The following is a 72089-nucleotide window of genomic DNA, read 5'->3' on the forward strand; positions in this document are numbered from 1 at the left end:
CTAGGAAAACTTGGAGAACTTTTGCCCCGAAAATGGGCAACGGACTCCATGTTGTTTACATCACCATGGTAACCATGGGGTGCCTGGCCGGAAAAGTAGCTTCCTGGTCCCACCTCCCACACCTTTTTGGGCTTCTGATTGGTTCTTCCACAGTCACTCAGACAGGACTTCTAGTCCCGCTTTCCAGCCACTAACCTGTACTGCTGTGTTTCAGGTTTCTACCGGAGCTGCTCAGAGCCTGTATTTTTTTTACAACAAAATGCCTACCTGTAAATGCTAATGAAAGATATCTTTTTCAGACAAAATTTAATTCCACAGGTTTCTATGTTACAGTCCTAAATTTAAGCTAGTTCTAAGTTAAATAACCTGACTTTTTCTCTATAGTTGTGTTACTAAATAATGTTCTATTGATGAGAGATATCAAATATGCTTCTTTATATTTTACTTTTAATTTTGAAGGTTATGAGGATGCATTTGCTCGCCACAGGAACAAGCCGGCAAAGTTCCTGTGATGACCAAAAAATCCTTATTTTCATTTCTAACTATAAAAATAAAAATGTATACTCAAGGATCTTATTTCAGTTACATCAAGTGACGTCACATAGAAGAGTGCACTCCTAGTTAAAAATAAATTTAAATGGATCCAAATATTTTAAGACCACGTGGTTACATAAAGTTAATACAATTATAAGTTATGTTCTTTATATATATATTATATATATATATATATATTTTAGATATATATATATATTTTAGATATTTAGATAACCTATATTTGTTAATCTATAAATTAATTAGCACATGCCTAATTGATTAGTTAATATATATTTGCCTAATTGTTTTTCTTCAACAGAAAACCTATAATTTAAGTTTTATATTTACATTTATCAGATACTCTGTTTTTTCAGTTACAGATATTTGAGATAAATGTGTTTAGTATAAATTTGCTTTTAAGTAAAAATACAATCAAGTAATTTCTAAATCTCAAAGTAAAATTAATCAACACATTTTATCTGGGATTTTGGCTGCTAATCAAAGGATAGATCTACTTCAAGCTCAAGTTGAGGAATTGTCTGACCTAGTACATTTGGGTTGTATTGATCAACGAGCACATTTATGTATAACCTCTGTCAGATTTTATGATTCCAGAAATGCCTCATGCATCATCGGAGAGTATCTATCCGGAACATGGTCCATGAAACCAAAAAACTTGATCCAGTCTCAACTAACTCAGATAGCTGTTTTGAACAACACCCTTGTCGTACCAGTGACTTTGGGACAATTCACCCGTTGGATTTCTTCTGCTTTTTCCTTTTTTAAGGAGTGGGTGGGAATAGGCGTTTTTGGTGCAATGTGTTGCTTCGGTATGTTCCTCTGTTTGTGGTTTCTCTGTCGCCTCAAGGCCCGCAATGCTCACGATAGGGCTATGATCATACAAGCTCTTGCAGCTTTAGAAAATGGCAATTCACCTCAAGTCTGGCTTGCGCATCTTAAACAGTAAATCTTTGACATGGTCATTGCACCCCAAGTTATTATAACATTGCACTGGGATCGACATGTCTTTCCTCGCTATTCTCTTAGTGTTGGAAAGCCCTTGCACTCTGCCGGTCTTGCTGCCATTGCACGCAGATGGGTTTCCACACTAGTGCTTCTCTATCGCTTTAAAGTCCGTGCCTTTCTTTCAGGGTGCTGTCAACTTGTTTGTCATTGTACACAGCCACAGTTCAGCCTCAGCTATCCCCCTCCGTCCACCATCGTCACGGTACAGGATGCGAGGCAAGGCACTGCACTTGAGTGATCCTTGGAGTGGACCTCAAGGAGAGCATGTCCTATTGCATGCGGGTTTGACGTCCTTCCTTACCCCACCTTATCCACGCCCCGCCCCACGAAAAAAGGCGTCGGCTGATATGGCCTCGGATCTGGGGAAGGGCCCTCCTTAGGGCTGAGCCATACTATGCAGCCACTTCTGCACAGTGGGATAGGACCTCTACTCTCACCTGTATTGTCGTAATAAAACAAAAAAGGGGGAACTGTGGTGAGCCGTTTCTGTGAACTGTGGCCGCCATTACAAGATGGCGCTGGTTTCCCCTGTAGTCTGTGACAAACAACTCCTTATCAGAATGAGTTGGCACGCTGTGACTTGGCACCCTGTGAGAAAAGTCCACGTGGCAGCTTCGCATTGGGGCTTGAGGTGCTTTATTAAGGCTGGGAGGGGCATCCAGGAGAGAGAAGAAAAGTATCAAGGACCTGAATAAACTGCTGAAAGAAGATTCCTGAGTTGCGTCTTCCTTGCGGGCAAGGGGTCGCGACAATTCTGAGGTGTTTGATGTTTTAATTTATCATTGTCCTTGTAGAGGTAAAAGAAAATGTGTTTTAAGTGATATAAATGTTTTAATATCAAGGACTGAATACATTTTTATTTAAAAATCATGTATATGTATATATTGCATGCTTGCAAGCAAGTAGTTTATATTCTGTCTTTGAATATTAGTGAATAGACAAAGCAGCCCAAAAACCTATATTTCTACAGCCAAGAAGTGAATTTTTTAACATTGTCTTCAGACTTCTTTCTGAAAAATTACTGCACATTTAAATTTCTATTTCAGAAATGCCACTGCACTCTACATGGCATTCTCTGGTCATCTCTTTTATTTCCCAGTGTATTGTAAATATCTTTTCTAGTCAATAATTACTTTCAGTAATGTCACCAATCTGTTGTTAGTTCTGAATCCTTACATGTTATTCATTTGTTGCATATGATTTCTATCAAATTTTAAAAGGCCCATAACTTTTTAAACTATTATTTATTTATCTATTCATAAGCCTGCAGTGGTCTCTGCTATGCACAAGAAAATGAACATTAGCTTGTGGAAGGCGGAATAGATTAGTCTTGATTTTGGAGACCACCAAGCTGATCTCCTGAACTGCAAAGACAGCATTTTCTCAAATGCCAATATTAAGGAATTCTGGGATGTTTTTGAAGAAATATCAAGTATGGTTTTTTTGTATACTGTTTTTTAAATCGTATCCCCACAAAATGATAAATTGTAAATATAACTTAACAAATATTTAGTTTTAAAAACTTTTATTATTCCATTGTTTTCAAACAAAAATAAGTATGTGGAAACAAAACACTGGGTCTTAATCCTTATTCTAATAGTAAGTCTCTTCAAACTTAAAGAAGTCCTAATAATAAATGGGGACATTTTGGAAACCCATAAAAATGTGGAAATTGAATTACATAATTAATTACATAATGTAAAACACTTTAAAATTACAGGTATGAATGAAAGACTGTAATGTTGACAATTATAAAGAGATATTTTGTTTTAGTACTGGGGATTGAACCCAGGTGCACTCAACTACTGAGCCAAATTCCCCTGGCCTTTTTTTTTTTTTGAGATAGGAAGTTGCTAAGTTGCTTAGGGCCTTAACCTCCCAAACTGCTGGGATTGTAGGCATGTGCCACTCTACCTATCATAAAGAGATTTTTTTGAAAATAATTTTTTTAGACATTCCCAATGAATAATATTGTATGCTCTATCTAGGAACAAAAATGTTAATATTACAGTACATTTGTAAAAAAAAAAAGCATTCATTAAGAAATACTGTACAGTAATATTGAAATGAATCATTTTACATTTATCTCCAAATATTAATGAAAATCAAAAAGCAGAAATTAACTTCCTAGTAACTAACTGCATTCTTTATAGAACAGCAGAAATCTGAAAGTGAAGAAACAGTTGTTTTAAGATTGAAAGATTGTCCTTCAGATGAAGACTTCAAGACTATGATGCCAGCAAGGTAGATCTTGAAATTTTCATTTTGATTGTTGGCTTTTGGAAATTGAGCTGAGATTGTCTCCTGAGGTGAAATAAGTAACTACAAATGTAACCTTTAGGGTTTTTTTCCTTCCTCATAAAAAAAAATTAACTATTAGAGAAACTGAATCCCTATGGCTCCAATAAGAGGAAGTTTTTGTGTTACTGCAGTAAGGAAAAAAAAGTTCACATTAACAAACCATAAGGACTCATTTGTTTTTTTTTTTTTGGAACTTTTAATTTGTAGTATTTGGAAGTAGAATTTAAATTTTAGTCAGTATCATTACTGTTTTATGCTTGTCCATGTTAATGCATTCATTTAAACTTTGGAGGAGATCAAGCGAAGTGTTACCTATCTTAAGGAAAGGTTTTCTGATGTTTTTAACAACTTAAAAATTATATATTTGAATGCATAAAAATAACAAATCCTAAAGAAAGTAGAATTGTTATTTTTCGGATATGAAAATCTTTTTAAAAAGTCTGCCATTGCCAAAATATTGTAATCCAATAGGAAAATTCAATTTGGCATCTCATTTGCCAGGACTTTTTTTTTACGCCCTGATCTAGGAACCAGGTTATGTAGTGCCTATGGTAAGTATATATTCATATTTCTTCCAAGGTGGAATTCTGTGTGGGATTTTAACTAACTTATGTCCAAAGATTAATTAGATTTTCTAACAGTTTTTAGTTTCTACTCTTATCTGTTCTTTTAATATTAAATCTCCTGAAATCCTTTTACATATTAATAGTAGGTTATAAATTAAGAGTGAATATCTATTGAAGTATCTGCTAATTTCTTTAAAATATTTATATTTTTATTAATTTGCATTATAATAGGGCATTTTTACATATTGTGACTTAAAAGTAGTTTTGTACAGGGAGACTAATGTAAAATTTAATTCTAATAGTGCTGATTGGGGGGTCACTCTGATACATTATTAAAAAACATAAAATATTTTGTCAAATTTTTATTTTACACAGGTGTAGCTGCTGCTAAAGATCATGATATAGGAACAAAAAATCTCCATATTGCAGTTTCTGATGTTGTGAATATCCTAGTCTATGTTGGAATAGCAAAAAAAAAAAATGGCATTCTCTCAAAAGCAGGTAAAGAAACTACGAGTAGTGGTATTGTAGTTGAATACACCATACACACTAGTCTCATGCAGAATGTCAGCCTCCCAGTTAACAGAGGCTCCAGAAAGAATTACAATGTATATAAGGATATTTTGATTTTTATTACTTGAAGATTAATTTTCCTATTATATAAAAGAAATTTTAATTTTAAAAGGTTCTTTTGTTTTTCTCCTTTCCTCTTATTAAATAATGTGTTTATGAAAATATATTGTTCGGGGCTGGGGATGTGGCTCAAGCGGTAGCGCACTCACCTGGCATGCGTGCGGCCCAGGTTCGATCCTCAGCACCACATACTAACAAAGATGTTGTGTCCGCTGAGAACTAAAAAATAAAATATTAAAAATTCTCTCTCTCTCTCTCTCTCCCTCTCTCACTCTCTCTTTAAAAAAAAAAAAAAAAGGGCTGGGGATGTGGCTCAAGTGGTAGCGCGCTCGCCTGGCATGCGTGCGGCCCGGGTTCGATCCTCAGCACCACATACAGACAAAGATGCTGTGTCCGCCAAATACTGAAAAATAAATATTAAAGTTCTCTCTCTCTCTCTCCCTCTTTCTCACTCTCACTCTTTCTTAAAAAAAAAGAAAAGAAAAAAAGAAAATATATTGTTCAATACATGTTTACGTTTGAGTTTAAGAATAGAAACTAGGTTCTGGGACTTTTAATGTTTTAATGTTCTTAGGTTTTTGATTGGTTTTTGTTTGATTGAACCCATGGCCTCAAGCATGATAGGCAAGCATTCTACCACTGGGCTACACCCCCAGCATCTGTCTTCTTCCTTTTTACCTTCCCAGTATTAAAGGAAGAAAGGGGCTTTTCCTCCTTAAGTAAAAGTGACATTTCTGTATAGTATATTGGTTTTAGTTTCCATGTCCAAGATTTTTCTATAAAACATTGGTCCATCATCACTTATTTCCTCCTTTATACACATATAGTCATAGGTCTTTAACCTTTTCCTCTCTACTGGTTTCTTGAATAGGAGCATAATCTAGGGGCTGGGGGTATCACCCAGTGGTAGAGTGCTTGCTTAGCATGAGTGAGGTCTTGGGTTCAATCCCCAACCATGCAAAAAACAAACACAAAAAAGTATGCCCCCTTTGAATCTACTACTCCAGCACTCTTAAACAGTTTTATTTTTCCTGTCGAAGTCACATTTCAACCTATAATTCCTGGGTGAAATTATTGTTGTAGTTGCTTTGATTGACATACATTTGGGTAGTAATTCAGGGATTTCACTCTGGTTTGTTTATTACTCTCTGCCCTCTGTAATAAGTTACACTGTTAATTGCTATCTTTTCAAATACTTTTTGCTTTTGCTTCTGATACCACTTAATTTTTACACCTTATGGACAGACTCTTATTTATTTATTTGTTTATTTATTTATGTGTGTGCATGTGTGTGTGTATTTAGTTGTAGATGGACACAACAATATCTTTATTTATTTATTTTTATATGGTACTATGATCTCAACCCAGTGCCTCAGGCATGCAAGGCAACTGATCAACCACTGAGCTACAACCCCAATCTCATGGACAGACTTGTCTAGAGTTACAAATGTTCTCTTTTTTGCTTTTCCTGCACTTTCTATGATATAATTATATATGACTTGTAGCCAGCCTTTAGACCACAACATTCTGTATCCAGAACTTAAGATGAATTTATGACTTAGTGGCTAGGTGCTGGGGACATAGGGATTCGTTATAATATTCACTGTATTTTTGTGTACATTTGACAATTTCTTTAATACACAACCTAAATTTCCTCAGAACTATAGAATTAATTGGTTACTCTGCTTTCTACCTCTACTCTAAGGATTTGAGAGTCATTGGCACACATGAGTTTTCCCAGCTCTACCACTACTCTAAGGATTTGAGAGTCATTGGCACACATGAGTTTTCCCAGCTCTACCAGAGACATTATTACCAATAATGTAAACATTATTTGTCCTTTCTGAGCCTATGATGCTGTAGATAGATAATTACTATTTTTTGTATCATTATATTATACTAAAATCATCCCCTGTATGTCTTCTAAAAGTTAGAAATTATACCTGCTTTTCCCACTATTATTCATTCATGTACTTAATTACTGGAACTTTCTTATTCATCTTCACTTCTTTTTCAGTACTGAGGATTGAACCCAGGGCCTTGTGCATGCTGTGCAAGTGCTTTACCACTGAGCTATAGCCTCAGCCTTCTTATTCATATTTGTTCCTGTGTATTGCCTACCTCTGGTACCTAGTAATAATAATCGGTCTTTTGACAAAACTTTAAAATTCTAAATAATTCTCTTTGCTGTATTTATCTAAAAATTTTGTCATTATGATGTAGGTGTCACATAGAAAGCAGTATTTTAAAGTTATAGTAATACTTAACAGCCAGGTGTGGTGGTGCACACCTGTAATCCCAGCAACTTTTGGGAGGCTGAATCAGGAAGATCACAAGCTTGAGGGCCAGCCTCAGCAACTTATCAAGACCCTGTCTCAAAAATAAAGAAAGAATGGGAATGTAGCTTAGTGGTAAAACATCCTTGGGTTCATTCCCCAGTACAGAAAAAGAATACTTAAATATCAAGAAATACTAGCCTATTTGAAGCACATGCTTTTTCCCTCTACCTACAAAGCCTTTCTGACCTCCTCCTTGTTGTCCTAGCAAACTACTGTATTCATACTTCAGAATATAATGTAGATTATAAATTCACCCAAGAGTTCTAAACTTAAAAAGTAAATTTAGTCTGTCATTCTATTTTATATGATAAATCTCTCTCCTTTCTTGAGTTTATTGAGCAGTAAAGTTTAAAGGAAGAAACAGTGGAAGATAATCCAAGATTTGCAACTTATAATTTGTTAAGAAAACACATTTTTAAACTATCAGCTATTTTTTTTAATTAAAGAGTAATCTTTATGATGAAATCTCCCACACTCCAGTACTGGGGATTTAAACCAAGGAGTGCTTAACCTCTAATCTTCATTTTTTCAGCTCATTTTATTTCATTTTTTATTTTAGACAATGTCTCACTAAGTTGCTGAGGCTGGCCTTAAATTAGGATCCTCCTGATTTAGCTTCTTGAATTCCTGAGATTATAGGTGTGTGCTGCCACACCTGGCTTATGATAAACTTTTAACATTGTTCTTTATTTTCTTGTTTTATCATTAAATGGGAAAAACTTTGTCACAAATAACACTTGAGGACTGAACTAGTCTGTGAGCATACTTTTACCAAGTATGGTATTCATGTGAATTTATTAAGACCCTTCTTAACTCCAAGAAGTCTTGCTAGATCTTTTTTTAATTCTCATCTTAACTGCATTTGACACATAGTAAACAGTTAAAAAGTTAATACATATTTGAATTAAGAAATCCTACTGAAAATTGTACAACCATTTTGGAAAGCAATGTTGAGATTCCTTAGCAAACTAGGAATGGAATGATCATATGACCCAGCTGTCCCAAAAGAACAAAAATCAGCATATTATAGTGATATAGTCACTTCAGTATTTATAGCAGCACAATCAAATTATGGAATTAACCCAAATACCCAGAAGAGTGAAACCATGGCATTTGCTGATAAATGGTTAGAAATCATGCTAAGGGAAATAAACCAAACTCAGAAAACCAAGAGTCGAATCTTCTGCCTCATATGAGGAAGCTAAAGCAAAATGAGGGGGAAAGGGAGTGGGGGAGGGGATAAGATATGATAAAGATATAGGCAAGATCATATAGTAGAAGTGGGAGAATGATAGGGAGAGAAAATGTAAGGGGAAGGGAAAGACATATGGGATTAAACTTAACAGAATCATATACATAGATAAATATACTGAGGGAATTTCTGTATAGGTAGAAATTATTAACCAAAGGAGTAAAACTAAGATAAGTAGAGCAGGGGTAAAAGGGGAAGGAAAGTGGGGGAAATGAAAATTGAAATAAGATTTATAGTATGTATGATTTTTTACCATAAGAACCCCAAATACAGGGCTGGGGTTGTGACTCAGTGGTAGCGAATTTGCCTAGCATGTGTGAGGCACTAGGTTCAGTTCTCAGCACCACATATAAATAAATAAAATAAAGTTCCATTGACAATTAATATATATATATATATATATATATATATATATATATATATATATATAATCTCAAATAATATGTATAATTTTCATGCTCTAATAAAAATAAATAAAAAATAAATGAACACATAAAAAAATCTTTGTAGGGCTGGGGATGTGGCTCAAGCAGTATCGCGCTTGCCTGGCATGCGTGCGGCCCAGGTTCGATCCTCAGCACCACATACAAACAAAGATGTTGTGTCCGCCGAGAACTAAAAAATAAATATTAAAAAAATTCTCTCTCTCTCATTCTCTCTCTCTCTCAAAAAAAAAAAATCTTTGTAGTCAGGTTTGAATATTTTAAATGTTTCACTATCATAGATGTTAGTAGACATTTGTTATATTCTTTGTAATAAAGTCTTGCTTTCTTTTCCTCTTAGAAGATGATTAGGTGCTCACCTGTAATCACAGCAACTTGGGAGGCTGAGGCTGGAGGATTACAAGTTTAAGGTCAGCCTTAGCAACTTAGTGAATCCCCAAGCCACTTAACAAGATCTTGTCTCAAATAATTTTCTTAAAAAATAGGCTAGGGATGTAGTTCAGCAGTAAAGTGTCCCTGGGTTCAATCCCCAGTACAAAAATAAGGGAATAATATTTATTTAAAATTCTCATTGTAGTAAGTCAGGCACACTGAAACATGCCTTTAATGCCAGCTGCTCTGTTTCAGAAGCTGAGGCAGGATAATCACAAATTTAAGGCCATTCTGGGCAACATCATGAGACCATGCCTCAAAAAAAAAATATTACAGGCCTAGCATTATCAGTGATATAACACCCCTTGATTCAATTCTCAGTAATACTGAAAAAAAGGAAAAAATATTTACCATATTGAAATCAAAAGTTTGCATGCTTCCAAAATTTTTTGTGCTTACACATAAATATAAGGTTTCTTCAAAACTACAGCTTTGTTGATAAAGAATTTTTTGATTACATATTGACCATAATAGAATATGAGATACCATAGGAATTAATCAGAATGTTTTTCATTAGTCACAAAAATAAGCAAATCCCTTCATCTCACTGAACCTTTTTACTCAAGTGTAAAATAGAGGTTATGATTCATGACAACCATACTCTATAGTTATAGGAACCAACTGAATGATAATGGCCATAAAAGTTCTTTATAAATTATGAAATGCTATGAGTCCAAACCATTGTTAGGATCACTTCTTTGAGGACAGGGAGAATGCTGGTTGAGTAAAAACTCTTGAATTTTCTATTTCCTTTCCCTTGTTTTACAGAAAACACACTAGGAAAATCACTGTTAAACTTTCCTGTAGCACACAGGAAACATTTCCAGTTTTCTGCTCTTAATAGTTTTGAATAAAAAACTGGGTTTGACACCTTCAAGAATACTGATCTAGTCAGGCATTCTGCTATTCCCATAAATCAATTTTAAAAGATTTGGCTTTCTGATAGTCTTCACTGACCAATTTGAAAATGCTCTTCTATATTTTAGGAATACTCAAGAAGTTTGAGGAAGAAGATTTGGATGACATTTTAAGGAAAAGATTGAAGGACTTAAGTGAAATTCCTGGTGCCCTGTGGCATATTTATGCTTAAAAAGATGTGGATAAGATAAGAGAATTTCTTCAAATGCTGTAATTTATGTTGCAGACAATATATTTCTTCACTTTGAGCAAGGGCTCAGTGATTTTTAGTTTGAAGGGATGGAATTTTTGTTGAAAATGAAAAGCTCCTTTGTCTTGCTTCTTTTAAAGGCTTGTCTATTTTGAGGTTTGTATAGTGGTTTCTCATTTCATAGTGCTCTCCTACCTTCCTTAGCACCTTATAGTAAAGGACCAATGTGTTGATTAGCTAGGTATTAGTTGGGTGGTATACAAACATCTATTAAAGGGTCGGTTCTTTAAATTTCCTTAGAATCTGATTGATATGTTTGGCTCTTGACCTAGGTAGTGATTCTACTTTATGACAACTGATTTCTCAGTTATACTTTTAGGTTAGACTGAAATTTTGAGTAATCATACCTTTAATTGTTAGACATTCTTAAAGAAATTAACCCATCAACCTGAAATAATTGGTTCACACACTTTGCTAAAATATTTTTATATTTTTGTTGTTTGGGGGATTTTTTTAAGGGAACATAAGTTGCTTATTTTACTATACTCCATCTTCTTTTTAAAGATTTCAAGTACTTTCTGTGAAACAATGTAAAGAAAGTGAAAGGACTTTAGCATTGTAACTATCTTATCCCAGTAATAACTACCAATGTTTTAATCTATAATGTGTGTCTTGTAAATCAAAAAATTATTTTAATGAGTAATTTCTGAAAAGATCCCAAGTAGATATTCAAGGGTTAGAATATTAACCCTAAAATGGTTTTTATCTTTGTATATGCATTAAGGGAGTGTAGAGGTGGAGGGCCCTATCAAGAAATGTTTATAAAATTCATACATGTGAAGGCTTAGTTGGGGGGATAAACCATACTAAACTTTGCCTCATCCAGGTGTTGGATCCTTTAAACAATTGGTAAGGAAGGAAACCAGACAGATGAAAAGATCATAGAAAAAAAATGATAGTGAGAAAGGAGTATGATTCACTCTATTAATAGCATTTCTGTGTTCTCTATTTAATATCCTTTGCTTTTTAAATTATTGCAGATTGTTATTTTCTTTAACATAAGCACAATGTTGGTTCTGTAAGATTCTGAGACCAAATAATGTGCTATTGTAAACTAAATAGATATTTAGCTAAAGAGGATTTTTCTTCCTTTGCCTTATATAAATGAGGTATATGTTTTTATTTTAATCCATATTTCAGATTTCAAAAGAACAAGGCCTTGAAGTTCTACCTGAAAAAAATCCAATATGTGACCAAAGCTGGTATGGAAACAAAAAAACTCTGCCAAAGACTGCTAGAAGAATATGGAGTCAGACCTGTACTGTTATTCAGTTCCTTGGTGATGCCATTTTTTTTTTTTTTGCCAGCAGGAATACTTCATCGGGTACATACAAAATTTTTGACACATCTGTTATTCAAAGAACAAACTTTGAAAAATTGTTCTGGGTGTAGATGTAAAAGAAAAACAGAAGTAAGAGAATAATATGATGAAACAGTCTGTTTTAATTAATTATATTGCTAAAATGGCATTCTATTGTTTAAAGAAAAAATTGGAATAATTGAATACTTTGAGAGCTTAAATTGTTTTAACATGAGCCAGGTTTGCATTTATATGTTGTCTCTGATTTTAGAGACTTGAAATTTAATTTTTAAGACCTCTCAGGAGAAGTATAGAGATATTATATACTCATATCTCATTAGTTAGGCCAGAAAGGGGTGAAGGGAGTATATCAAAGCTTTCTTTTATCAGGCTGTAAGTTTTTCTCCTGTCACTCTTGAGCATGCTAAAAATAGTCTTGAGCTAGGCTAACAATAGCCTATTGAAGAAAATATGGTATGTAAATTTTATAGTTATCAATCCACAGAACTATATAGCTTGATGTATATAGTGAAAATGACATAGAATAGCTGTTGGAGGGTATGGAAGATGAAATCTAAAGCACACAATGGATTCCTATATGAATAGTGGGGCAAATAAATAGCCCAGTTTTACTCTGTTAGTAATAAAATATATAAGGGAAACATGAGGAACACTTGCCTAGTCTAATTTGTCTCATAGGTTGTTTGCTACCTTTTCCATCCACCACCCAGGAAGTAATTGACATATGTTTAATATGTATTCATTTACCAAATATAGTTTCTCACATTTTATAAGTACCTCCCATTTCCTTCCTCTTCCTGCCCACATCCCCTTATTCTATTCTACTGGTCTCCATTCTATTGTTTTTGTTTTTGATTTTTTAAAATTCTAATCAGTTATACATGATAGTGGAATGCACTTTGACACATTGTAAACAAATGGAGCACAACTTCTCATTCTTCAGGCTGTACATGGTGCAGAGTCATACCAGTAGTGTACTCATACATGTATATAGGGTAATATTGGATATCTTATTCTACCATCCTTCCCATCCCTACAACCCCACCCCTCCCTTCTTTCCTTCCCCTCATTCCTTTGCACAATCCAAAGTTCTTTCATTCTTCCTTACCAACCCCCCACCCCACCTCCCACCCCCACTGTGGATTAGCACCCTCTTATCAGAGAAAACATTAAGCCTTTGGTTTGGGGAGGATTGGCTTATTTCACTTGGCATGGTGTTCTTAGTTCCATCTTACCTGCAAATACCATGATTTCATTTTTCTTTAAGACTGAGTAATATTTGATAGTGTATGTCTACCACATTTTTATCTGTTGAAGGGCATCTAGGTTGGTTCCATTGTTCAATAATTGTGAATAGAGCTGCTATAAACATTGCTGTGGTTATGTCCCTGTAGTAAGCTGATTTTTAAATCCTTTGCATATAAACCAAGGAGTGGGTAACTGGGTCAAATAGTGGTTCCATTTCAAGTTTTCTAAGGAATCTCCATGCTGCTTTCCAGAGTGGTTGGCACCAATTTGCAATCCCACCAGCAATACATGAGTGTATCTTTTCCCCCACATCCTCACAAACACTTGTTCTTGCTTGCATTCTTGATATTTGTCATTTTGATTGGAGTAAAATACCTCCTTTTTTACCCAAAGTTCCTTCAACCTGTTGTCTAGTTTTTATCCCTTACAATTGTACCTTTTTGAAAACCATTATTTATTGGAACATATAACTTGTATTCTTTCATTCTGGCTTTTCTTACTTAACAAATGCATTTGAGATTCAGCCATGTTATGTATGTAATATCTGGTTCCTTTTCATGGCTGGGTATTTGTTTCTTTTATTTATTTTTCCATATTTTAAAGGCTGTTTTTTAGAGTCATGAGGTGGGAGGGAAAGGGAGAGAAAAGGGAAATTGCATGGAAATGGAAGGAGACCCTCATTGTTATACAAAATAACATATAAGAGGTTGTGAGAGGAATGGGAAAAAATAAGGAGAGAAATGAATTACAGTAGATGGGGTAGAGAGAGAAGATGGGAGGGGAGGGGAGGGGGGATAGTAGAGGATAGGAAAGCTAGCAGAATACAACAGTCACTAATAGGGCATTATGTAAAAATGTGGATGTGTAACCGATGTGATTCTGCAATCTTTGTAATGTTTTCAATAACCAATAAAAAAATAAAAGCTGTTTTTTAATCTCTTTACTAACTGAAGTATATTTGTATTATTTTCAGTTTGAGGCTATAGAAAATAAAGCCACATTTGTGTACAGCTTGTGGGTGAACATAGCTTTTCATTTCTGTTAGTGCTTAGTGGGATTCCTAGAAATGTGAATTATAAACTGCCAGGTTGTTCTTTAAAGTAGTTATACCATTTCCTTTCTCCAAAGTAGTGCTATATGCATTTTAGTTCCTCTATGTCTTCTCTCAATGCTTGTTACTGTCAGTTTTGTTTCAAAACTGATCTTATAACTTTGTAGTGCCATCTCATTGTGGTTTAAATTTGTATTTCCCCCCTTGGTATGGGGATTGAACCCATGGGTACTTGACCACTAAATTAAATACTCAGCCTTTTTGTTTTTTATTTTGAGACAGGGTCTTACTAAGTAACTGAGGCTAGCCTTAAACTTGAACTTCTCCTGCCTCAGACTCCCTAGTCAACTAGGATTATAGGTGAGTGCCACCACACCCAGCAATTTCTACTTTCTTAATATCTAAGTATAATTTAAGTTTCATAAAGTCAGAGAATTTTGGTTTCGGTTTGGTTTTGACCTTTTATTTTTTTGCAATACAAGGGATAGGGATCAAATCCAGGACTTCACACATGCTAGGCAAACTTTCTACACTGAGCAACAACCCCAGCCATAACATTTGTGTTTTTTAATGTCCCTTTGCCATACTTAGAATAATACATTTAAAATAAATATTAATAACTCTATTTGTAAAGATCTGAAAAATATATTCTCATATACAACATATTTTTCAACAAAATTGTACTTTTTAATAAAATTTGTATAAACATGCACATTCGTGTGTGTGTGTGTTTGTGTGTGTGTGTGTGTGTGTGTGTGTGTGTGTGTGTATGTGTAGTGTTCTTTGTATAGACACACAGAGTTTTACTTCTTCCTATATTTTCTCTGGGTACTGTGGAAAGTTCACCTGAGTTGGAACTTAATTTTAATTTTCACTAGGTAAAAATAAACATCAAAAGACATAGTTTCTTTGGAAATGTATAGAAAAGCCAGATAATCTGTAGAAAGCAAATTTCATATTATTCTGATGTCTGCCACTAAAGTGATGAATTATCAAACTTTTAATTCTGTGCTCCATATTTTGGCAAGAAATTGGCTATAAAAGCAGGAAATTCTACTTTCCCTTTCCTAGGTAGTATGATAATGACAGCACAGTCACAAGTTGAGAGGTTGTTGTCCTTTATTTAATATAGGGGTAACATGTTTTGCTTTGTTTTTATTTTGTTTTGTTTTGTTGCTGCAGTTTGTTTGTTTTGGCAGAAGTAAGGATTGAACCCAGTGGCACTTTTTTTGGTAAATATGATTATTTACCAAAATAATTATTTTGGTAATTATTATTTTTTTATTTACAGATAGGGCATCACTAACTTTAAGTCTTTTAGGTTGGCCTTGAACTTGCAATCCTCCTGCCTCAGCCTCAGAGTCACTGGGATTATAGGCATTAGCCACTGCATCTGGCTCCAGCCCTTTTTTATTTTGAGTCAGGGTCTCACTAAATTTCCCAGGCTGGTCTCAAACACGAATCCTCCTGCCTTAGCCTCCTAAATTGCTGATAATGCAGGAATATGCCACCAGGCCGGGCAATAGTAATGTTATTTTTAGAGAGAATTCAAGGAAAGTGATAAGAACTCTGTTTACAATATTAATTTTGATTTGATATACATTATTTCCAGCCTATTAGGGTCTTAGCAGTACTGCAAATGTTCATTGATGGTTCAAAACTTATATACTACAGGTGGTCCTCAAAATAGTACAGACTCTAAATAAATATTTCTTATTCTTTAGCATACATTAGAATTTCCTGGGCAGCTTTATCATACACAGATTGCTATACACCACCCTGAGTTTCTAATTAATTAGATCTAGGGAAGAAATAATTTTTTCCCAAGGAATGCTTAATGTTACTGTCAGGCACTACACTTTGAAAAACCATACAAATTAGAAGCCCTTGTAAGCCCAAAGTACCCATCAAAAAACTTTCAACCAAGTGATATTCACGACAAGATCCAGTAATGCTAGGGAAGAAACACCATTCTTTTGCCTGTCAACGGTAAGTGCTTCCAGAAGCTAAACTAAGAGAGGAGTTCTGGTGTGTGTCTTGTAGCCACAGCACTGTTATTGTATGAACCACTGTAAAATGGCAAACTTAAAAATATTTTGTAGGGCTACACATGATGGCACATGCTTGTAATCAAGGGGACTCAGGAAGCTGAGGCAATCTTAAGTCTCAATCTCCTAACTTTGCACATTGCAACCAAAGAAGCTGCATAATGTTGCTAAATCTGTAGCCTAACAATAATGTACTACTGATGCCAGTGACCTACTACTATAAGTAAAGCTGGCAGCTTGGACAAGGAGACTTTCTGTCGTTCTGTCATTCTGCCTCTGCACCTTGCTTCTGTCTCTTCTTTCTTTACACAGGATTTAAAGTACACTGCAGAGCAGATGGACTTCACAGAACTTTCCAACAAAAACCAAAAGAAGACAAATTCTTAGCAAGAGTACCAACAATATTCTCCAGAATAGACAATAGGTTATGTTATAAAACAAACCTTAACAAATTTTAGAAGCTAAAAATCATTTCAAATAACTTTTTTTATCTGAACACAATGTAATAAAACTGGAAACCTACAACAGGAGGAACTTCAGAAACATCCTGCATGTCTGCAAATGTAACAAATATCCAAGAGTCAATGAATAAATAGAATGGAAAATTTTAAAAATTCTTTAGAAAAATGATGATAGAAACACAAAATAAAAAACCCTATAGCAAAGAGAAGAGGCAATTTTAAGAAGATTAGATGAGTACATACCTACATCAAAAAAAACAGGGATGAGAGGTGGGAGGGAAAGGGAGTGAGAAGGGAAAGTGCATGGAAATGGAAGGCGATCCTCAGGGTTATACAAAATGTCATATAAGAGGAAAGGAGGGGTAAGACAAGATAATACAAATGGAAGAAATGATTTACAGTAAAAGGGGTAGAGAGAGAAAAGGGGAGGGGGGGAGGGGAGGGAAGGGGAGGGGAGGGGGGATAGTAGAGAATAGGACAGACAGCAGAATACATCAGACACTAGAAAGGCAATATGTCAATCAATGGAAGGGTAACTGATGTGATACAGCAATTTGTATACGGGGTAAAAGGGGGAGTTCATAATCCACTTGAATCAAACCGTGTAATATGATGTATTAAGAACTATGTAATGTTATGAACGACCAATAAAAAAAATAAATAAAAAAAAAAATAAAAAAAAAAATCAAGACTTCCACTTCAAGGAGGTAGAAAATCAAGAACAAGCCAGACCCAAAACAAGTAGAAGAAAAACACTAAACATTAGAGAAGAGGTAAATAAAATAGAAACTAAAATATTATTTTAAAAATATCAACAACAGAAAGAATTTATTTATTTATTTATTTATTTATTTATCTATCTATCTATCTATCTATCTATCCATCCATCCCTAGGACTGAACTCAGAAGCAACCACTCACTGAGAGATGTCTCTAGACCTAGTTTGTTTTTTACGGAGAGACAGGGTCCCATAGAGTGGCTCAGTGTCTTACTTTTGCTGAGGCTGTCTTTGAAATTGCCTTCCTCTTGCCTCACCTTGAGGATCTAAACTGTTCATGTCAATGGTTAAGAGCACAGCTTTGCCAGTGAACTCATTTATGCAGTGGGAAGATAATGATGCTGTATAATATGAGGATTCCCAGACGTGACACCTACGGACATCTTCGCATTGTCTTTGTCCACAAAAAGCATGAGACTCACCTTTCAGGACTCTTCTTGGTGCACAGTTTGGCTTCTTCTCTTTTTGTGGGGAGGAAGTCTGCTGGGGACTGAACCCAGAGCATCATGCATGCTAGACAAGTGTTTCCCCATGGAGCTGTGCCGCCAGCCCTCCTTGGCCTTTCTTGGTGATCAGAAAAAGGGTCTGTGGGATTACCTTTTTATTGACTTACTGGGAAACTTTGTGTCCTCTGATTCTGCCTCTTCTGCAGATCAAGTTGAAGGAGAAGGTGCTGTGGACAGCCATCTCCTTCTTCATCTTCTTAGTCTCCTATGCTGGTGTTGAGGCAGGGAGAAGAAGGGGGACACATGTGCCATTCCTTTGGTTTCTGCTTGTTTCCAGATCCTCTATTTGGTATTATGGCCTCAGATTCTGTGGACCCTTTCTACTGGATGTGACGATTCTGGCCTCCAACAGAGAGAGGCTCAGATTCACTCTGCCTCTTCTCTGCTGGACCAGCACCATTTAGTTGAATGACAGCCTTTCTGTGGAGCTCAGATAATGGGCAGCTCCATGGCCTGGAAAATCTGCATGTGCCACATTGAATAGCATGATCAATGGTGCATTCAGCCTGAGTGACACCATCTTCTTTGGAGTTGGGTTTGAATGCAATACAAAACCTGGAAGAGCAAGATAAGTCTCTGCTTGAGACTTTCTGAAAACTTGAAAAAACTATAGAGTGTTTGAAATCCCTGAAACGAGATGACAAGTCCACCTAGAACATTCTCTAGAACTTTCCATTGGTTTCTCAGCTGCATCTTTTTATATCTACAGGTGAAATTTATGGATCAAAACCACAAGTGACAATGGAGGGTTGACTCTAACCAATCACCTGTTGGTCAGGAAAATATTTTCTTGTGTATGTTGATGGTGCATTTGATGGACATGTTTTAAAAATGGGGGTCCAATGAGGTTCTAGATTATTGTTGTTTTGTAGAAATAATTGTAAATGAGGAAGCCTCAAATGTTAATAGAACACAGGACTCCTGGGTTCGAAATCCAGCTCTATTGTTATGTTGTGAGACATGGGGTGACAGAGGCTTTCTCTGAGCCTCTGTTTGTACTACAGCATCTCTGATGTCTTACTTAACTACATAAATATATGCACTCTTTCCCATGTCTGCAGGGAATTGGTTCCAGGACCTCCTATGGATACCAGAATCTGAGGATGCTCAGGTTCCTTATGTAAAACAGCATAGTGTTTGCATGGAATCTTCACACATCCTCCTATATGCTTTAAATTCTTTCTGGATCACTTATTTCTCATACAATGTAAATGTCTCATAAATAATTTTATACTGGATTTTTTTAGGGAATAATGACTAGAAGAAATCTGTACATGTTCAGTAAACACAGTTCTTTTTTGTGGGAGGGGATTTACTATTTTTGATCTGAGGTTCATTGTGGCTGGAGAGATAGAACCTGTCCTGAAATTTTGAGTCTACATAGCAATGTTTGTTGTATACCTGGTGCTGAGCCTGCTCCCTTTGCTCCACAAACTTGGAGACCTCTGTGTTTTCTCAAAGCAAAGCATGTTGGCTTAATGTAAATAATTAAACCCAGGACTTCTTTCTCTAAGAAATGCTAGATTTTGGTTTAATAGGTTTTCCCAAGATTTTATGTTTTGCAACATTTCAAATCTTCAGAAAAGTTGCAGGCAAAGTATAATGAGGAGCTTGTATCTACCAATTGCTAACGTTTTGCCACATTTGCTCTGTTTCTGTACTCCTTTCCTTGGTGTATAGGTATTGTTGAACCATTGAATAATTTATTGCAAGCATCCTGACACTTCATCCCTAAATACTGTAGCATATATTTCTTAAGAAAAAGGACATTCTTCAACATAGCCACAATATGACTACTTGTGAAATTTAACATTGATCCAATATTATTATCTGAAAATAAACTCTATATTAAAATTTTCACAATTGTTCCAATACAGTTTTTGTAGTTTTATTTGTTTTTTTTTGCATTCCATGATATAACCAAGATTATCTGTTACATTCAATTTTTCTATCTTTTACCCTCCCTTGAGTTACAATTTTCTAGTCTTTTTTTATTTGTTCACTTTTATAGTATAAACATTTTTTTAGAATTTGTGCCAGTTTTCAGTATGTCCCTCAAGTTGAATTTGCCTGGCTGTCTCTTAATGATTAGATTCAGGTTAAATATTTTTGGAAGGAAGGGCTCAGGGGCAGAACACATGCTTAACATGCACAAAGCCCTGAGTACCATCTCCAGCATCACAAATTTTTTGAAGGAATATCATATAGGTATTAATGTGTATTCAATGCATTATATCCAAATTTATGTGCTGTTGTAATTGGTACAATATATTGGGTCATTTGATTAAGGCAGAACTCACCAAATGTCTGCAATGTTGAAGTACTATTTCTCCTTATAATTAATAAGAGATGTGAAGAGTGACACTTTGAGACTTTATTTGTCAAAGGTTCTGACATCCATTATCAATGGTGATTGTAAGATTGCTATAGTTTGATTGATTTCTACAAAAGTAATTTGGATAATGATTAGATCTCTTGCAAACATGGGCTGGACCACAGACAGACCCCGAGTGTGTTTGTGTAATGGAGGTGCTAAGGCAAAGTGAGAAGATAAACTGACATGCTCTTTGTATTTTGAACAGTGTTAAGTGGAGGGCTTGGGGTACCTAATGGGAAGAATCCAGGAAAAGTAAACATTTGTTATGTGTGGAACAGAACAAACACATTATACTGTTTTCTGTCTTTGCAGATAAGACCCAGAGCTTGAAAACAATGGGTTTCTGCAATGCAAATAATGTATTAAAGTCTTTCTTTTTTAAATGATGAGTTATAATTTCCCTTCTTTATTTCAGTTCCCCTCTTCCATTATATTTTTCGTTGTAATTTCATTTTGTAATTTCACTCTAATTCTGGTTGTAATTTCACAAAATTCAAATATTATTGATAGTAAACACAATTAGTAACCAATACTGTGTCAGAAAGAAAAGTTTTTAAGAGAAATTACCGATAGTGAAGATTTTAAGTGATAAGGAACAGTAACATATAATCCAAGTATACGTCTATTTTTATCTTGAATAATTTGTTTTCTTTGTGTTTCTCTGATTTATCAGAGTTAATTTACAACAAAAGCAAATTCTACACCAATAAGTGAACTAGCTTTTAAATAGGGAGAACATACCAAGTGTTGCAATAAAGAGAAAACATTCTGCAGAGAAGAGCAAAAGTAACTAATAATAGCAATAATCATGATGATGTTAAAGAATGCTAATAAGCTTTGATAAAAGATCTTGTGAAGCTGAGGTAGTCTAATAACAGCACAGTAACCAGAACAGAGTGCATGGAAGGTGGATTGTGCAAATTACATTTTAAGTGGTGAGAATAACCTGGCATAGGAAACAAGGAAGAGAGATGTGAAAGGACAGATTGCATGTAATCAATAAAGAAGTCTTGGCAAAGGCATTTTTGCCTTGCAGAATCGCACTAACATATGTCTTCTTTTTGCTATCTTCATGTTTCTCTGATTGATCAGATGACTTGAACCCAAAGCAGGGAAATCACTTTTTTGCATGAGCATCATTTGGTCACCAGCAGGCATCTTTCATTGGCTTCATATGGCAGAGACTGAAGAATATGTTTGCAGGACCGCTGCGGGGCCTCGCCTGAGGCTTGCCCCATCTGCAGCGCCTGGGCACGCCCTGGCCCCGAGCGTCCAGCGGCGTCCCCGCCCCGAGCATCCTCCTCGGACCCCACGGGTCGCCCAGGGGGAACGCCCTGGGCTCCGCCCGTCCTGGGCTCCGCCCTTCACTGCGCTTGGCCCCCAACGCGCTCATCCCTCTTGCCCCCTGCCACTCATCCCCCCGCCCCGCCCCACTCTTCCCCACCCGCCCCCGCCCCACTCTTCCCCCCCGCCCCCCCCCCCCCGCGCGGCGCCCCGCTACCCCCAGTGCGCAGGCCCGGCCGCCTCAGCGCGCACGTCCTGGGCTCCGGAGCGCTTCCGGCCTCCAGCCGCCCACCTGATCCTGTTAGCCTCTGCCCTGCCCCTACTGCCGCTGGCTGCTGGGCTTGGACTTCTTGCGGCCCGGCAGTGAGTTTCCTGCGTGAGCAGCGGCGGCGGATTTCTCCCGCGCCGGGGCGGGCAAAGTTCCGCGTCCCCCCTTTGCCTTGACCTTTGCGGGCTCGCCGGCGGGTGCGGGCGGCGATCGTCTGCGCTGAGCGGAGGGACGCCGGGCCATAGGAGGGAGGGCTCCGCGTCAATTTTTTTTTTTTTTTTTTTTTTTTTTTTGCGGCCGCGGCCAGAGCCTGTGGCGCGCGGGTGGCGACCGCGGGGACCCCGGCGTGGCAGAGCCATAGATGGCCTGACTTGGGGCCTTGGACTCCGCAAAAAGCGGCGGTCGCGGTCGCAGCGAGACCAGGAGAGGCGCTCCCGGGCGGTCTGGGGACGGCGCGGCGGGTGGCGGCGGTTCTGGCCGGACCTGGGCGCCCTCGCTCGCCTGGTCTTCTGGCTGCGACAAGGATGACAATGGGAAGCCCCTGTCCTCCGCCTGGTCCCGGCCTAGACCCCTGCGGAGGAAGTGGCTCGAGTCCACCTTGGCCGAAAAGGACATCGTCCATGGGTTTGCCAGGACCAGCTTTGACCCTTTTGAAGCGCTGGAGGTAAGCGCCCCCTCCCCATCTGCCTTTTTGCCCGGCCCAGTTGGCGGCGCCAGGCTCCCTGCAGTCCTCCCCCAGCAGGCCTTCCCCCCCCCCCCCCCCCCCGCAGGCCTCCCTCCCCCCCCCCCCCGCAGGCCTCCCCCCCCCCGCAGGCCTCCCCCCCCCCCCGCAGGTCTCCCCGCCCCCCCCTCCCCCCCGCCCCCCCCCCCCTGCAGGCCTCCCCTGGCCCTGTCTGTTGGTCTGTCTGGCCCGCTGAAAACATTTTCCTTGTGTGTCTATACCATGTTTTGTTTACCCATTCATTCTTTATTTTACATGTGAGGTGCTTCTGCCTCTTGGCTATTGTATATGTAGTGTTGCTATGAACATGGATGTGCAAGTCTCTTTGCAATCCTCTTTTCTGTTTTCTGTGTGTGTGTATGTACAGACGTAGATATTGATATATGTATATGTGTGTATATGTATATATATATATATATATATATATATATATGCATACACACACACCACACACACACACACACAGAAATAAAATTGCTAGATCACATGAAAAGTCTGTTTTTATTTTCAAGGAACTGTTTTCCATAAATAACTAGATTTTAAAGATATGTGTTTAAGGTCATCTTGTTGGTCTTTGATCTCTGGATTGCTTTGAATTGACCCTGGGTAAGTACTCTCAGTCACCTGCTGTAGCATACCTTGAACTTGAACACACTCCTACCACTGTCCATTGCTCACTGAGGCCCAGACCCAAATAACAGATTCTCAGGATCCATGACTGGCCAGAGATGTAAGTTGAATCTTAGCAGGCTTGAGCTTAAATATTTATTTCTTAATTGTCCAGATCTTTCAGTGCCCCACTTGGAGATCACTGTCATCACTGTGTCTCATCAGTTCTATTGTAATTATACAAGACAGTTTTTTTTTTTAAATCAGACTTTATATTTTAGTTTTATCTTCTCTAAAACCTGCAGAATTTGGTACAATACTCTGTTGGCAATTTTCTAGTGAATGTTTGGTTTATCAGACAAGTGATTGATGGAAAGGTATATGGTAGAATTAGTGTCTTTAATCTTGACCATGGCCCCAGATGGGTGTTTGACCACATCTAAGCTACCAGCCCTCTTCTTGTCATGTCAGTTTATGAGCTGAAAGAAAGAATGAGCATAGGTTAAAGAATTTTCAGCACTTACCTTGTGCTAGGTACTTTGCTAAACACTTACATTAGCTCATTCCACTTTACAGTAGTGCAGTAGAATACATTTCACTTTTGTAGGCAATGAAACGATAGAGAAGGGAGACAGTCTGCTCAGCTCAAAGAGGTAGACTAGGCACAGGATGAATATTTATTGTCCATGAGGCTAGAAAACTCATGTTATAGTTATAGCCAGGAGCTAGGATAGTTTCAACACCACCAGCAATGAACTATAAGCTGTAAGGTTTAGAAGAATGAATGGGAAGATCTTGAGGTGGGGTAATGAGACCCTGTATAAAAGAACCACATTTTAATTAGTAGCAAATGGAGGGAGTGATCAGTGCAAGGTGAACAGTGGAGAAGGTTATATGCTATCGGAAAGTGTTTGAGAGAGATAGTTGCCCTGATTTGGAAGAAGGGGAGTTGAGGGAAAATGAGTTTCAGAGGACGGAATGAGAGGATGAGGTGGCTGGAGGGGCTTGGGTTTTCCAGTCTCCAAGCAGAACAGGGAAATGTGACCTGATGGCTTAGCTGGTGTCAGGGCTCCAGGTAGCAAGATAGCATCCTTCTTCTTAGATTGGGCCCTCAGCATCTCCACCATGGAGCGTGTGGGGCCAAGTTTCAGCACACATGTTGCACATATTCTCTTCCCCCACTATGAGTGAAAGAGAACATGAAGGAGAAATCAACAAATACTCTGAATCTCTTGACATAGAGAGCAAAACATATTGATGGTGTCCCGCAACTCTAGATAATTTCATTGAACTATATGAAGCTTAAAATTGATACATAGGCCTAACCCTGATTAACATTGTTACTGTCATTCTGACTTGACTGGATAAACTGATATGGAATAATCTATTAAATATATCACACTTTAAGAAGGAATGTAAATCATATTTCATCTATAATTAGGTGGGAGACAAAAATCACAAAGAGACGAGTTTAGTGAATATGTCTTGGTGTGTACACAGCATCACTAGAATTTTTTTCCTGTTCCATGGGGAGAAAGAAGTTGATTGCCTTTCAAGAATTGATTGCTATCCAGGAAATGAGAGGCTGAGGGGTGAATTATGTAATGTTCATAGAGTGGGTTTTATTTATGGATTCAATGAGATTAGCTGCGGTCTTCCTAAAGTTAATGGCACTGGAAAAACACCATTTTGTATTTAGCTGGAAATACCTAACTTTCCAAGTTAGAGACCTAATTGCTTCTCAGATTATAATGTGGTTGCATTTGTATCTCCTTCTCCTTTCATGGGAGCTGTCTGCTGCCTTTATCGTTTGTGAATTAATGTTGTAAACCAGAGCTTGTGAGTGAAAAGGATGGTATATTTTGAGTTCTTTGGTGCTCTTGTTTCACAGTCACAGAATAATCTATAGTGAACCTGATTATTGATAATAAATAAGAGACATAAACCAAAGTAAAAAAGATAAATACAGTGTGTTTGGAGGAGTCATTGAACCAAAATGTAGCTAGGAAATAAGATAATTGTAGTTTTTACCTCATATGGTTGTTTTGAAGGGTAAAAACATATGCTAAACCTTTAGAACAACATGTAGAATGTGTTTCAGTGCATTTTATTTGCTTTCATTATTATTAGATACATAGTTGGTATTTGTGGTGAATGGTGAGTGTGGTATGAATGTGAATGTTAAGAGCATAAATAGGCATGTAACTGATATGTTTATGTCTTTTTCCAGATGGTTGGCATAATGAAACAAAAGGTGACATTATGGAATTGTTCTTATTTGGGACTAACATATCAGAGAATGTTTTAAGTTGTGGTTTCATTTTGTTTTGTGAGGTTTTTCTTGACTGTTGGTGGTTTATAGTATTTTTGGTGCTGGAGGTTGAACCTGGGACCTTGCACATGGTAAGGGCGTGATCTACCATTAAGCTATACCCTAGCCCCTTTTTGTTGGTTCTTGGTATATTAGTTTGATTTATTTCAGGTGATGTTCTCATAATGTACCAAAGCATCTTTTTATACTTTTAAAAATATAAATGAGGACCATACCATCATTTGGAAAATGCCTGTAATGATAGGTACTCAGTATATGTGTGGGAGTATTTTTTAATGAGGATTGTTTAGAATTTAATGACTCTGTGACACTGTTCTCAGACTTGAGTTATAGGGCTTCCCAAAAATGAGGTGTGAGTGCTGCAGTAGAATCATCCAGGGTACCTGAGGTGTTTTTTTGAGATGCCAGCCTTTTGCCTCCAGCGTGTTTGGAGCAGGTAGTTGTGTCTTGAGTCACCTGGACTATTGGGCATGGGCTGCATGGTTATACATATTATAGGGTTACCTATGTGGAGTTAGGTGCAGCTGTGGTATTTCACCTAAGTCATAGCTTTTTGTGGAATGCTTCACTACAGAAACTTGGTGCATTTCAGAGATGATGTACTTTATAAACGGAGTCTAGAGAGACCTATGAGAGAATAACAGAAGGCCGACATTTCCCACTCTGGGCCAATTGTTTGTCTCAAGGCTTTGCATAATGACTTTCTTTCTCTCCCCTCCCCACCTCTTCTCGAATGCACTTAGAAGGACTTAATGGCATCATTTATAGTTAGAGAATAAATGTAAAACTGATTTGTTCAAGAACACCAATAAGTTGCAGTTAAAAAAGTAAAGACTCATATAAGGCAGGACAGATTGCTACTTGAGGGACCTAATGGCTAGTTGGTTTTAGAGTAGATCACCAAAGGAACTGTAGCTTTACCTGCTGACCCCTCAGTTCAAGGAGCTGTGTTCACAGTGTTGGAGCACTGTGGAGGAGGGCTCAGATTTTACAGCAGAAAGAACTGTGGATGACTAACCTTGCAGTTGCTCTGGCCTCTGCACCCATGACTCTTGTGCATTTCCCATGAAAATTTCACCCCACCCCGACCCCCATCTTCTAAAGCCTGGGAGATCTTTCTACACATAGCCACAGGCTTTACCTGGTACCTGGACAAGGAAATGATGAGAAAGGGGATTTGGGATTTTTAGGGGAAAATTACTTGGCTTTGAGAAACTTAATGGAAAATATGTATTCAGTGCAGCTAGGTTCCAGGCACACACTGGAATAAAGAATTAAGCATTGTTTCATCTCTCAAGAAGTTGTCTAGTGTGAACCATCTGTGTGCAAATAAATGGTTTCAATTACTGTGAAAACAGCAGCAATGAAAGGGGCCACAAAGGATCCTGGTAGTATAGAATATGCAGTGGAAGTGTTCAGGAGGACGTTGATCAAGGTGGGTTTGAAAGACAATGAGAAGCTTGCCAAATAAACAAGAAGGGAGATTACCAGGGCAAAAGAACAATGAATGGTCTGTCTCTTAAGAAGATTTGGAGCTAAGAACCAAATCCAAAGACTGGGTGTATTTTGCTTCAGTTCCACCTTATACCTGCCTGCCATGTGACCTGATTTCTTTGCTTTTACTAAGGGAAAGAAATGGGAATCCCCAGGTCTCCCTTTTGTATGGCATAGAAAGCTGAAATGTCTAAAATTGTGATCTTTGGCTAAGATTATTTAGTAATCATCTAATCATCAGTGATAGAGTATTGTCCCTCATAAACAAGGCACTGAGTTCCATCCTTGGCAATAGGGGTGGGGTGAGAGAGAATTGTGATTGTGTCTAACTTGGATAATAAAACGTATAGACCCTGAGATAGATGTACACGATTAGTTTAGTGACAGATATAGGGTCAAATAAGACATTCACATTGGTCCGGTTCCATTTCAGTTGCTCTACATTTGAGTCATTACTTTTTTTTGCCCCCCTTGCTGGGTTTATTGCTTCTCATTCATTAAGTCAGTGCTTACTGAGTTGGTTCTAAACAGCTGTGCAGTCTAACAGAAGTACAATTTTTTCCTGTCTGGAGCTTAAAGCCTTAAAACGTGAATTAACTTTGGAAAATATAGGCTTGTATCAATTTATGAAGAGCTAGTCTAAGAAGTTAGGACTTAATAATTTGCACCCCCAACCCAGGGAGAATTCCAATGAGTTCTTTGAATTTATAGCCTGAGGCAAATCCTTTTTTATTCCCGTGTTCCTTGACATTATTTATTACAGGAGGATAATGCCTTAATGTGTTTGAGTAAGTTTTGAAAATGTATACATAAAGGTAGTTTTATAAGCTTTGCATTGTGTGAGAGAGTAGTTTGTAAAATTGTGGACTCAGGGAACAAAAGAGCATGGCTTTGAATTCTATCTCCATTATTTATGAGCTGTGTGATCTTTGGCTATTAAAGAAGGAGTATCTCCTCATATGGAAAATGATAATTTAAATCATTGTCACACAAAAATTACTAAAATGAATAAATGAACAAATTCAAACAAAAGTATACAAGTAGGTTGCCTTATACATAGTATTATCCACAATTGGATTGTCTGGTGAGCCCCTTTAGTGGGTCTGATTTTTCTAATGCCCTAGAACATTGCTGCTGTTTCTGTACATTTGTGCATCAAAATCATTGAGAGGGCATCTTAAAAATATACATCTCTAAGGTTTCTAGTTCTTCAAAGAGTGTTAGCTCCATTCTTTCCTTTAAACTTTTTCCCCTTAAGGTCTTTTTCCTTAAACTAAAAACCTTGAACATGACACAACAAAAAAGCACATGAAAGGTAGAAAGAATCCAGACTGTCTACCACTTAGGGACTTGAGAAAAGGCATGACGGTGAATCCTCTGGATTTCCTTAATGATGCCTAAGGACACAAAACTCATTAATTGTGTAGTTTTAGAATGGGTATTGTGGGAACTTCTGGTCAGTAATGGCTACAGTTATAGGAACTCCCCTCCTACCCTGTTCCCCTATCAAAAAAAAAAAAAAAAAAACCTTAAATGTCTGTTTCCCTACTGTATCCAGTACCAAGGGGAAAACCATATCCCATACACCTAAAGCTACAGAAGGGCAGAGCAAAAAGAAATTGATCTTCGCACTCTGCTTGTTGGAAGCAGGCAGTGTTCATCAATACCCCTGCCAGGTGGTATCAACAGCAAGGTGCTGATCTTCCATTCCATGATTGACAGAACTAGGTGGTAGTCTAGAAGAGTGCCAGGGAATATAAGTAGGGGTGGGGGTTGGGGGGGGGGTCCAGGCTGAAACTGAGCTTCCATTCCCATCCTTCTGCAACAAAGTGGTAGAATCATCCCTCCTCTCCCCTTCCCTTGGATGCCAGTGGGGCTGAGAGGAACCTGATCTTACACCCTCAACTGGCGGAAATGAGGCAATGCCAGCGAGTGCATATTTTCTATGGAAAGGTGTCAGCAGGGCCAAGCAGGGAGGTGAACTTGCTTCTTGCCATCTGTAACAGGCAGTGAGACTCAGTGCCTTCTTTTCCCACTGTAGTATTTGGTGGGTCCCAGAGGGAAACAGAATCTACACCCTGCCTCCCCATCCCCCATGCTACATTTCAACATGCCTACTAACTAAAGACATCTGGAATAAAATGAAAAGAATCAGGAAAATCGAACATGAATGAGAATAGCCTGTAGCACATGTCAACACTGAGATGAATTAGATATTAGAATTATGAGAGGAATTTAATACTTCAACAAGGAATTTATTTAAACAATTGAAAAACATGAAATGTTAGGAAAGTCTTGTGGGCCCAACAGGAGACCAGTTTTGATGTTCACAGCGTGATGGAGATGTTGTAGATCTTAGTTGTGGATACTACACCAAACAGTGTACTTACAATAGGTATTTTTTTCCTGGATCGAAAGTTTTAATTTTAAATAACCAAACTTTATAATTTTATACATAATCCAATACAATATTAATAAAATTAGCATTTCAGCCTCCAAGAATTGGTATGTGATGGAGATAGTCTTGAAACCAGAATGGATACTTTTATTTGAAGTAAATTATACCTTAATAAAGTTGATTTATAAAAAATACATGGGCCAGTAATTCAAATGTGGAGCTTCTGATTCAGTAGTTCTATGACAGAGTCCAAGCATATATATATTTTTATTTTAATAGTTCATCACATGATTTGAAGCCAGCTGGAGGCTCTGAGGTATACAGATTTCTCCAGAGGAATCTAGGCTAGTTGTGAATTCATTAGAATATAAATCTGTTAGCAATCTGTACAAATAGAAACTTGTTCTGGTAAATTATGAATTACTGGATAAGTACCTGCAGAATAAACAGAAAACAAAATTACAAACGGTTAAGTGTATTATCCACATATGGAAGTTATTTTTGTCTGTTTCTTTTATTGGGCAATATTGTGAAAAATGTTATGTGGTCACCAAATTGCACGGGGGGTGGGGGGAGCCAGGGGAAGGAATTTGGGGTGGGAATGGGAAAGACAGTAGAATGAATAGGATATAACTTTCCTACGTTCAGATATGAATACATGACCACTGTTACTCCACATCAAGTACAACCACAAGAATGGGAAGTTGTACTCCATGTATGTATGATATGTCAAAATACATTCTGTTGTCACATATAACTAAAAAGAACAAATAAAAAAAGTTATGTGATATTCCTGGAAGCTGTCAATTATGGTGCTAGGTCATAAAAAAGCTGCATTGTGGTATGTCAGGCGACTAATGAGAGAGGAGATTAGATACAGTTATATATTCTAATCCTATTGGCTTTGTGTTAAGGAAACTATTTGTGGGGGAATATAAACATTTGGAATTTTCAGCCTATATTAACAGGTGATGACACTTAAAAATTTGTGTATGTATTTGTCTTCAAATCTGTATGATTTCTAAGATGGGGTAGCTTTTTTTCTTTCCTAATGTAGAACCATGACTGAATTAGAAGGCAAATACAGTATTATTCTGTTTTAGGAACAGTACTCTGGTAACATTTTCAAAAATGTAAATAAGTCTTATGTAAGTGAAGGTATTCAAGAAGTTCTGGGTGTGGCACAAAAGGGATGGGTACTGGAGAACCTCTAACAATATTTTAAAATTTCATTTTCTGCTGTTCTTTAAAAGACAATAAGCCATGAATACAACTGTGGAACCATAATAAATACTCATAAAAAGTGATTTCTGCTGGATGTGGTGGTGCACACCTGTAATCCCAGCAGCTCAGGAATTGAGGCAGGAGGATCCAGAATTCAAAGCCAGACTCAGCAAAAAGCAAAGCACTAAACAACTCTGTGAGGCTTTGTCTCTAAATAAAATACAAAATAGGGCTGAGGATGTGGCTCAGCGGTTCAGTGCCCCTGAGTGCAATTCCAGTATCTCCCCTGTCTCCCAAAGTGATTTCTATATGTGCTGGTATCCCTGGCAATGGATCTAATGTGCTTGTTTGTTTAGTAAACCTAGGAGTTAATAGTGAGGAGTCATTTTTGTTTCCTTAGGTGGATCTGGGATCTATGAGATAACAAGAAATACCATGGTATGTGCTTATCTCTGTGTCTCTTGCCCTTCCCATCGAGATTCTTAAGTTTGCAGGATCCCTGTTACCTGTATGTGTTTGACAGCGTGATTCTTAACCATGTGTAGTATGTACAGTCACTTTCAGCATCACCATTCTTTGACCTGGGGAGGAACACAGCCAGTTTGCTAATCATTAATCCCTGACTGTGGAAAACAGTTTACTCAAGAGTGGGTCCTGATTCCTACTCGAGATGAAGCTTCTTTTATTGAGAGCAAAAATAAACTCAAAGTGGTTTTTCTTTGGGGGTAGGGGTGGGAGTAGGGTTACCAGGGGTTGAACTCAGGGCCATTCGACCATTGTGTCATATCCCCAGTCCTATTTTGTATTTTTTAAATTTGAATTTTAAAGACAGGGTCTCACTGATTTGCTTGGTGCCTTGCTTTTGATAAGGCTAGCTTTGAACTCAAAAGTGGTTTTTGAAGTAAGCATCATAACCACTTTTCCCGCTTGGTGCCTGTACTTGCCCTTCTATGGTCAAAACAACTTAATATGTTTAGAAAATAATAAAGGCATTGTATCTAAAGGGAACTTTAGAATTACATGACTTTCCTTAATTCTTGGGCAGACTCAGGTAATCCCAGAAATCGTGGTCACAATAAATCAGCAGAGGCTATCATAAACGGAGGAAATCTATCCTATTATGCCTGCCCCATGCCATTTTCTTATCTGTCACTTAGGATTTCTAGACTACTAAAGTTTTCTGGTTGTATTAATGGAATGGTTGTATTTATTTCAAGCTCTGTTACTTAAACAACTTTCTAATAGTCATTTGTACACTTTGTAGTTCTGAGAACACACTTTGCTTTAATTGAAGGTCTTGCACCCATATTCTGCTGGAAGCAGCTAACATTTTTTGAGCAATTCCTGTGAATGCTTCCCTTTATGTAGATGATTCTCAGAAAGCTAGGTTTTAGAATAATTCCCTATAGGTGCTACTATTTTACTCCAAGGCCTTTGAGCTTTGATGTTTTTAAGGTTCCAAGTATTGAACCCAGGGGTGCTTAACCACTGAGCCAGGTCCCCAGCTCTTTTATTTTTTGAGATAGGGTCTCACTAAGTTGCTGAGGCTGGCTTTGAACTTGGAATCCTCCTATTTCAACGGCATGCACCATTGCATCTGGTCTGAGCTTTGATTTCTAAGAAATAGTTGAATCTTTAATGAAGTCCAATGAAGTGTTTTTTATTCAATAGATGATTGATTATTATTGATTTTAATATAAAATCATTTCCCAATAATTTTTCTTTCTTTCTTTTAAAAACAGACTTTGAAGAAAAATTTCTTCTTCAGGATAATTTTTTACAAATTTCTTCTTATAACTCTTGATTAAAGGAAGAGAATTTTTGGATAGTATGGGAACAGCTGACTCCTGTAGGTTTAGAAGGAATTGGCGTTTAATAAAGTTTCTGGGGACAGACCACTCATGCCAGTTTATATTGGCATAGAGTCCTCCCTTTTCTCTATGGAAAGTGTGGCTTATGATTTCACATGGAGGCTGGCTGAATGATAAGCCATTAAATATTAACAAAGCACCTACCTGTGTAAGTCACAGTACTGGCTATAGGGATATTTAGAAGGTTCATTTTCTTCCTTTGAGGACTTTATTATCTAATTGTAAAGGTAAGATTAAATGCCTTAAAAATGAATCAACAGTATGGTAATTCTTAAATATTTTTTAGGTTTTCTAGTGTAGTGGTTCTTGGATGTAAATGTGCCTCAGAATCACTTGGAAGCCTTGCTGAAATACAGATAGTGGCCAGGTGCCGTAGCCCACACTGTAATTCCAGCTACTTAGGAGGCAGAGGCCAAGAGAATTTCAAATTTGAGGCCAGTTTGGACAACTTAGACCCTGTCCCCTCCCCTAATTATCTCTCCCTCCTTCTTTCTTGTTCTTATCGTTTCTTCTCACCACCTCCCTTTTGTGGTTCTGGGGATCAAACCCAGGTCCTTTACTGATGAGCTACACCCTCGACTCTGAATTTCTAAGAAGTTCCCAGATGCCACTGGTGTTCCTGGTCCAGAGACCACACTTAATGAAGCGCTAGCCGTGTGCATTAGAATCATCCAGGGACTTTAAAACACACACACACACACACACACACACACACACACACGCACACACACATACTCTCAAGACCAGGTAAACGAGGATTGCTGTGTGATGGGACCTTCAATGTATTTTTCTATTTTTAAAGCTCTCAGTTATTTGTAGTATGCAGTCAGATTGGGGAGTTACTGGTCTCACGTGTAAGGGGCATAATTTTAGATTTAGAGTACATGATATTCCTGAGAAGTTATTGATTCTGATCTTAAAGAATGGTAAGAGAAAAGAAAGGTATGTTTTATGTTCTTATAAAACTAACACTGAGAAGAAGTCAACTAGTTTTCTAGTGGTTTCTTGGGGGTAGGCAGAGGGGCTTATGAGGCAGCAAGGGGCCAGAGGGTGCATGCTACCACTAGCAGTAAGGAGCATTTGCTAACTGCCTTCTGAACTTCCCCTTAAATAGGCTAGTACTTACCCTAACAGACTTTATTGTAAGTGCATTTGGAGTGAGGCATGGCTGTGGACTATGAAATAGTGATAGGCTGAACTTTGAAAAATGACTGTCATTTTTACATTTAATTTAAACTATATTTATTCATATATAAAATAAGGTACTGCATATAGTTGCTATAGTTCAGTGTGTGTGTGTGTGTGTGTGTATAACAATTTTAGAAACATTGTTTTTTACATGTTGATCCTTTAAGTTCTAGCTGTGGGTCCTACATACAGTCTGTGCTCAATAAATCCATGTTTTTCAAATGAATTGGAAAGGCTATCTTTTCGCATTAAGTGCCCCTACATTAGGAAGGACAGAGAACACTTGTTTCTGAGCTTTACAAAACAAACAAGCCCCTGCCATTTTAGGTTTCCTAACCTAGGCAAGAAGTCTCATAATTAAAGGAAATAATAAATAATGGAAATACATTTTCTCTATGTGTACTAGTCATAAGCTGCCTGTCATCTTTAGAGTTCTTTTCCTTTTCAGTTCCAATTGATATTTAATCATGTAAAATTTAGGTAATATTTTTAGATTTTGTTTTTGACTTTATTAAGTTAAATTGATTGTAAAATAACAGAATATTTTGTGTTTAATTTCTTGGAAATAGAACTTTTGTTATAAATTTCGTAGGGCTCAAAACTTACAAAATAAATATTGGAGATTTGGTATTAAAATTTCGACCTTTTCTGTTTTAAGTCAGTTGAAATGCTGTGGTGAAGTGGCCATCCTGTGTTGGCATCAGGTCTTTTCTCCACCCATCAAGGGAATTGTGACACACAGCAGCATCTGGATTTTTGGCCCAGGGCGAAGAGGAGGAGAGATAGTAAAGAAACCTGATCAGTTCATTTGATGCTAATTCCACAGGTGGCTGGTCACTGTGTAGGGCCTGGCTGTTGCTATTTATAGAGCTGTAAGTGGATGTAGGTACACACTGGGGCCTGAAAGGATGGTGTGACTCAGAGTGTAGTGGTAAAAGTGGGAAAGTAGAATCTAGGGATAAATGGACATTGGTGAGTGTCATTGCTAGAGTTAAATGAGACTCAAGTGGCTGTCATGATTTCCACTCTGAATTCATTGCCATTCTTGAGTACCTTTGAAAGCAAACAACAAAACAGACCTAAGCAATCACTGATAGGCTCTGCTTTTAAAAAAAAAAATTTGTTGATATTATAATCAGGTAGACTTAATTTCAATTTAAATTTAAAGAGCTATCCACAGAACTATAAATTAATTCAATTTCAAAAGGACTTGATCATTTTCACTACTTCCCTCTCCGATTCCCTATCTTTCTAATGGGGAAACAGATCTAGCAGGGTCATACAACCAGCTTAGTTTCATAGCATTGAAACTGGAGCAGGAATATGGATCTTGAACCTCTTAGTTAATATTTTTCTGTTTCATTCTCCTTCTCATCCTTTTTCTTCCCACTTCTTTGACTGGATATTGAACCCAGGGGTGCTCTACCACTGATATACATGCTCAGCCCTTTTAGTTTATACTTTAAATTTTGAAATAGGTTCTCATTATGTGGCCCAGGCTGGCCTCCAACTTGGCAATTCTCCTATCCTACCTCAGCCTTCAGATTCATGCCTGGCTCAATTTTTTCTTTTTCTTCTCTGTTAGTTCTATAAGATTATCCTTTGGTGTGATATTTTCTCAGAATTATTTCATTAGTTGAAAAATGTCTCTGTTGTTTTTATTTATTAAAATGAAAAATACAAACTCCTTTAATTGATAATACATCTGCTTAATGCCAGCATTATTAGTAATAGTCACAGTACCTCTTGGGAGAAAAGGGGGAGTTGGCTAGGTATGGGGGCCAGTGAGGAGCACACAGCATTAGTTATCTGTTGTCCATAGACTGGTGGTACCTGAGATAATGCCTGGAGGGGTAGTTACTTTGAATTACATCTTGGTCTTGACCTCAGATTTGGAGACCAGCTCTCCTAAGAAAACTCTTCTTCTGTTCTGACTTCAGCAGCCTTGCAGAGAAGTAAAATAACTTATTGTTTAAATAATTGTTTGTTTAAAGTTTTACTAGCTAGTTCTTCTGCACAGAATTGACAGGCATCTCTGTGAGAGTATTTCTAGTCTATTAAAGGCTCTTCACCACATTACTTGTAATCTAATCTCAGTGTAGAATGTAATGATAGGTTTCTGTTTTTCTCTCCTTCCCTTCCCACTTGTTTCAAAGGCCACACACCAAGCTCTGGAGAGGGAGATGCCTGTGGGCTGGGAGTTGGCTGCCCTTACTCTGGCTGGCTATATGTGGCTGCTGAAACAAGTGCCTTTGGGTCATTCATTCTCAGGTCACAAAGTTCTAATGTGAAGGCCTGAACATGCACTCTCTCCTGAATGATTTATTAGTTCCCCATCTGTAATTGGAGGGAAAGAGATGAACTTATTGTTTCTTGAACTTCAAAATAACCTCAGGGAACTTATTAACAGCATACGCTCCCGGATGCTACCTCTGGGGGTTCAGGTTCAGGTCTAAGATTAGGGCCATATTTTAGAACCATGATTGCTCTGAGTGCTAGGATCTCATTTAGTCCTGATGATTTTTTATTGTACTTACCAGTGGAAGATGGGTTTTAGGCCACAGAAAATTTATTTGTAGTTATAGTCAATTCTCAAGGTAATCCCTGCATGCCCCCCCCATCCCACTTGACATTGCCAAGCCTGCTGTGACCTGAAACACCACTACCCTGGTGGATCTCTTCTGTGCCTCACTGAGTCTGTTTAAGATTTGAACATTCACCTTAGAGGGAGGAATAATTTTATAGTCATTGGAACTTCTAACAGGCCAGTGGTGATTTAGGATGGGGTTTCTTCTCTGATCCTAATAACCACACGGTTTATACTTAACTGGACACTGGCTATTTAAATAGATGCTTGTTCTTCAATTATCGAGTAGTTCCCAGTTGGCAGATTATCAATTGGGATTGAATTTCCTTGGCCATTGCTGTTTGTTACACTCATGCTGTTTTTTGTGGCATCTCTCCAGGCTCTTGAGCCTTTTCTAAGCAGGAGAGATATCAGAGTGCTTTGTCTCATTCTCTTGGCTATTAGGGAAGGACTCCCTATAAAATAAATGGGGGACAAAGGAGAGTATCATGTCTGTGGCATAGAAATGCTGTTAGCAAGCTTGAGGCATATCAGAGAGGTAGGTCCTATGAGTAACATTTACTATTGCCTTTCGGCTTTGGAACCTTTCTTTTTTCCTTCCTTTTCCTGTTTCTGAGGCCTGAGATTTATCCTGAATTTAAAAATGGACTGGTTTTGATTACTTGAATAGGCAACACATTCAGCAGGGAATACATGTGCAGACTGAGATGTCTCTTAAAGCCCATTTGTAGTATAAAGTCATTTGAAATGATATTTTGAGTCAGTAATGTATTTCTGCTTCAGAGTCCCTGGCTAGATTTATGCATTTATCTCCTGTTTTACTAGGTGATTTGCTTTTATTCTGCTAGCAGAGCCCATTCCACCTCCCAAACTTTAAATGTCAATCCAAGACATACGCGTGTTTTAATGAGAAGGCATTAAACCACTTCCAAATGACATCAGATAACAACACCATAAGCTTAGAAACAAGGAGAACCTTGGATTCTTGTTAGATTTTCTAGCAAGCTTGATTAAGTCATTGCGGAAAGGATTACGTGACCCTTAACATGAGTTTTGGAGAGATTCAGTCAAATAGGTGGATGAAGTACCAATGGCAAATCAGTACCCAACTGCCAGTTGGTATGATCTTTTCTCCCACAACTTGGGGTATTCAGCCAGAAGACAGCCTCTTTTTCAGGGTCCAGCTACTTCTTTGCATAGGGATACAAGTAGAAAAAGATGAAACCATTTTCAGTTTTACTGGACTACATCAAGGTAGAAGCCTCTGGGTTGTTTTTCCCTGCTGCCATTTGCCTTTTCCTAGCTGCTGTTATTCTTTGTGGCCTGAGGAGCTTCTGACTTTAGCTGAAGGAAGGGCATCAGGACAGGGTGTTTTGATTTCACATCTGTTGTTTTTTCAGAAAGGAAATGAGCAACCGGTAGTTCTAAAACAGTGCCAAAGGGAGCTGGGGAGTTGTTACTTGTAAATGTACAGGAAGAAAGAAACAAGCACTGATAGGTAGTGCATGATGTACAGCTTATGCCTTCAGAATATAGGGGCTTGTCTTTCTGTGATTCTCTCATAACCATGTAGGAGGGAAAAGAATGAGGCATGTGATTTGTTGGGGTTGAACTTCTGTGCAGAAGTCAGTGTTCTACTCATTTTAACACTAATTTATTAATTTATTTCACAAATATCTCTTGTGTTCCTAATCTTCTGAGTACTAGGGATAGCAGCAAAGTAGACAAGCAAAAATGGTCCTTGCCATCATGAAGCTTAGACTCAAGTGAGGGGATGCTGCGAAAGACACATGGTGGTAGTGGTGATGAATATGATGAAAGGAGAAATAAAACAGCAGAGAAGAGAACGAAATAGTGTGGTATGGAATATCTCCTTATAAATGACCAAAAGATAAATAAGTACAATTAAAGAAAATGTGGAGTTTTTATTATCTAAAATTTTTATAACATTTCAGTTGTTCAATTTATTATGGAATATTAGCATGTATAATGACTTAGAAGATTTAATTTTTCCCTTGCAGTATGGAAGTTATCCAAGAACATAGCATTCCTTGGATATTCAGCCTCAGTTAGCTGGAGTAGAGTTTATCATCACAGTTGCTTTTAGTGTAGATTGTATATTAAGACATGTCTTATAGCCCCCCCCCTTTTCTTTCATATGACTGGGGATTAAACCTAGGGAGCTCTATCAATGAGCTATACCACAACCCCTTTTATTTTTTAGATAGGTTCTTGCTAAGTTGCTAAGGATGACTTGGAATGTGTGATCCTCCTGCCTTAACCTCCCGAGTTGCTGGGATTATAGGCATGCACCATCATGTCTAGTTTAAGGGCTTGCTTTTTGGGGGGCGGGTGTACTGGGGATTGAACCCAGAGCCTTGTGCATGCTAGGCAAGAATGCTACCAGCTGAGATATATACCCTCAGCCCAATGGCTTACTCTTTATAAAATTGCTGTAAAATTATTTTCTGTGATTAAGAGGAGCCTTCCCACTTTAAATAGATGTTTAGTGGTTTTCATTGTCATTTTGTTTTTAACAGTAATGAGTAAGCTTAATGCATTATAGTTATATATAAAATCAGAATGCATTGTAGTATATTCACATGTGTGCCTGCCGCAGTCTGGCTGGGCACAAAATCAAGAGCCACTCACAGCCTTGTAGATTCAAACAGCAATTCTTTATTCCCGAACTGTTACCGGCACTCTACAAACACATTCTGGGGAAATCCACACTTCCACTGGGCTCTGCATCCCAAATACTCTCTCAATCCCTCGAGAACTCAACGGGAACTCAAGGAGCGGGTGCCTGGAGGCAGCAGGATACACCTTAAACCTGGAACCGCCCTAAACCCAAGGAGCCCCCTAAACCCTGATCCGCCCTAAACCCTGATCCGCCCTAAACCAGGATCCACCCTGGTCCTTGAGCAAGGTCACCTTTCAATACAATATCACTGCAAATGACCTGAGTCTAAGACAAGCCCATTTCCACAATGGAGAGTCCTTCCTCTAAGCAACATGGGGTAGGCTGACAAAGAAATTGCCATGAGTCATTCCTACTTGGCAATGGCTCTCAGCATGTACCTAGTATAATTTGGTCAACTTTATTTCACAGTTCTTTCATTTCCCCTCCTCTCCTCTTTATTCCTTAATCCTCTGCTTTTACTTTTTTGATCTCACTTCTGTTTTGACAAGATCCCTTCTCTTATTCCTTTCTCCTCATGTAATTATGCACACTTTTGGGAATAAATATTTATTATTGTTATATCTTCTTGTTGCATTAATTTTTATTCTCTTTGACAGTATTTAGTGTTCTTCCTTGTCTCTTCTGATTAACTTTTCCTTGCAATCTACTTGGTCATATATGAGAATAGCTACTCCTGCTTGTGTTCAAACTCCATTTGCATGGAATGGTTTTTAAAATAGCAATTCTCAAGCTATTAGTGATAGCCAGCATTTTATAAAGTGGAATCAAATAAATGATTATCAGAGTATATCACACTTTCTAAGATTGTGTATTATTTTAAAAACTTTTTTAAGGGATATGTGTACATATCACACACATGGATGGGTATGTGTGTGCATGCCACATCCTGATGATATTTCCATTATGTGTAATGCTTAAAAATATTAGAAAAATTCATAGAAAAATTATAACAATATGATGTAATAAAAATTAGTCAATGTGATCTCTCTCTTGGACCAGTCAAGAAAAATGTTAATATTTGCTAATAACAGTGGATTTCAGGGCCTTATGCATGGTTTCACTTACACAAAGCCCAGAAGTCAGGCAACCAGGGGTAAGCAGTGCCTGTGAAGTGGGTGGAAACCATGGGAGAGGGCCTCAGGAGGAGGGAAGTCAGTATTGGGGTGCCTGTTCCCTGCCTGTCTTCACTGACTTCCTTGATGAGCCCATCCAGACTCAGCTTTAACTGCTGTCTAATGGCAGTGACTCCATATTTATGTCTTAAGCTTACCACTATCTTCAACCTCTGTCCTGCCCAGTCTCCTTTCCTGTCAGCAACCAGAGAAACATTTTCTTAAATATCACTTTCTCATTTAAGGCTTTCCTGGTCACTAGCATCTCTGTACCCACTTTTCCTATGCCTTCTTCTTAGCACTTGTAAGTACTCTGTCCTTGTGGTTTCTTGCCTCTTCCTCCATGATACCAGGAAATTTATAGAGACTGGTGGTGTAAAATGCTCCAAGGAGGTTTGTTGAATCTCTGAATGAAAGTAAAAGAAATAGGACCAGTGAAGGAAGCCCAGTGAGAAGGTGGAGGCAAGAGAGAATGGAAGAAATATGGGAGAGAGAAAGTTTTATCCACTCTCTGTTGCTATAATAAAATAGCTGAGCCTGGTAAATTTATACAGAAAGAGGTTTAATTTGGCTCATGGTTCTGGAGCCTAGGAAATTTAAGAACTTGGCATGACAAGGGACTTGTGCTTCTTCAGTCTATGCTAGAAGATGGAATGGCAAACAGGTGTGTGCATAAGACATGAAACATGAGGGGGTTGCCTTGCTTTACCACAACACACTGTTGTGATTACGTGTGGAGTCCTGCAAAAGTAAGACCTCAATCACAGGAGTGAGGAATTAATCCATATGTGAGGACTCTGCCTATGACCCAGATGCCTCCCAACATAGCTGTGCCTGGAACTAAGCACTGTCATGCATTTTGGTGCATTTTGGTGGAGATAAGCCACATTCAAACCTCTACTTCCTTAATGACCAGTAATGAGAGATAGGTGATATAGCACTGTATTAGTAAACTTTCTGTCACTGTAACAAATATACTTGAGACAGTCACCTAATAAAGAGAAAAACCTTTGTTTTGGCCCAAAGTTTTGGAGGTTCCAGTCCACAACCTGTTGGCCCCTTTGTTCTTGAACCTGTGGTGGCACATTGGGACATGCATATGTGGAGAGCAAAACTGTTCATCTTGTGACCAGGAGGCAAAGAGAGTAAAAGGAAGTGACAGCTTCTCACAATCCCTTGCCAGGACATATTCCCAACTTCCTCCCAGAAGGAAGGCTCCATCTCTTAAAGTTTCTACCACCTCCAAATAATGCTAAGTTGCCAACCAGGCCCTTATCACACCACAGACACAAGAGCACTGAGCTTACAGGGAACTATGGAGAGCCTTCTGGTTAGAGGGACAGTTAAGGGATGTGGGCCTTTGTGAGAATGTGTGGAAGCAGAGCAAGATGCTGGAGCAGGGGTGAGGTTCCTGAGAAGAAAGGAAAAGAAGCTTTGCAGCAGAGTGGTAGGTTACCTCTGGTCATCTCTGGGGAGGGGCATGTACATGGGCACTGCCATCTCGCAAGTCAGCATCGAAGCAAGAGAACTGAGCAGCCACGTGGCCTTGCTCTTGGACACTGGCCTTTAGAGATTTAGGGAGGTCAAGTGTTGTGAGGTTTTTCAGGTTTTTTTTATTATTAATGAGTGAGTTCACAATTTTTTTTTCCAAATCAATTATTCTTTTCACTGAACAATCAAAAAATTGAGAAAAAAACAGTAAATTCTGTTCTTAATACAAATGACTTTTAAAACTTTATGTATTCTTCTATCATGTTGTGGAACCAAAACATGTGTCGTTTCATAGCTAGATTATTCTCTGAGGATTATTTTGGAGAAAGATTTTCTTTCGTGCTTCAGGAAGGAAAAAACAGCCAGAGGCTGTGGGGCTTCTTTTAAGTTATATTTTCATTCCAAACGTTTTCTTTTTCTCTTTAAAAATGTCGTATGTTAGTTCCTGTTGCTAAATTTGTGACCTGGAGCAGCAGAAATGTATTCTCTCACAGTCTGGTGGCCAGAAGTCAGGGCATGAGCAAACCCATACCCTCTTAGATCTGGGTGGGACCCTGCCCTGACCCTTTTGGATGTTGGTGGCCCTGTCTCTACCTCCATCGTCACGTGACCCTATTCCTTGTGTATCTTTGTGTCTCAAATCCCCTCTCCTTTCTCTCATAGGATATAAGTCCTTGGATTTAGGAACTGCAGTAAATCCAGGAAGGTGATTTTATCTTGAGATACTTAATTACATTTGTGAGCATGTAATTTTCAATAACAGGTACAAGGATTAGCACTTAGGTACATCTTTTTGAGGGCAGATGTGTAATCCACTACAGATTGTTTTGTAAATTGAGATGTGAGTTTTTGTTGTTGTTTTAAATCAACACATCATTGTTTTGTGTTCTAGGAAAATCAACATCATTTTAAATAATTATATAAATAAATAAAATTGTTTTGAGTTTCAGCAAAACAACTAAGACCATGTTTTAAAGGTTTTTTTCTGGATCATGTGCCAAAAATAGCTGACATGGGAATTAATATCAGATATTCAACGATCTAAAAATTGTATGTTTCTCTTGCTGGCATTAAATTGTCTAGAAAATATAATTAGTAAAATGTCTGTTGAAGAAATGTGTTTTGCTCAATGCATTCCTCCAAGGACTGGCACATAATAGAATCCCAATTAATTTGAAGTCATGTCAATCTTTAACTCCAGTTGTTTCAAAGAATAGTTTCCTTTGAACGTAGAGCTGCAGGAGTTCACAACCTAGCAGGGAACCAGCAAAGATTTCACGTGTGGCATAAGGGAGGGAAACACATACTTAGCAGCTGCTAATTCAAACACTCTGCACCTGGGATCTCATTCCTGATCAGAGCAGCCCAGCAGTGACAGGGTTTGCAGCAAAACCCTCTTACTGTGAAAGTGGCAGAAAAGTGGATGCTTATGTACCTGGCCCAGCACCAGCAGAAGATTCAAGGGCAAGATGTGAACTGGCTGGTGTCAAGAAAATTTTGTTTAAAAACATATATTTGTACAATAATTAAATATTGAATTAGCATTCTTAAAGATCCAAATTCTGTTTTTTTTCTAGTGGCTTTGGTTTGCTGCCATATAGACAGAACTTAAAAACAATGTATTTCTTATGTATTGAAAAAATGCTTAATGAAGAAACTACCTTTTTTTCTTTTTTGTGGAGATGGTGATTGAACCCAAGGCCTTACACATGTGAGTTACAGCTCCATCACAGAAGCTATTATTTGTAATTAGTGAAAAAGGTAATAGAAATAACGTACCTTTTGGTTATTTGCATAAGTAAACTTCTATTTATCTACCATTGGCTCTTTTTCCTATAGTCAAACCTCTTCCATTTCCATTGTCTACCCCCTGCCCATTTTAACTTATAGAGGTTTTTGGCAACAATAGGATAAAATGTTTGTGAATTAATTGCAAATATTTAGTTAATTTTCAAATAAGTCATAACCATTTACTATGAGTTAGCCATACACAATGTAATAAAAGCCTCATCTAAGACTTTATCAGCAGGTCCAAGTTAAAGGTAATTGGATATCATCATCTTGAAATGAATTTTATTATTATTATTATTATTATTATTATTATTATCATCATCATTATTATTGCACTTTGCAAAGAAGCTGGCCAATGTATTCAGCTGCCCAGCTATAGAATCATCTAGGATGAGGGTATACAGGTGGCCTTTTGACACCCCTTTGATTCATGTTCTGCAGGGACTGCTAATGAGTATCCAATGTTGGTTGTTTTATTCAAACTGAAGAGTGAAAAAAATGTCCATATTTTACATTTGGAAAAATCCAGACAGTAAGATGGAAATAAGTTAATAGTTTTATATCAAATGTACTGTGAAATAAGGTAAAAGAAACACCCATGGAATTCCCTTGTACTTCATGCCTAGTAATGTGAAGTAATCGTGAATAGCTCTTCTGACATTGTACTTGTTTTTCTTTTTTCTTATATTGAGAGTAATGATGAGCTGACCATGTTAGTTCATACCTGTAATCTCAGCGACTTGAGAGGATGCAGCAGGAGGATTGCAAGTTTGAGGCCAGCCTCAGCAACTTAGTGGGACCCTGTCTCAAAAGGAAAAATAAGCCAGGTGTGATGGAACATGTCTGTTATCCCAGTGGCTGGGGAGCCTGAGGCAGTAGGATCCTAAGTTCAAAGCCAGATTCAGCAAAAGCAAGGTGCTAAGCAGCTCAGTGAGACCCTGTCTCTATGTAAAACACAAAATAGGGCTGGGGATGTGGCTCAATGATAAAGTGCCCCTGTGTTCAAGCCCCAGAATTTCTATCTTCCTTAGGATTCCTTTAAGAGCAACATGGAGTAGTGTACTTAGAGGGGTGGGTTTGCCTTATTATTGACAGGGGCACTAGTTCCTATAGGCCTAATTGTGGAATTTTGGTGTCTTATTTTCCTTTTTTTTTTTTTTTTTTTTTTTTTTTTTAAGAGAGAGTGAGAGAGGAGAGCGAGAGAGAGAATTTTTAATATTTATTTTTTAGTTCTTGGCGGACACAACATCTCTGTTGGTATGTGGTGCTGAGGATCGAACCCAGGCCGCACGCATGCCAGACGAGCGCGCCACCGCTTGAGCCACATCCCCAGCCCTGGTGTCTTATTTTTCCTCCCATTTTAGCAACTAAACACAACCACTGCTCAATAAGCTTCCCTCTCATTCCGAATGTATTCCTGGTTAGAACCACGTGATCCATGAGGTCACTCTTCAGGTGATTCACTGAGGGTCAAACTTGCTCTTTGGGAGATTTCAGGCTGTAAGGACACAGAGTTAGAGCTCTTGGTGACAAATCAACTGGTTCAATTCCTTTTCTTCTTCCTGTTTAACTTGTAGTTTTGTTAAAACGTTGGCAGATTTAGAAAACGATTTTAGCCCTAGAATGACCCTTCTGCAGAGGCAGTAAGCCTTAGAATGGGAAGTTTCTCTTCAGCATTTTACTTTCCCTTCAGATGTGCCCCTGATGGCCTCACAGGGTGGCCTCACACCCAGGTGCGAGACGGGAAGAGCGAGGCCCGGCAGGCATCTGTCAGACCTGAGCTCTCTCCTGTTGAACCTGAGCACTTCACGTCTCATGAACCACAGGCAGGGTCCTGCATCCATGATGGATCCTAACAAAGTCTCTACTTTCCATAAGCATCTGTGAATATAGACAAAACACCGAATGTCATCCACACCTCAAAAAAATGACCACACAACTCCCAAGCCTGGCCAACATGACTGCGTTTCTCTGTCCACCATGGGTTGAGCAGGGCTTTGTTCTTCCCTCCTCCTAGAAAAATGAGATTTTTTAAGATACCTAGTCATAGACTTTCCCCCACAACCTGGTAACCACCTATGCAGAACACAGCCCTTCAACCCTGAATCTGCCCGAGATCACTTAATTTAAGCCAAATCCTATTCTTGGTTCCCTGGCATTGACCTGTCTAGCAACTTGCTTTTGAAATTTACTCATTCCAAATACCACCCTATTACCTATGTAAAATACATGTGTATGTGTATTGTACAATCTTGTGTATGTATGCATACACAAAGATTTGTAAATATATATACATATATACATGCAAGCACATCATATACATATGTGTGCGCGTTAGCACACAGATACACATATATATGTATATATACACACATGTACTCATAAGCACACAGATACATGTGCATATCCAAATATGCATAAAAAATGTTAGAAGTGACCTGGGCCTTTGTTACTTTTTCTCAAATTCTTAATCTAACCTGGAGGCACAATCCTGATCTTCTCCTAATATCAACAGACTAAAAGCTGTAGATCAAACATCCTTAGATCCTGTCTTTCTAATCTTAATATCCTGAGCATCAAATTCTTTCCTTCCAGTTCCCACTCTGGGTCCACATTTCTAGGTGCTTTTCTAAGGAACAATATGGGCTTTTAATTTTTAAATAGGCACATAGTTGTAGAATATAAGCATTTTCCATAAAGTCATTATGTTTTACAAGGTAAATTTTATGGGTACTAATTTGCAATCTTTTCTCTTGGGCTATTGCCACCAAAAAGAACCTGTTCAAAATTTCAGAGCAACTCAATTCTTATGTACATGTATTATTAATTTTTCCTTGTGTACATATTTTTCTTGAAACATTTAGTAGCCTTAATGAATAAATAAATAGCACGTTAAAGTTAATTGACACTATATAGATGTTATGATATAACTGATAATATCTGTTGTCCTAATCATCTTTTAAAATATTTACATCTTCAATAGAAGCAGCAATTCATTGACATTTAAATTATATGTAATTTCAAATGCTAAGTAATATCATAACTTTTGGCTAATCATGGTACATTATTTTTCCTCTTCAACTTTTTCTAGATTGAATTCAGAGAAGAAACCCATTGTTTGGCAGAGACTAATTCCAGCACTTGGTACCCACAATAGTTCAAAGGAACCAATTTTGTCATTATTTTACTGTTTGTCTCTCTCCACTTCAGCAGCCAGTAGAAAACTTGCTGGTTCAAATCATTCCTCCTTATTCTGAAATAAATAGTCCTAGTCTCCAAAAGGTGGCCTATCCTTCCCCACCTGTCTCACTGGTCCAGGCTGCACCTGAGATGAGTGACAGAAGATACCCTTATGTGTGGGGAGGAAGGGGGGTTCCCAGTGAGTCTCCAAGAGCTCCCTTTACTCATACTTCACATGCACCCATCCAAACCCTGCTGGGTCACCCTGCAAATTGTACCCAAACTCTTTGCTTCTCAGGACACTCTGCTCTCACCCTGCCCCTCAAAGCTGGCTATCAACACAGCAGATCCAGGGACGCCTTCCAAAAACAGCTTCATCCAGGTATATTTGATGAACAGAAATGCACACTTTTAGGCCTGGATTTCGTGCATTGTAACAGCTGCATATGTCCATATAACCACCATCCAAGTATCTCTCTGGGGAAGTATCTAAGGGCCTGCAATAGCCAGCATATTCTCCATAATCTGGGCCCCTGTTGCCTCTCCTATCAAGGCCCGCAGGTCCCACTCCACTTCTCCCACTGGCCTCTCACCTCTTGCCTGACATGCCAAGCCCACTTCTGCCACAGGCTCTTCTTCCTGGCCTCTGTATAGTAACAACGCCTGCACAAACCCCCACACGCCCACCCTCCCAGGCTCTGATTGTTCTGATCTCCATGCTGTTTTTCCCATCACTTTAAGTGAGTTTCCTGTGGCAGCCATAACATAGTAACAACTGAACACCTTCAAGTAACAGAAATCTGCTTTTGAGTGCTTGGTAATCAGAAGTCTGAATTCTCAATGTTGGAGAGTTGGTTCCTTCTGGACGCTTGAGAGAGGCTTGGTCCAAGCCTCCTCCTAGATTCTTGTGTTGCCAGGTAGCCTTATTGTTTCTTGGCTTGCCATTGCCTGTCCCCAGTCTCCACCTCCATCTGTATACCACCTTCTTCCCTCTCTTCCCGTTTGTCTTTTACAAAAAGACACTCTTTTTGTACCTGGGACCATTCCAATCCTGTATAGGCTTGTCTCAATCTTTACTCTAGTTATGTCTGCAGATCTATTTCCAAATCCGATAGGTTTCTACGGGGAACATTATTCACCCTACTATACACTTAGTATGACCTGAGAAGTAATCTGTTTTTCTCTTTTAACAATTAATTACCAATTCCCATCTGAAAGTAAGTTCTCCAAAGGTGGGAACATTTGCTCTGTTCAGTGCTGTGTCCTGGTGAGAAGGCACAGTTGCTGCCCCATAAACACTGGCAGGTGGAGTAGGCGGCCTGTGGCTGGATCCTTGGGCACAGCAGGCAGAGGTGGCAGGAACATGGCAAGAAGTGAAGGCTCCTGGGCCTTATGGGAGCCAGATGCAGATCACGGATGTTACATTTTCAAATACATAAACATAGATTTGCAGGCGGTGGCCAGGAAGTCAGAGTAAATCAACAGAAGAGAATGCCTGGTAAACAGATGTCACATGAGAGACTCTTAGACCTGGAATTGAGGAGGAGGCCAAGAAGCTAGGTCTTGGCAGTGGGTGGTCTTCTGTATTAGTTTCCTGCAACTGCTTTTACAAGCTAACACAAAATTACTGGGTTAAAACAACACACTTTTACTCCTGCTAGTTCTGTGCATCAGAAGTCTGTACTCGGGTACTCTGTGCCACACAAGGTGTCACTAGTGCCTTGCTACCTGCAGAGCTTCCAGCAGGAGGTCCATCCCCTTGCCTCCTCCAGCTTCCAGAGTACTGCTTTCCTGGCTCCAGGCTCCTTCCTCCATCTGCAGAGACAGCAGCCTCCCCTCTCACTTCCCTGTTTCACTGCCTCCACCGTGTCCAGTCTCCTGTTTCCCTGTTTGAAGGATGCTTGTGATGGCATTTAGGGCTCATTGGATGATCCAGGATGATCTCCCATCTGAGGACCCTTCATGTGTTCACATCTGCCAGACAAGACAATACTCACAATACCAGGAATTAGGACCTGGGTCATGTGGGGTGACTGTCCAGCATCCCATGTATTCTAACCAAAGTCCAAACACAGGGCAGATGTAGAGCATCCTGAATCTCTCCCTCCTGGTTTTCCAGTGGGATTCTGTCCTTTCACTGAGCCAAAAGGACTAGTTCCTTTTCTTCTCTGTTAATTTCTCTCCTACTGGCAGGTGACTTAAAGGTGCCTTGTGAGCTGGGCACATGTCCGTGGAGCACAGTGGCAGCTCCATCATGAGATTGACCCCATAAGGCATGGTGGAATGAATAATGCTTATGACGCAGTTCAGGAAATTCCATCTAACTCAATATGGAAAGGCTGAAAAAAGCCCTTTCTTTCTAAAAGCCATATAACAATTGAACTCACTTTCTAGATAGTCCTAATTCTGGTGCTACTGTTTGTATAAAAGCAAAGACTTGGGCTGGGGATGTGGCTCAAGTGGTAATGTGGTCGCCTGGCATGCGTGGGGTGCTGAGTTCGATCCTCAGCACCACATAAAATAAAGTAAAGATGTTGTCTCCGCAGAAAACTAAAAAATAAATATTAAAAAATTCTCCCTCCCTCCCCCCTCTTCCCCCCCCCTCTGAAAAAAAAGCAAAGACTTTTTTAAAAATGTGATTAACTTTATACTATTTGTTTGAGGGTTGAGACATTAGTGCTTTCATGTGTGTATCATTGGATAAGTTCTTTTGGGTTGACATATCTTCTTTTTATTATTTTAAAAATACGTTTTTTTTTATATCTAGCATCCTTCAGCCCTTCCAACTTAATCAACAAGCAGCATAAAAATCAAAGCAGCCTATCCTCATAGCTCTAGATATGAATGTCAAAGTCGATATGGTCTTTAAAACTTCAAAAAAGTTCAAAAGTTCATGAATGATTAAGATTTCCATACTTTTATATAACTTCCATACAGTCAGGCTCCCAGTGGAAGTTATTCAGGTTGCATTCAAAGTGAGCACTGTCCCCTCTGACATGAAGCTATGTCGAAAACCAAAGTTTGAATTTGTGAGGACCCTGGGTGTCTCTACACTCTTTTCCTTGGGGAAACTTAATCAAATGTTATGAAAGTCCTCCAACTCTTTGGTTTCAATCCCAGTATAACTTTGTAAAGAACTTCAAACTGTTTGCTATTTAGCTCTGTGCTAAGCGTTGTGATTTTAACAGTTCAGACAGTCCATATATGAGTGAGGGTTTAGTCACAATATTTTTGGTCTATGTGACAAGTTTTAATGAAGAAAAGGTTACATTTGCATATTCTCCGGTTCCATTAACATTCTGAAGTGAAGCCCAGTAACAAATGAGTGTTGAGTTCAGCTTCTTAGAAAATTATAGATGCTTCTTGCTTCTTATTCTACTTTTCTTTGTCTAGTTATATGTAACACCTGACATTTCTAGAGGCCCTACACTGTGTGCCATCTGTACCTGTTATTGCTGATGTTCCACCAATATACCAGAGCAGGAATTATGATTTCAGGGAGGCAGATGGATTCCAAGTGCACCTATGTGGCAAATACTCCCCACCACATTCTGACCAGTGGAGGCTCAGGGGCAAGCTGGACAGACTTGAGACCATGGCTGCAGAGAAAGTTGATGGGTTAGCAGGGTTCTAATCAGGTCTGGCTCCATCCAAAAAATCTTTCCCATTAACCCACCCTGCCTCTGAGGGAAAAGCAAGAAAGAAAATAGTTTCAAAATGGCAAATTTTGCTACAAGCGAAAGCAATCTTTCTCTTTTCACTTCTATTTCTTCACATAAGCATAATGTCCAAATGGATACATGTCAATAAAAGGGAAGTTCTTAAAAAATTAGATGGTGTTACATGATTATAAAAGAAAAAAATGTCCCTATAGCACTCTTCGCATTACAATTACTAGAATATATCTAGCTCTGAATAGTTTACTAAGCACTTACCAATTTATGGTATCTTCCATGAGAACAGTGCTATTATTATAAATAATAATTATTATTATTATTCTGTTATTATATTACGCTGTTACTCTCTATTTCATCTATGGAAGCCATAGTCAACAAAGACTAAGGGACTATCCCATATTTAGAAGATACAAGAGTTAAAGACAGATGTTCAAGTTCTGAACTCTTTTCCAGTTTTTCTGATGCCAGATCCTGAGATCATCCTCCTACAGTAGCCAAGGAACTGAGGCAGGAGAGAGTGATGCCCACCTGTCTCCAGGGTGACCAGCATAGAGAGATGGGGAGGCAATGTAGAAGGCCAAGGGGACCTCCTGTCCTTTTACCAGGAATGCTGGAAGCCACCTATGGTACCGAAGCAGGAAATGGAGATAGCCAAGTTCATTTGCGTATGGTTAGATGATAGTGGGAAGGCCAGTGAGGTGGGGGATGACGGACAGTTAGAACTAGATCCGTGGAGGTAGAAATAGGGATGGGTGGGTGTTTGGGATTCCAGAGGTTTGTGGCTAGAAGAGGTGTTAAGCTGGTACCAGGTTCCTTCTGACCTATCAGTAGGGAGCTTGGATCTCTTCTGAATTCATGATTCTTTGGAATGTTCATCGGTCCCATATGAATTTTGGGGGGTGACATGTGTGGGTACACATGTTTACACTGTATGCATGTGTTCAAAAAGTCTCTAAGTCTTCTCCCCTGAAGCTCTTGTTCAAAAGGTATGTTCCATGAGTCTTTGACTAATAGAGCAATTACCACCTGGTTAATAAAGTAGACTGAAATAAGTTCTTCACTAATCACGTCCTAATAGTCTAAACTTACTGAATTCATCTTAGCCACCCATTGTCTTAAATTTGTAGCTGCCCTGCAGATTTTGATGTGATTTGCAAGGCATATAATTCTAGAGGGCTACTTTCATGAGAAGGACCATGCTATGTCCATATTGCAGTGGTGGTTTGGGATCATGCAACAAAAGGAAATTAAATTTGAAAGAAGAGCCAGCTTCACATATTTAGTTTTCTACTGTGATCACATATCAAGAAGGATTCAGCATCAGCAGTCACTTACACGTGTTTCCCAGCAAATGTAGTATTGTGCTATGTGTCTTGTTGAGAATGTGCATGTATTTGCCTCTGATGGTATGTAGATTTATTGAATAGTCAATAGTCAATGCACATGAAATGAAATTCTTTGTCTTTCCAATAAAAACAAAGCCACTTCAAAAGCCTTCCTATTTCATAGTGTCTTTAGTAAAGCAAGCACCAACATGTTTCACGGTTTTCTTGACAGCTCTACCAGTTGTGATAAAGAAAAGATAGAGAACAGGTTAGAACCTATGAGGAAACTTTTAACCTTTGTCTATTCCTTTCCATCCTATTTTTCATGACTATCTCCATGCAGAAGACAGCGCAGACCTGACATCAGTAGGACACATGCTTTTGAGTTGTTTCATGAGGAGTAGGAGTAGATGCTGCACAGCCATCTCATTCCTCCTGTAGCCCATCTTTCAGATAAATAGCACCCTTCTTTCTGTGCCTTGTGAGGTCAAGTTTTTATCTATGGTCTCAGAGGTTGTTTTTTTTATTTCTCAGTTAAAAATTGGTTCTCTGCTTCAAGAATAGAATCCATAGAGTTAGTCCTATCAGCATTGTGATCTAACTGGTTGAGCTGAGAGATTTCAGAAGAGAATATCCATTTGGACAATGGTATGATATCATTTCTGATTTAGGATATCTAGAGCATATTCCCTAAGTTTAAATTGAAAAATAGATTTTTGCAGTAGGTTAGATGTAAAAAGGAGGATTCAGGAAAAGAATATTTAGTACATAGAATGTATTAACATTTTGTGAATACATCAATGTCTTTAAATAAATAATTTCCTCCTAAAATGTCATTTTGTTTTTTGTACTTTTGTCCCCAGAAAAGCATTAAGAGAATATGTCTATGTTTTATCTTTTTAAATTTTTGTCTACTTTTTTCAGGACTGAAGCTCTTCTATTTTTTAAAGTGAGTTTATAAAAACATCAACCTTGAAAGTGAAAATAATGATGATATCAGCATCACCTACTATCATGAATTATATTTTCTCATATCTGAAAATTTAGCTAAATGCCATGCCTCAGTTTTTTTTTTTTTTTTATTGGTCGTTCATAACATTACATAGTTCTTAATACATCATATTACACGGTTTGATTCAAGTGGATTATGAACTCCCGCTTTTACCCCGTATACAAATTGCTGTATCACTTCAGTTACCCTTCCATTGATTGACATATTGCCTTTCTAGTGTCTGATGTATTCTGCTGTCTGTCCTATTGTCAGTTTTTTTTTTTTAATAATATACTAGGAAAAGGTGATCTCTACAAAGTATCCACATAAGCCAAATTAAAAAAAGTGTCTATATTAATATAATTATGGGTCATCTTGTTATTTTTCATAATCATAATCTTTATAAATGTGGAACTTTAGTTGATACATTTAATTTCATATATACATGTAATCTTTTTTTTTCCTTTTGGGTTCTAGGGATTGAACCCAGGGGCACTTGACCACTAAGCCACATCCCCAGCCCTTTTTGTTTTCAATTTTGAGACAGGGTCTTGCTAAGTCACTAAGAACCTCACTAAATTGTTGAGGCCAGCTTTGAACTTGTGATCCTCCTGCCTTAGCCTGCCAAGTTGCTGGGATTACAGACATGCACCACCATACCTAGCTATATGTGTGTAGAATCTTATATAATCAATGTGTATGGATGCACTTTAAAACTATTTACATAAGGTGATCTTTTCATGATGTTCTCTTAGATGCGTCCATGTGTAAAGAAACCAGAACAACAATTGCAAAATATTTCTGTGTAAACTAGTATGTACAATTCATCAGTGTGCTAACCAGATGCCACAGTCTAGAGGGCTCATCCTCATGTTATCCTGCCTTCCTTTTGTTCAGAGAATTTGGATGGAGAGACCCAGAACTGCCTGAAGTGATCCAGATGTTGCAACATCATTTTCCTTCAGTCCAGTCTAATGCTGCAGCCTGTCTACAACGCCTCTGTTTTAGAGACAATAAAATTAAAGCTGAGGTAAGCACTACTTGGATTCTCAAATGAAAGGTGTCATATGAGTAAAAGTATTCAGAATTTTTTAGAGAAATGTCAATGGGAAAAGACATCAGTTAAACTAAAGTTGTGTTTTCAGGTGTAGATCTCTCTTTAAGACTGAACCATCATTCTTTTCTTCCAGCATTAGAATACTGAGGCATAGAGGACCAAGGATGCATACCAGAAGCAGCAGAGGCTAGATTATCAATGGCACATGTGGGTGTGATGTGCCTTCCTCTTCTGAATTCCATTTCTGGAGTCATCTCTGCCTCTAAGCCCTAAAAAATTACAAAGCATCAATTGCTATCTCCTCAAATTGCAATCAATATGAGGAACTATGGCCTATCCTTCTTGGAGAACCCATTGAAAGAATGAGGATGTTAGGCAATAAAATGGCTTTGTGTTATAAACAAGCATTTTGAAGTCATTTACAAAAGTAACAGCAGATATAATATGGATATATGTGATGCATTATAGAGACTATTGTCTGTGTCCATCACATAAATGATTGTTAACATCCCCTGTTCTTTGGGAACACTCTAAAGTGCATAGCACACTGCGGTGTGTGATTATTTTTGGAAAATCATTGTGGTCACTGCAATTCTGATATTTTCAGATAAGGGAAAAGAATTTGCATACAAGCAGCTGAGTAATCAATTTTTTATAAAAAAGATTTTATAAGCTATAATGCGTCATCTCCATAGCATGTAAGCAATTTTGAGGATGAGTCTAAATTAGTTTAAGAGTGGAAAGAAGAGATTTGAAGATAAAATTGCAATTTATCATAGATTTTGCTTGCTCGCATTGGGATATATGTAGCCCAGCAGCTTTTCATCTTTTTTTCCTCTCTTCCTCTGGGACTACAGAGGACTTGGTTCATGCCCATTCTTATCAGAAAAGTCAAATATCTTTTTTGAATAAATGTGGAGCAGTGGTGTTCAACCAGGTGTGATTTTTCTCCTGAGTTACATTTGCTGTCTGGGGACAATTTTGGTTGTCACAACTGGAGGAAGATGTGGTGATGCCACTGGTCTCTACTGGGTAGAGATCAGGGATGCTGCAAAACATCAATTCACAGGGAAGAACACAAAACTACCCAGCCCCAAGTGTGAATACTTCCAAATTTAGATACAGAGAAAACATTGCCCACCTAAGGCAAATTTAAAATGTGAAAAAATACCAACTGTTAAAATGACCTAAAAAGTCATCAAAGTCATGTGACTCCCATTCCCACTGGAACTCATCTTAGTCATTTGAATAGAAAACAAAGGAGCCATACAAACTGAAGGACAGACTTCTGATGAGGGCATCATACACCAGCATGTAAGGTTCTGAAGAATGAAACCTGGAGAGTTTCTCAGTGGCCACCAAAGCATTCCATCCACTGTTAGCATGAGGTTGTCTCAGGAGTGTGGTGGTGTCCACCTGCAAGTGAGCTGGATCCCACTCAAATTGAGGTTCCAGTGTTGAGACTGCCAAGATCACTCTCACACCAAGAAGGTACAAAAAGGTGGGCTACCCATATGGTGAGGCTTTCCAGAATCAGCAGCATCACTGCCAATCACTCCAAAAAAATGGCTTGAGAGAGTTCTGGAGAGGAATCTGGCTTGAGATCCTGGGGTGGTAGGCAATGGATTCTCTCTTGAGGATGGGACCTTGTGTGGAGGGAGATTCTTCCTATCAGCTTGTTCAGATGAGGGGCAGCAGACAGAAAGGACAGATGGAAATCCAGGAATCAGGGGTGCTTTACCACGGAGCTGTCCCCTAGTCCTTTCTAACGTTTTTTATTCTGAGACAGGGTCTTGCTAAGTTTCTGAGGCTGGTCTTGAACTAGAGAATCCTCTTCAGCTTCCCAAGTACTGAGATTACATGCGTGCACCACTGCATCTGGCAAAACTTTATCACAAGGGATCGCCTGGTCTGGCCATACAGGCGTCATGGTTCAGGGTAGTTTGAACAGACTTCCTAAATGACTCTGTATGTGTTCCAGACTCATAGCCTAGGCATGGAGGTCTCAATAGTGATTCTGGCTGGCACATGGCTGTAGACTTACTTGTGGCCACACTGGAATTACCTTCAATGCTCTGTGGTTCACGGAGGCTGTTCAGTGAAGGGGCACATACATCACATCAGAGAGAGGCAGCTTCCCATACTGGGCCCCCTGCTCATCAGTGGTTACCTGGAACAAACCAGTGTTGTCTACTGGAGCCTCTTACCTTTAAAATAGAGATGTGGATACCTTTGAGGGGATTAAGGGACTGCAGACTGCTTAGTGGTGGAACATCACTCATCATCACAGGAATCTAGTTAAGACACTGAAGCTATTTTACCTTATGAATATATGTGTGCACATGTGTATGTATATATATATATATTTTTTTTTTTTTTTTCTTCTCTGTGTGTGGATCTGGGTGTCTACGTTTATCAGTGTATACTTATTTTTACTTTGCTGTGTCCCCTCCAGGTCATCTGTATTACCTCTTAGTATTTGGAGTGCCTGCCAACAGCTGACCCTTGAGTAGTGGTTCAAATTATCCCAGCCCTCCTCACTGTACCTGATAGATTACTGGCTCCATGATGATGGTTCCTGGTACCTATAAGGATGGGGTGAGGGAAGGCAAGGGTGTAGGACTAGGGGCATGCCCTGATATCAAATGGAAAGCATGAGATCAAAGTTTCTGTCAGCCAGGGGCACAGAGAAATGCAAAGGGCCTAAATAAAACCCAGAATGAGCAGCTCAGAGCTTTCCTTCCTCTCCACCCTCAGTCACATGGGGAGGTGTACATGCATGCAAAACTCTGATAAGAATCCTCCAGACCTGTTTTGTTCTCTCATCCCTACTCAGAGCCCAAACTATTAGTAATGGGTTCTCTGTTTGTGACGGAAGACTGCCTGTCATGTTTTCATATACAGGTATTGATTTTCATAATTACCTGTTGTCCAAATACTAATCTTGCAGGCACTAGCCTTTCCAAATTTACTCAGTCCTCTAGTCTTTCTATTGCATTTTATTGGATTGATTTAGCCCTTCAGTCTACATTTCATTATTGGTATTGACTCTGCTCACACAATGGGTAGGCCATTGAGTAAAAGCAAAATTAAATCTCCTATGTGTGGAGGCCATAAATCATGCCTTGCTCGTTCCTTATTACAGTGCTTTGTACAGATTTCATATAATGAAGCCAAAAAATACAGTTTTGTTCAAAGTGATGCTGGATCTTATAGGTACAAAGTAGAGAATTCACTGCCATAAATCATAGACGAAAGCCCAGTCCTAACTTTTCCTTGTGGCCTAGTGAACTGGGGTTTGAGAGCCTCCTGGTGCACCTCCCAGAATTCAATTTGATTGATGTACAAATGTATGATTAAGTAAATGATTTTTTTAAAATTAAAATAATCCCTTTTGGTCACTTAAAAATGTGGAAATATTTTTCAGTCTCTAGGAGATACATTACCTCAAATGCTACGATTTAGGAAACCTGGTTGCATGTGTGTCCTGGCTCGCCCATAACTCTCAGGTGTGAGTTGGTCTTCCTCTACCTGCTGTTTTCATCAGAAGAAATGAGAAATGCAGGAAAAAACAGCATAAATAGAATGCTTCTGGGTTCAGGAGAGAGTGCCAGGTAGGGTCAAGCTTGATAGTCTCTAGTGACTTAGGTGAAGTTTGCATTCCATGGGTCATGCTGACCCAGAGTTGGACATTTAGCGATTAGCACAGATCAGCCAGTGTGATTGGAGAACATCACATAAGCAATGGACAGAGATGAGATCTGAAGCCAAGCAGCTAAAAAAAATTAAGGGGGCTGCGGATGTGGCTCAAGCTAAAGGTAGCGTGCTCGCCTGGCATGCGTGCGGCCCGGGTTTGATCCTCAGCACCACATACATACAAACAAAGATGTTGTGTCCACCAATAACTAAAAAATAAAGAAATATTAAAAAAAATTAAAAGAGGTTGTAGGAAGTTGGAGAGGTGAAGAGGGGGCTAGGTTCTGATCACAAACATGCCACATGTGTGTGGCTCCTTTTCATGGACAATGGCTATCTGATCTATAAGCGGGTCCACCTGTGTTAATGGGCAGAAGCACCATTAGGGTGGATAGATGTCAGTGGTGTGTGAACAATGCCTGCAGTCCACACTGTCTCCTACATTGCTGGCAATGTCACAATAAATTAAGTTTCAGAGGAATTGTTAGACCAGGCAACTGGCTTATGTGTATGGACTGCAGGGGGCTTTTCAGGGGTGCCTCAACATAGGTAACTTCTGGATATTTTCACAAATCCTTTCTTCTCTTTTCTGGGAACTCCTGCTCAGGTGAGAATATTAAGAGCATCTCATTGATTGAGGATAATGCTAAGTGCCTTTCATGGGCTGTGATCATTTCAGTATTTTTATGCTATTTCTTCTCATTTCTTCTGATGAAAACCATGAACTAGGCAGGCAGAGAGACACTGACATTCACACCTGAGAGTTATGTGCGATCCAGGACACACACACACACACACACACACACACACCAATGGTTATCTAAATGGCAGCATTCGCAGTAATGCATCTCCTGGAGACTGAAAAATATTTCCACATTTTTGAGTGACCCAAAGGGATTATCTTAATTTTTTTAATTTTAAAAATATTTTACTTAATTACACATTGGTCAATCAATCAAATTTAATTATAATTTTATTTGATAAAAAATTTAAATATTTAAATAATTTAAAATATTTTTTTAGTTAAAAGATGTTTTCATTCACTTAAACAATGTGCCTTTTTCCAGATCTCAGTCATGATATATGACAATGCCTGTGGGAAGGGTTGACTATAGTCTCTTCTTTATGACAGAAGTGGTCACGGATCACCAATGATAAGAATTTAATTTAGGGCCCAAGGTGGTGGTTCATTCCTCTAATCCTGATTGCTCAGGAGGTAGAGGCTGGAGGATCCAAGCTCCAGGCCAGCCTCAGCAACTTAGTGAAAACTTCTCTCCAAATAAAATTTTTAAATGGTTGGGGAGGTAGCATAGAGGCAGAATGCTTCTGGGTTCAATCCCCAGTACACACACACAAAAGATTCCATTTAGGGTTTGACCTGGTCACTTTTTGTTTCATGAAAAATGAGCCTCAGTATAATAAAGGCAGCTGAAGTATTGAAGATCTTACGTTCTGAACTTACACTGTTCCAGTACAAGGACCTTGGCCCTACAAAACCAATCCTGATTGTATTTTCCTCTCTCCAAGTAGCTTCTTTATATTTGCTGTATAATCCCAGCTCCGGTGAAGATTTTTATTATTAAAGAAATGAACTTTTCATATTGAGTGGCAATTAAGAAAAGATAACGTAAACCAGGCTCTCAGTGGAATCTTTTTTTAAGAGCAACAGGGCATTATAATACCCTGGGTTATGTGTATGGAAAGGCACATCCAAGCTGTAGAGGATTTACAAAATACTTGAAATCCAGCCTTGTGGAATCAAAGAAAGCTGCCTACTTCTTATAGTGAAGTCAGAATTTTCTATAAAAATATAATCAAAGGCATACCCACTGAGACCTGGTAAGCAGAATAATTCAGGTTTAAGGATACCTGTCTCTTGGAGTTTTCTCTTCTGTGGGGGTTTCTTTGTGTGTATGTGTGTGCATGCTTGTGGTGTCAGTTTATCCTTGATAGTATTTTCTTCCAAATTGACAGTATCTTTCTTTAACTATACCATATAAATTGATCTTTGTGTATAAAATATTCACACTTTTCCCTCCCCCATAATTTTGATTTTACTCAGAACAATTTAGAACATTTCATATGTTAAAAAAATTGAGACTTGTTCCTGTCTACTACACTTAAAGTGCTTCATAATTTCTGCTTTATTCTTGATTCTTTGTACCTCATATAGTTCCAGAGAAGCTGCTATCTATCTTTTCAGTTGATTGCCTTTGAATCATTTCTTCTCTTCCTTCACCATAAATTGTTCCACATTTTTTGAAAGAGAGCCTATATTCAGTTTCTAGGTATCAGTAGACAATATGCCATTCAGCTGGGGGCTGGGCTGCCTGCATTTGAACCCTCGCTGCTGTACTACTTTCTGGCTCCATGACCTTGACCTTGAGCAAGTTGCTTTACCTCTCTGAACCTCTAACAGACTATAAAATGGCTCAGTGACCCCCATATCCCTGCAGAGAGAATACAGGTGGACCACCAGCACAGATCAAATGGTTAAGTTAATATGAGTTATTATTAGCATCTGTTGCAAAGATTAATGAGAGAAATCTCTAATAGTTAAATATAAAATGTTTTAGTTTGATGGACGAAATCTTTGTACATACTCTGCTGCATGTGTATCGGCTCTTCACCTTTTGAGACTTGCTGTTGTCAGTGAGGGGAAGCTGAAAGGCAGGCAATAACATGAACAGAGCTGGAAGACCTGTTTTCAGGGAGACACCTGGCCTCATCATGCTTACGCCATATTCTCAGGCTGGGAGGAGGAAGGGGCCAGGAATGGGGTGGGGGTAGATAGCTAGGTCTCTCTGGAGGAGACAGCTCTCTGGGGGGTTGAAGCTTCTTGGAGATGACAACTTGCAGAAACATGCAGGGTACCAACTGTGGTCCACAGGGAGCACCTCAGAGCCAGGGCTGCACTGAGCAAGAGGAGAAGATAGCCCAACACACTTTAAAAAAAAATTATTGATGGCTTGGTCCTTCACATGTGAAGTATGTTTAAAGAGGCAGAACCAGAGTTATAGGGCCAGCACTTGAAGCAGAAAGGGCCACGTGTCACCCTTGGCAGAGGAGATAATAGGAACACAATATTTCTAGTAGATGGGGAAGAGTTACAGCTGAAGAACACAGATAGGATGCCACCCAGGTACTGTGTAGGGGAAGTCACAATCATGATCTTTTCAAACAAGGAGAAGCAACAGAGATGAGGCATCGGGCGGCACCCAGTGCTGGTGATCAGGCACCATTTTGCTTGAAGGTAAGTGAGCAGGGACACAGAGGCAAGAGTGCCTGGGCCTGGTGACTCCCTGGCGCGCCTCCCTGCCACATAGGTCTCCTGTTCACATTTTGCTCTTGTGCCTTGCAGCCCTTGAGACTTCGTTCCCTGCTCCAGTTAGCTCTTCTCTCCTCACTTGCTTCTCAGTATTGACAGTCACAGCACTCATCAGCCTTAGCAGTTTTCCCCAAGGCCTAGAGATCTGGGCTTGCCTGGCAGAAGGTCTCTTCCCAAGGGCAGGGAGGCCTCAGAAATCATCATGGCAGTTCCGTGGAAGTTGCCAAATGGGACCCAGTGGTCACTGAACAGAGACAGAAGCAGTTGTACTGCTCCAGGAGAAAATGAGTGGATAATTATAAGGACCAAGGTCAAAAAGGGCCGAGAGGGCTGGTGGTATAGCTGATAGGTGGAGCTCTTGCCTAGCCCATGTGAGTTACTAGGTTTGATCTTCAGCACCACATAAAATTAAATAAATAAGTTGGTGGTAGTGCATGCCTGTAATCCCAGAGTCTCAGAAGGCTGAGACAGGAAGATTGTGAGTTCAAAAAAGTGAGGTGCTAAGTGACTCAGTGAGACCCTGTCTCTAAATAAAATACAAAATAGGGCTGGAGATGTGGCACAGTGGTCGAGTACACTGGAATTCAGTCCCTGGTACCCCCCATAAATAGATAGATGGATGGATGGATGGATGGATGGATGGATGGATGGATGGATGGATGGATAGATAGATAGATAGATAGATAGATAGTATTAATTTCATCTACAAATGAAAATATTATAAAAAATACAAAAAATACAAATCCCAGGTCTTGATAGAAGAACTATCACCTCATTGTCTCTTTATGGTCTCTGTAATAGCCATGGTGACCTCCCTAATTTGGCAACCTTGTCCATTGAGGTGTCTAACAGGAGAACTGGGAGAGAGACAGAATCCACACTGGGGAAGTCTGGGTATAGGGATGGGAGGAGCCTTGTAGTTTGTAGGAGACAGCAAAGAGGAGGAGGAGGAGGAGGAGGAGGAGGAATCGTCTCTTTTCTTTCTTTCCCCAGCTGGCTGTCAGCTCAGGTTCTGAGCTAGGGACTTGCCTGGGCTGCAGGAGCACAGGGGGAGGTGACACAACTGTACAGTCAGACCTAATGAGCAATACTGTACTCCCTCAGGTTTAAGGTTCCCTAAAGGAAGGCGGACCAGGCAAGGTCATGGAGGAGGGAAGAGACCAACATTCTGGGAATTCAGATGCGCTCCTGCAGGGCAGGCAGAGTAGACGAAGCAAGGTGCAGGTAACAGAAAGCCCAGAGCAAGGCTCCACAGAGGACAGCAGTGAGCACAGCTGTCTGGAGGAGCCTTTCTGTAGCCCATATGCCACATCCATCAACAGAAATGATCCACTGAAAGACAGAGGCCTGGTGACCTGCCTTTGTGAAGGGAACACCTCTCCCTTCTCCCTTGCACCCCAGCAGCAATGGAGAAAGAGTAGGGAGAGAAAGGAAGAAGAAAGGAGGAAGAAAAGAGCACACTGAGGGTGGGATGCTGAAGACAGGAGGAGACGAGGGTCCAAGGGTAACAGGCAGGCTTCATCTGTGTGGCTGGGATGAGACTCTCTTAATAAGTGGATGGAAGTTAGGGATTCAAACTAATGTTGTGTTGAGACGAGACACCTGATTAAGACTCCAGGTGCACCAGGTTCTGTTTTCAAGACACATGAGTCACAGCACCATCTCAAATCTGGGTCATAACGTGGGAAGAGAGAAGTAGGTATCTTTTGCTATAATCTCTGTGAAGTTACTGGGTTGGGTTTGCTAATTTCACTTTGGGTTATTTTAACTTCATCTTTTCTGGGCCATTCTTCCCTTTTATTTTAATGGGTCTTCTTATTACCCTCCCCCACCTTGGTCAGTTGTCTTTCCAATAATGAGCGAAAAAGACAAAGACTGTCCAAACCTCAGTGCAGGTGCATGTGCATCCTGGTGGAGGGCCTGCTCTGACCCTGGGTTTATCCTAGTGCCTTGTTTCCTCAACATGTTTCAGAAGCTTATTTCATGTTTTTAAAAAGAAGACCTATTACCTAAAGCACTAGCCCATCCTTTGAGGACATAATCCAACTTTATAAACAGCCTAAACTTCTTCAGCTCTCTTTTGGGCCATTCCTTCTCCTCATCTTTAGGAGAGGTGGCAGGAAAACCTGAGTTCCCACCTTCCGTCAGGCTTTGCTGCTCGCTCACCACGCTCAGGCCTCGTTTCCAGGTGGAAAATCTCTGGTGTTGAACCAAGGGAGAGGAATCTTATTCATCTGTCACATTCTTGATTTTCCCTTCCAAACCTGCTTCATGTTTTTCCTGGCTTTGTGTACCAGAGCCAGTATCTCAACATCTTGCTCCATTTCTAAGTCTTCCGTTTCTAAGACTGAAAGACTCTCATGAGTGACATGTATTTTCCTGTTATCAGTGATACATAATGAGACAAGGTTCCCAGAACTGCTCTTGTTGAGATACTGTTAGAAACAGCACAAGAAAACTGCATGCATAAGGCCTTATGCATGCCACCACATGTGATGCTGTCCACAGGTGATGCTGTCTCTTGGCTGGGGCTGGGCAGGAAGGCAATGAAGACAAGTGAAGAGGGGCAAGGACACAGCGGCAGTGTCCTTACCAGGAGGGCTTAGTAAGCTCTGAGATTGTGTGAGCTAGCTGCTCAGACCTATTGAGCCCTTCCCTGAAACACCCCAGTCACAGCCCAGCATGGAATCACAGGTTGAGATTTGCTATTGAGTGTTATTTTACTTATTGCTCTTTAGCCCTCCCATCCTGCTGGATTTATGATGCTCATCAGCTAAATTTACATTACTTGTTTTCTCATTCGTCTGTCTCTCCCACTATAACATAAGCCCCTCCGCAGCTGTCATGGTATGAGCTAGGTTTTAACACTATTCTCTTATATGTGGAACCAGTTGGCCCAGGACCGTCCACTGAAGAGACCACATTCCCCACTGAATGGACAAGGTGCTCGTCGAATATCAACTGGCCACTAGTGAATGGGCTTAGTTCTATCTAGGCTGTCAGTTCAACTCGGCTAATCCGCATCCACTCCCAGGCAAGTGCAGCGCTATTTAGATTACCACAGCTCTGTAGTAAGTTTTGTTGGAAAGTGTGAGTCCTCCAATTTTATTCTTTTAAAGGTTGCTTTGGCTATTCAGGAATTTGAGGGCAAGCTTTTCTCTTTCTTCAAAAAAAGCTGTTGGAAGTTTGGCTTGAAAGTGTGGAACACTGGGCAGTGCTTACATCTCATCAATATGAAGTCTCTTTCCCATCCCAAAACACGAATGTCTTTGCCTTTATTTTGGTGCTCTTTCATTTCTTTCAGAAAAATTTTATAGTTTTCAGTGTATGATTTCTCAACTCCTGCAGTGAATTTATTTCTAGGCATTTTATTCTTTCTGATGTTAAGGAAACTGCTTTCTCAATTTCCCTTTTAGGTTGTTTGCTGCTGGTGTAGAGAAATAGACCTGATTTTTGTGTTTATAACAAAAACTTTGCCTAATCATTTCTTAACTCTACCAGTTTTCTTAAAAAATCTTATGGATCTTCTATATACAGGATCATGTCACTTCTGAACCATTTTACTTTCCCTTTCCATTTTCGATACATTTTCCTTTGTTTTGGGGCCTGAGTGATCTGATCAGCGATCCCAGGCCAATGTTGGAAACAGGTGCCCTGGCTGTTCCTGGTCTTAAGGGGAGCTTTTGTTCACTCTTCCTCAAGAGAGCAGATGGTACAACTGAGACCTTTAGAGATGCCCTGAGCACACTCGGGAGGTTCCCTTACATTTACAGTTTGAATGCTGTTATCAGGATGAGATGTGTAGATTTTCTTGCTTGCCTATTCTGGGTCAGTGGAGATGATTCTGTTACATGCTATATGACACTAACTGACTTTCTTACATGAACCACCCTTGAATTCCTGGGATAAATTCCCCTTGGGATGGTGTATACAATCCTTTTAAGGTACTATTAAGTTTCAGTAGCTAATGTTTTCCTTGCAGATTTTGCATCAGTACTCATAAGATATATATATATATATATATATATATATATATATATATATATGATTTTTTTCTGATATCTTTTTCTAGCTTTGATATCAGGTTGGCCTCAGAGAATGAGTCAGAAAATGTTTCTCCTCTTGCATTTTTTGGACGATTTTGAGATAGACTGGTGTTAATTATTATAAAACTTTTCCAATACACAGAAGAAGTTGAAATAATGTAACAATTTCACCACAAACCCTATATACCTACCACCTGGATTCTACAATAAATATGGTACCACTCTTATTTACCACATAACTATCCATCTAGATTTTCTTTTATGTATTTCAAAGGAGGATGTACACTTTTCACCCAAACACTGTGGCAAGCACATTGTTAGCTAGAGCTGCCATGAGCCACATGGGACTATTTCCTTTTAAATTAAGTAAAATGATATAAAGAAAACAGTTGCTCAGTCATACCAGCTACATTTCAATGCTCAAGGGCCACATGCATCTCGTGGCTCCATAACCACTGGAGAAAAGGCCCATCATATCCACTGATACCCACATCCAGAGGGAGGGAATTACACAAGGTACATAGAGCAAAGGCTGAGAACTGGGGGGTCCATGTTTGAATTCCACCCACCATAGCAGAAGAGGGGCATCTGCCTGCCATCAGTCACATCTGTGCTGGCTAAAAATGCAACAAGAGGGAGAGAGAACACACCTGGAGCAGGTTACAGGAGGCTCAGGTTTATAGTTCAAATCCCACTCCCCACAGTACCCCTTCCCATCCAGCCACTTACCAAGAGTCAAGGTTGAAGATTTCCTTCAAGATGGACTTAAGAAGGTCCTTTTGGAAGGGGGACAGGTACTACTGCATGTGACACCTCATAGTAGTACTTGTAACACCTAACTTTACCTCTACCTCAAAAGTGACCACAGACGTCTCTTCCAAAGGATGAACAAAATTATGAAAGATGAACAGAAAAATGATTGTATAGCATAGGAAAGTTTTAGCAGAAAGAGAAATAAATGAAGGTACTAAAGACATTAATTCTTGTCAATATAAAGTGTAAAAGAAAAGATAATATTTTTCAGGTTTTGAATCTTGTTCTTGATATTCAAAAGCACACTAATATGCAAATTTGATCATTACACATTATACATGCATTGAAATCAAACCGTGCCACACAAATATGTACAATTACTATGTGTAGATTGAAATTTTAAAAAACACTGATTCTAGGAATTAAAGGAGATTATTATTGAAAGACAATGACACAGTAACACATTTATACAAAAGTGGAAGGGTCATCAAACTAATGAATAGATAAGCAAAGTACAGTATGTGCATATGGTGGAACAGCATTCAGAAACGAAAAGCAATACACATCCAATAACATGGCGAATCTCAACCACATGATGCTAAGTGAAAGAAGCCAGATAGAAAGGGATTTTAGGGGAACAACAAAAAAAATCTTTTCCCTCCACCTTCCTAGGCTCTCTCGATGGACCCTCCAAATTAGACTAGCAAAAGACAAAAAAAGTAAACAAGTGTATTTAATATAGTGTTTGTGACAAGGGATCCTTAATAAGGAAATGAAGACCCCAACAAATGGCAAACCTGAGTTTGTCATAGGTGTGATGAAGAATGTGAACTCATGCGGAAGTTTGGACTGGAGGCAGGGACCTGGAGAGATTCAGCAAGGCCAATCCACTGTGCTGCACTAAGCCTCTGTCTTGGAAGATGAGGATGCTCCTTTCCTCTGGGTGTAGGGAGAGCAGCTCACATCACAATCTTATGTCCTGCTCCAGGGCAAAGTCACACAGTCCTACCTATACCAGTCCCTTCTCAAACTCCTTCAGCTATTGGATATTTCAAGATACCTTATTTTGGAGTGGCATGTTCTGAACCCCATCAGGCTACATACCATGTGACTCAATTCATATAACACCTAGAAAAGTCACAAAGACAGGAATAAGTACCAAGTTTTGCAGAGAGAAGAGGGTTTAGGTATAAAGGACAAGAATGACATTTTATTGGGTGATATGATTGATCTGCAATTGTGGATACAACTTCCAAAAAGAAGATATTTTAAAGCATATGATTAAAAATATTTTACAACTCTTTTGAAGGCAGAAATAGAAAACTGGAGATTACATAAAAATGGATTGAGGAGGACAGACCCCAGAAACAAAACCATAAATAAAGCAAAGTGCTGGAAGATAGAGAAGACATTTCAGACAGCCATTGCAGGATATGTGGAGCCCAAAGAAAAGTAGAACTAACATGATTGTTCACCTAGAAACCCCCAAAGAATCAACTAAAAAGCTACAGGATTAATAATTAACAAGAAAGTTCAGTCAAACATCTAGATGAATATAGCAAAATCAATAACTTTCCTAGCTATCAGGATCAAGTTAGAAAATATAAGGGAGTCCATTCACAAGAGTGAGCTAAAAAAGAAACTCTCAATAGCAAATGAGCAATACTTGGAACTTATGAAAGTGTGTCCATGTGTCACACATACACAGAACACACACTTATGAGCATATAAGGCAAAGAGGGAATCCCAAGCCAACTTGTTTCATGGAGACCTGGACTAGCAGCATCATTATCATCTTGGAACCTCAAAGAAATGGATATTTTCAAGCCCTACTACAGATCCTACAGAATCATACACTCTGGGGATGGGGTCCAGCAACCTTTGTTTTTAACAAGCCTGCCAGGTAATGGGGGTGTTCCTTAAAGTTCCAGGAGAAAGACTCTGGTGCTGTTGGTTTGAGGTTCACATTTAGAGAACAGTCTAAGGAATGTCCAGCTACAGGGAGGACAATGCACTAGATCCATGGTAGCCTCCCTTCTCCACGTGCATCTACATTGTCTTGAAATAAGTTCCAGATGTATACAGAGTTAAGTGCAAATGGATCAGTGGGAAAGACAGACATGCGGTAGGCATCTCCTGTCTCCCCAGAGCTAAAGGTCCCTTGGCACAGCAGCCCCTCACCATCCTCCAGTTTATTGTGCGTTCTCTTCAGCCTGCTCGGCTGCTCAAGTGTGAACAAACAAGGAAGTTAATATTTTTATCCTCTGGGGACTTTTTAGCAGCCATTCCCCTTTGTAACACAAGGGTCATTATTTGAAGTTTAGATAATCAACATTCAAATGTGTTTTCTGACTCACACTTTAAATTCAGGAGGTTCTGTTGTATATATAATGAAATTTATAAAAGAAAAGATCATGAAAGAATGTATTCTTATCCATAAAATATATGACTACTTGGCATTTGGCTACCTATTTTTAAATTATGAAAAGTATTGAGCTTTTTGATAACATAAAATATGCAGAAGTACTTACTACTACCTCACATTGCCACTCTATGTATTCTGGAGACCTTGGCAAACATCTTCATGCTGATGCATAAGGGAATTACTCACAGAATCTCCAGTAAGAGAAAAAATATCCCTTTATGCTTCTCTCTCTCTGCTTCATATTCTCTCTCTCTCTCTCTCTCTCTCTCTCTCTCACACACACACACACACACACACACACACACATACACACACACACACACAGAGAGAGAGAGAGTCAGAAAGGTATGCAGAAGGCAGAATTTATTTGTAAAAATATTTTCTAGAAATCATTCAGCTATTAAGAGAATTAAAACCGTGGAAGGGAGAGGGGATAAAAGTAAAGGAATAGAAAATAGGGAAAAGTTGGAAATACATCTTTATTACAAATGCGGTCTTGTGGTTTGGGAAGAGGCTCTGGTCCACTTCCTGCTTGGGCAAGCTGCTTCTGGGACTCAGCATCACCCCAGTGTGGGCGGCACACCTCAGGGGTCACGGCTTAGGGTAGGGGTCAGGAGTCCAGGAAGACAGGGTGGCTTTTAGAGGCAGGCAGGTAAGAGGAGTCAGGGGAGGGCTGCAGTGAGCAGTCCAGGAAATTCAGCCAGGACAGGAAGGCATCTGCTGCCACCGAGTATCAAAGGAGAACCAAGTTAACTTTCGAAGTAACTCTGACCAGGATATACATTTCTGCTTTCTGAATGAATCTTTGAATCTCTCCTGTTCTTCATCCAAAGTAGGAATAATGAATACACAAAAGGGGTGTTCTGTAAATGGCATAAAAACTGCTACATTCCCTCACAAGCAGGAAGTGTCTTTGTATTGAGAGTGTTTTGTAAGCACCTGGGAGCAGTCTGAATCCCAGAGAGGAACTCTACTTTTGACCAGGGAGAGCAACACTTCACACTAACTGGAGCTTCCCACTGCTTCTCTGCTGCAGTCACCACCTGTGGGCAGGAGGGATGTGGCTGGAGGAGGTAGGTCACTAGGAACAGGCCTTTGGGGATTATGTTTTCCCCTGGTGAGCGGAGCTCTACTTCCTGAGCAGCTTTCCTCCTCCACGCCCTCCACCATGATTCTCTGCCTCACCTCAGGCCTAGAGCCAAGGAGCCAGCCGGCCACAGACCCAACCTGTGAACCATGAACCAAAGTAAGCTTTTACTCCTCTACATTGTTCTTGTTAGTGTATTGGTCACAATGACAAGAAAAGTTGTTAAAACAAGTCTGCAGGAACATGGGCAGGGCAGGTTCCCAGTATAGAGAAGGCTTTTGTAGGTCACAGCTGAGAGAAGATAAAAACAGACAAGAAGGGCACTCAGCCCTGCTCGTCTTACTTCCCAAAGTCCCAGTCCCACTCTATTCTACTAACAAAATTTACTACATGGTATAAAGACATCTTTCAACCTAGTAGTGGTGATAAGGTGCAACAATAACTACAACACCAAGTAGAAAAAGTAAAATGTAATTAAATACCCAACAATGTCAAGAAGGGAGACTGTTTCTGGTGAGAGAAATCAGCAAATTCCAAATCTAATCTGAGACACATGGAAAAGTGTGGGCAGGTGCATTTGTCAGGAGCAGCAGGAAGTGGGGTGGCCAGGGCTAAATCGGCAGCAGAGACCACATGTGGCTAACGTCCCCTCCTAGGGAGCTGGGATCACAACCACACCAAGCCAACCACAGACACTTCAAGCACTCAGGGGGCAAGTCAAAATGGCTGAGTAAGAGGTTCTGCTTCCAAGAGAAGAAATGCTCAGTTAAGTGTGATCCCAGTGCCCAGCTTTAAAGCCAGGGCCACGTCATGAGTTGAGCATGGATGAGCAATGGTAGAAATGCATGCAGAACTTACTCAGGGTGACGAACAGGTTCTCTGAGTTCAAACCAAACTATAGCTGAGGAAGCAGGGTCAGAGCCAGCCAGGGGAATGTACAGTGAGTCACTAGTAAATCAGTGACATGGGTCTCAGCCCTACGACAAAGCTCAGGCTGGCCTGTTCAAGATCAGTAGTTCTCGGTTTGGTCAGCCTGTGAGGACTCTGAAGATTCCAGACAGCACTGACGGAAAGAGAGGGATCCAAAACTCCAGGGATGTTTTCAAGACACTAGATGAACAACCCCTTAAACCTCCTCAGGCTTTAGATGACAAAGACCTGTGTGTGACATTCACAGATCGGTCAGGGTCAGCATCGCTATGCTCATTAAACAGCTGAGGTATGTTCGTGCCTCTGAGTCATAACTTCTGTTGCAAACCTATTTTGGGTGAAGTGTTCCATATTTTACATCACTGCCTGCAGGAAAACTTCCCTAACCACGCAGGTCTTCCCATCACAGAGCCGATCAGACCACAGTGCAAATGCTTATCGATTCTCCTGGGTTCACAGTGGTCACACCATCGTCCATTAGCCATGCACTCCAGGAGGCTAGGATGGCACTGTCACCAGCAGGACTTCCAATCCCAGTGTATGCTAACTACACTGTTGACTGAGTAAGGGGACTGGCTGCTGCCAGCTGACTGTGCTAGCACATAAAGTTATAATATCTACAACTCCAAACCTGTTATGAGAAGCCTGGTAATAGAGAGGAGAGGAGAGAGAGAAAGACATTGACCCATGTGTGTATCACACGAGGGCCTGGTCAACCCTTCAACTAATTGTTCTGACAACTTAGATGTGCTAAAGCAAAATACTCAGAAGGAAAATGACTTGCCTCATCAAAATGAGGAAAGAAACAAAATGTCCAATAATCCTACAGTGGGTTCCAAGGTTGTTTCTTACTACTTATACAATCAGAAGATATTCAGTTTGCAAGAAACTGCAAAGTACGCCCGTAAGATGCCAACATGTCTGAATTTTAAAGTATGCAAAACACTCACTATAAATTTGTCATTTTAATAAGTTTACACCTAGGGGAAAATAATGAAAGCAAACAAAACATGAAAGTAATTTCTCATCTTTGAAATCAACACACTGCCCCCTCAGACACATTACAGAGATCAGGCTAACCTTCATATCTACTTATGAGTATAGGATCACACCTGGTAGCACTGTGTGACCTCAACAGATCACCGGGGTGGGTGCTGGTCCCTATGAATGGCATTAGGACAATGTAGGCCAATGCTCTTCTCCCTTTATTTACACGTGTCAGGCCGAGGTGGCTTTCCAAGGAATATGAATTGTCCCAACAACTCTATCAGGAGGATATTATTATTGCTTTTTTATAGATGAGGAAGATGAGACTCAAAAGTTGAAGAAATTTGATTTATAAGATCACATGGCTGAGAAGCAACAGAAATGAATTCATATCTGAGTCTGGATATATTCAAAACTTATACTTTTTCTAAGAAATCATTATCTCCCACATGCTCAAAATAAAAAAAGCTTTAGAAATGAAAAAAATATTAATCAACTTAATCCAGAGTATGAAATTTCCCACCAACATAAACATAGTCATTTTTCCTAAAATACATCTGCATCATAAGAGACAATTGCTCAAGAGCTTTTGCTCAGGATGACTCTACACGAGGCAGAATAGGCATCCTGATGTTTTGATGTGCTGGTGGCAAGTAGCAGCAGCTCACCCCAACTGTCTGGCAACATCTTCACACAAAGGATACATTGAATTCCTGCTCTAAGTGGAAGAATCTGCTTCTGATCTTGCAGAGACTTCTGTGATCACCAGTCCAGCTCAGCCGGGTTGAAACAACAGGTTCTCAGATTCATCGGCAGCAACCCACCAGTGTGTTCTGACCCTGAGTCAGCTTCAAAACCCCAGCAGCAGCTGGTAGGAATGGGAAGCTAATTCATTACAGATGGTAAAACGTGAACTGTATTTTCATTTATTTACATTTTCCAAAATTTTGAATCTGTAGTTAGATTGTCAAATTATTTTAACTTGTAAGTTTAGCCTTTTTCAATTCAGTCCATGCTCAATAAAATTTAATGTTTATATGTTAAAAATT

General features: G+C 39.3%; 1 long non-coding RNA gene across 1 annotated transcript; it reads left to right on the forward strand.

Moving 5' to 3' along the window:
* Positions 1–9432: 9432 nt before the first annotated feature.
* LOC144256267 (uncharacterized) lies at positions 9433–12712 on the forward strand. Its single transcript, XR_013344044.1, has 3 exons — positions 9433–9504; positions 10513–10790; positions 11835–12712. It is a non-coding gene; the product is annotated as an uncharacterized LOC144256267 (long non-coding RNA).
* Positions 12713–72089: the final 59377 nt, after the last annotated feature.

The sequence above is a fragment of the Urocitellus parryii genome, chromosome 7, assembly GCF_045843805.1.
Source record: "Urocitellus parryii isolate mUroPar1 chromosome 7, mUroPar1.hap1, whole genome shotgun sequence".
Classification (NCBI taxonomy): Eukaryota; Metazoa; Chordata; class Mammalia; order Rodentia; family Sciuridae; genus Urocitellus; species Urocitellus parryii.